At 33.2% G+C, this 72,089-nt stretch overlaps 2 protein-coding genes across 2 annotated transcripts; one reads left to right on the forward strand and one right to left on the reverse strand.

The window, feature by feature from the left end:
- Positions 1 to 1,847: 1,847 nt before the first annotated feature.
- Positions 1,848 to 16,668, forward strand: LOC128998806 (E3 ubiquitin-protein ligase HUWE1-like). Its single transcript, XM_054425163.1, has 9 exons — positions 1,848 to 1,860; positions 5,048 to 5,172; positions 6,842 to 6,941; positions 8,462 to 8,650; positions 9,068 to 9,255; positions 11,414 to 11,547; positions 13,988 to 14,153; positions 15,956 to 16,146; positions 16,566 to 16,668. The coding sequence occupies exons 1-9, from the start codon at positions 1,848 to 1,850 to the stop codon at positions 16,666 to 16,668; spliced, it is 1,209 nt and encodes a 402-aa protein (XP_054281138.1).
- A 13,493-nt stretch (positions 16,669 to 30,161) lies between these two features.
- LOC128998807 (DNA (cytosine-5)-methyltransferase 3A-like) lies at positions 30,162 to 56,570 on the reverse strand. The gene is made up of 14 exons (XM_054425164.1): positions 56,535 to 56,570; positions 54,459 to 54,645; positions 53,496 to 53,584; positions 52,037 to 52,135; positions 50,667 to 50,781; positions 48,017 to 48,139; positions 44,967 to 45,076; positions 40,876 to 40,925; positions 40,100 to 40,259; positions 39,161 to 39,278; positions 37,889 to 38,125; positions 36,734 to 36,875; positions 34,590 to 34,825; positions 30,162 to 30,355 (listed from the first exon to the last, which is right to left on the reverse strand). Exons 1-14 carry the CDS (start codon positions 56,568 to 56,570, stop codon positions 30,162 to 30,164), a joined length of 1,896 nt encoding a protein of 631 aa, XP_054281139.1.
- Positions 56,571 to 72,089: the final 15,519 nt, after the last annotated feature.

A 72,089-nucleotide genomic window follows, 5' to 3' on the forward strand; every position in this document is an offset into this window, starting at 1 on the left:
TTTATTATGTATTAAGCTTGGCGACCACCTAGCAACTCAGCGGGTGGCACGGCGCGGTACGGCACGGCACGGTGTGGAGAAAAAATCTCCTCCGCTTCTCCAGGGGCTGCGCTCACCTGACAACTCTATCAGAAGCGCAGGGCGGCATGGAGAATTATTCTTGTGGAGGGGATGCACTGTATTAAAAAAAAAATTGTATAATCATTGAGTTAAGTCAAGATGAAGATGTTATTTTATTTTTGAAGATTTTTTTTCATTTCCAAGCAGAGGAAGAAGATAAACATCAGAGGTCCATTTGGGTGCATGAAATTAATCAGAAAAGAAATGAATAAGGAGAATTTTACCAGCTTTTAATGACCTGTTAGGGGATAGAAGAAGATTCTTCTAATATTTCTGTATGTCAACGGAAAAGTTTTATGAACTTCAAGATATGGTAAAAGAATAAATAAGGATGGAATGTACCAAATATCGACAAACAATTTCAACATCTTTGACACCAAGACTGATTTTTCAAATATATAGGTAATAGGTTACGTACCTTAGTCGGTCTTCAGTCTTAAGTTAGTCTATGGATGACTAGTTTTGGTTCAAAGACCCATTATCAAATTCTTGTAAACATCAATTTGAGTTGGTCATAAATCCAACAGAAGTCTTCATCAACACGCAAATACAGTTAGACACATAAAGTTAACAATTAAAAAACACATTTTAAAAACTTTTAAAAGATGATAGGCTGGCCACATTGATACATAGGACAAACCGACACAGGTTACATGGTGGACACGACAGAACCATCCATTGTCCAGTTAATGACATCGACCTTGGTACATCAGCTGATAAAGACTTGTAGTAGCTCTAATGTCAATGTTTTCAATTCTGTCGAATGAAGTATTTGAACCAAAATTTAATTTTTCTTTCAAAGTGTCTTAAGGGGATTTTTTATTAGCTTTATAAATTTCAAAGTTCTCTAAGACAGGGGCCTTTACTGCATTTGTGCAAAATTTGTAAATGATTTTGGCAACTATTGACATTGTGATTGGCGTTTACTAGATGTTCTACAAATTTGGATCGTTGTAGTGATAGTTTTGGCTTAAGGAGCTGTTCCTTAAATCTGGTATTGAAGGAACGATTGGCCTATGCATAATTTGGGGCAGTCATTACAAGATAGTTTATAAACACCTGTATTATTTAAATCATTATCATTTTGTTGACAGCTTGATCGGCTCAAATGACGTTCTAGCTTGTTTGATGTTTTGGCTAGGGTAATATTATGTTCTTTCAATTCGTTTTTTAAGGTATTGTGTAGGTTGGCTCTGAATTCGACAGAAACTAAGTTGCTGGGTTTATCAATCTGTTTACCACTTTTTTTTATTATTGACCACATTATTGGATACTGCTGGGGTAGCCATCGCTAACAGCTATATGTTTCAGAATGAGGTACTCCGATTTGTACTCTACTGGGGACATTGTGATTCTTAATATTCTGTTAACAAAACTGTTATTAGCTGCCATTTTGTGAGCTTGGGGATGATTAGACAAGGCGTGAATGGTGTGATCAGTGGTTGTTGGCTTTCTGTAAATTTGGAATTTGATGCTGTCATTTTCTTTGTTGTGCATTAACGTTAAAGTTTAAAGTTTGGTTTTGTTCGATTTCCAATGTAAACTTTAAATTAGAAGATACGTTATTTAAATAATTGTTCAGAAGCTGCAGTTGTCTATAATTGTCTGTATAAACTAAAAATATGTGGTTCACATATCTTTTGTAGGAAATTATATTATTGCAGAGTTTATTTCTGTCAGAGGAAATGGATTCATTCTGGAAGTGGTTCAAGTAGATTTCAGATAATATGCTGGACAGAGGTGAGCCCTTAGCCAAGCCGTCGTTCTGTAATTATAATTTGTCGTTAAATGAGAAGTAGTTTTGCCCTAAGGTGATTCTTAGTACGGTTATTAATTTGTCAATGGCTTCGGGGCTGAGTTCAGAAATTTTCGACAGGTTGTCTCAAGTAATATACTTCTTCCTTGTTAATTTTTCATATCTTACAATGATTGTGATAGCAATTACCATTCTTTCTGTATTCTTCCCTTTCTTTGTTGCAGAGTTGAATAAGGTTGTCTTTCTGAGATTGCACTGTTTTTAGCCTAGCTTTTAAACCAACATGTCCATGTTTCAAACTTTCAAAACTATCAAAATTATAAATAATAAAGGTATAAAGTTATTAATACTAATTATGATAGTAAAACTAAGACACTACTATGCGCACCGGGGTACACAAGACCCCCAATGAACACAAGCATGCACGTGGGGGTATGCCAGACCCAGGGTGGTGATAACAGGTCAATGACTCGCTCAAGACTAACTACCCTGTTAGTTGCCAGATGATAGTGTATGCTATTATAGGTAGCTACTGTTATACTAACCAGGGTTGCCACCATACTTATAAAATTATGACAAAATTACCATAAAATATACCTAAAGTATAGTAAGTGGTGCTCAATTTTAATCGGACACTCTAATCATCATTGGACCAAATATAGTACAGTAAAAATATGTTTTGACCCCAAAAAAATTAGCACAACCGGGGAATTTGGTACAGATGTTGGGTGTACCTTCCTTTTGAATATACTAAAAGTCCCCTAAAATTGAAGCTGTGCTACGGCCGCCATGTTGGAAAATGGCGGCATATTTCTGTATTTTTCGCTATAGTGACTTTATTATTAGAGATACGGGAAAAAGCTAAATGTATAAAATGTAGGTCATCTAAAAATACACATTTTTTGTATTTACCATCTTTCTCTAAACCCAACGGTTTTTGAGTTATTTGTTATTAAGTATATTTAGTTTTTTCTTTTTATCAAAAATAGGTGAAACACATGGAAATTGACCGTTACTTTCAAGGATTATGATAATTTATCCTATTTAGTTAAATAGTGTGATACTATAAAATCTAAAAATTTAAGCTTATTTTATGAATAAAAAAACTATAAAATAACTAATTTTCCAAGTTTCATCAAAATATATCTATAAACAAGCAAACTGCAACAGTTAACTAATTCATAAGAATAGCATGGGAGTTTTAAATTTACAATAAACAAATATTTGAGTAAACAAATTTTGGTCGTGTTTACTAAAAAGATGGCGAATGGTCACGATTAGAATATTAACCAAATGGGTTTTCAAAAGGAGATGGAGCCTGTTATTTAAGTAATATTAATTCGTACCAAGCACCGAAAATATTGTATGCAGTAAGGTAATCTACCATATTTTGTAAAGTACGCAATAGTCATATTAATATTTTATCTTCATTTTTTACCCATTTAATAGTTAACATTTTAGTATTTTGATGGCACCACCACACTAACTAACTATACTTGACACCCCATTGTAAATTTGGAAGGGTGTTTTTCGTGTCTAGTTCATGTTGGTGACTAATTAAGTATGGTATAGTATAGTTAGTTTTATTTATCAACAATCGGTGAAACCCATCGCAATCGACGGTTACTTTCAAGGTTTACGACAATTATTCATCCCACTTAGTTGATATCAGAGTGATAGTGGTAGTGCCATCAAAATATTAAAATGTTAATTTATTAAATGGGTAAAAATGAGTATAAAATGTTATTGCGTAGTTTATAAAATATGGTTGATTTCCTCACCGCATACAATATTTACGATACTTGGTACGAGTTAATATTACAGTACTTAAATTACTTAAATTAAAGCTTCATCTCCTTTAGAAAACCCCTTCGGTTAGTATTCAAAACGTGATGAATAATCGCCATATTTTTAGTAAACACAACCAAAATTTGTATATTTAAATTTGTAAATTGTAAATCTTAAGCTACCATGCTACTATTTTGAATTAGTTAACTGTTTCAGTTTGTTTGTTTATATATTTATTATTTTATGCTAAGTTATTGATATTTTACTAAAAAAACACATACTATAATAACCTACCTGTAGCAGCAAACCTAGGTACTTGTTGAATCTAATTTTATTTAAATAAAATTAATAAAACATCCAATCTAATGGAAATTTGCTGAGTCTGCAGGTTTGCTGTGGCAGAGTTGTTTTACTCATAAAATAAGCTTAAATTTTTAGATTTTATAGTATCACACTATTTAACTAAATGGCATAAATTATCATAATCCTTGAAAGTAACGGTCAATTTTAATGTGTTTCACCTATTTTTGATAAAAAGAAAAAACTAAATATACTTAATAACAAATAACTCAAAAACCGTTGGGTTTAGAGAAAGATGGTAAATACAAAAAATGTGTATTTTTAGATGACCTACATTTTATACATTTAGCTTTTTCCTGTATCTCTAATAATAAAGTCACTATAGCGAAAAATACAGAAATATGCCGCCATTTTCCAATATGGCGGCCGTAGCACAGCTTTAATTTTAGGGGACTTTTAGTATGTTCAAAAGGAAGGTACACCCAACATCTGTACCAAATTCCCCGGTTGTGCTAATTTTTTTTAGGTTTATGGAATTTGTATCTTATTTTTACTGCACTAATAGGCAAATAACACTATTATCAGGGACATATTCCCGAAAAGGTTTTTACATTTTTTGATGCAGCATGCAATATTGCCTACTATTTTTCTACAAAATAAACTGACAGGACATATATTGGCCATTGGGGTGATATTAGTGAGGTCGGGGAGTGCGCTGAAAAGTGGGGGGGCGGGGACTTAAAGGCGGCAGATACTTAAATACGTCTCTTGACTATTATATAGGGTTATTCGTCTATTTCTATCACCACTTGCCATCTTTTATTTATATTTACCGTCTTGTGAGTAACACTGTCAGTATACACTTATACATACTTATACAGTTTAGTTTACTGGTTTTTTATATATGTTTTAAGTGTTATAAGACGTTTCTTTTATTTACTTTCCGTATGGATTCATTAAGATACCAATACTTAAGCCTGGATTTCAAGATTTAATTAGTTATATTTTCTATTTCAGTTGGCAATTTATTAAATAATGATGTAGTCTCGATAGTGATATCTGCTTGTGTTATGTGTCCTTTAGACGTTCCCAGGATTGCGTTTGGCCACTTCATAGAACAGACAACTAAGTACCAGATCAATAGTCCATTTATTATCAAGCAGTACTACTTCCAGGAGGAACTGGATCGTAAGGATGGCGTCCTCGAGGTAATAGGCATAATAGTAAATTTTTCAGCCATTAATTACATCATAGTACAATAAGCTACGTCAATATCAGACTCGCAAAGTTATAACCTTACAGAGAAAAGGAAAAAATACAAATTGACATTAAAGAAATAATTGATAGAAAAATAAAAAAATACTGTAACATTATTTATTATCTTAACACTAATACCGAAACCCTACCTAGGCTGATGTAAACCGAAACCCCCAGTCTGTGAGACCCCATTTGAAAAATAATGGACTCCTCTTAGACACACACAAACCGAATCCCTTGGCCTGTGAGACCCCGCTTTAAAATATACTAACAATGGGCTTCTGAGACGGGCATGTTATGAACAGACAACCTGTCAAGGTCACGGCACACATGCAAATGAACAAACAATATATCAATAGGTAGGGGAGGAAAAGGGGGGAAGGTATTGGGGGAATGGAATCTCCCAAGTAAACAGTGTTGCCAACGTGCATTTTTGAAAATTCCTGTGGGCCTGTCAAACCGGGGTTTTGGTATTAGTGTTAAACAGTAAAACTATCACAGGGAGACAGATGGGACATATTTTTACAAAATATCAAATTTCAAAATTTTACCAACTTAAAATGGCAGTCATTTAAATTTTCAAACCCTAAATATCTTGAAATAAGTAATTATACTAAAAAACTATTGTGTATATGAAATTTTATGACGAATCCAAGGATACCTTGATTGAAGAAATCGGATAGTAAACACTTACGATATTAAATTTTTTGTGAGACTGTGCAAGATCCAGTTTGTCCTGCCGTACCTCACAAATGCCAAATGGCGCAGTGCAACAATTGAAAGAAATGGAACCATCAAAACTTAGATATACATGGTTTTTACAAAAATGGTTGTATCTTGAATGTTTAACAGATTTTTACAATTGAAGAATCGTTGAATTAGTAATAAAATTTCCTAAAAACGCATACAGTTGGTAATTTTTAGCATAATCACTTAATTAAAAGTTATTTATTTGAGATTAAAAATTGTAAATGGCTGCCAATTTTGAATTTGGAAAAATGTATAAATTTGATATTTTGTGCAAAGCTTGTTATAAAGTAGTCAAGCCCTCAAGGAGATAAAAGGTGAATGCTTGCACTCAGTTGATTGAGCTTGGTAGAGCTTACTCGGTTGCACTTCTTTGCTCAAGGAGTTTGAAGTAAATATTGTCTTATAAATCATTAGATTTATCATTTATCTGGTAAATGATTTATAGTATGAGAACCAAAAAGTCTTTGGAAATCTTTTAGAAAGCTACTGTTTTCTTATCTGTTCTCTTTCTACTCTTTTTGTAAGCGGTCGCTGACACGTATGTATGTGTGTGTAAGTATTTTTAAAATTTACTGATTTTTGTTCAAAGTTTCCGTATTTATGATTTCTGTTTTGTTTTATCGTATAAACTGATTCTGTTAAAATAATTATATCATATTTTAAAGTACAGCTTAAGTATAAGTAAGGTTCCTGTGGCCATAGCTTTGCCTGTTAATAAATGATTTTTCATTTAATTTATTTTAAGGCTGAATACTATTTCATTTTGTTGTAATTATTCAAGTTGATTTAACAATGATGTTAGACCCCAGGTCTGCTACACGTTATAATTCTTCAAATTTTCCAAAAAAATACATTATTTCTTCTTTAAAGGTGCATGTGAGAAGAACCGAAGTCTTTGACGACTCTTTCACGCAATTGCAGTGTAGGACTCCTGAAGAGTGGATGAACAGCTTTCACATAGTTTTTGAAGGTCAGTTAAATTTCTTTCTTATTCAAAACAATGGACTACCATTCATGTTGTAAGATTCTTATGAAATAAACTTGCCACAACCAGCAATGAAAACTACATCCCTAGTATATTATATTTTATTAATTCAAATCAAATCAAATTAATCTTTATTCCAAGACAGCAATCTACAAAAATCATACAATGCTGTATAGGCTGCGTCAATATTGTATATAATAAATTGATAAAACATTTTATTTGTCAAAACAAATGTCAAAATATACTTCTAGGTCATAAAAACGGAACTTTAATATCAAATTCTTAAAAGCTATCTATCTAATGGTAATACTTGAACAAAATTTGGTAAATTATTGAATAAATTAATCGAGGAATATTTCAAACTATTTTGAGTAATTCTATAAGTATAGTAATAATTTCTAAGCTCAGCCTACTGGTCTTATAACAATGGATATCACTGTGGGAACACAAATATTCTTTTTACAATACTGTTACTTTTTACTGCTCAGGAACCAAAGACCGTGGTGTGTGCCATGTTTCTAGGAAGGGTGATTTTTACGTATCAGTCAAATTCTGTGGCCCCAAGAACACTAATGTGTCAAAGTTTTAAGTAAGGGAAGTCATGATACAACTCCTTGAAACCCTAGAACTCTGGCTAGTAGTTTCCAAACTTTATTAGTCCTGGATACACTGCGTGGTTAAGAGCCACATCCTGCTTGTGGTGGCCCTGATTTCAATGGCCCATCGGATCTAGTCCTGTAAGTCGATAAATAATCCTGGTGACGGGTAGCAGCACTCATCAGTAATGGCATGGCACCGAAGACGTCAAGAGTTGGCTGTGCCCATTGGTGGACAACACCAGGTGGAGTCAAAGAACTGTGTTTTCAGGCAGATGAACTGCCTTGTGTGGTTAGAGTAAAGAACTCAAAGGCTAAGGAAGTAAACCCCGACTGAAAGTTCGGCAACCTGAAGTCGTAGTTAGCAGCATCAACATCAGGAATGAGAGAGGTGGGCTGATAACCTGCTTCAACTCAAAACAACACTATTACAGAAACTGAAAAAAAATATCTCGATAATGGAAGAATTTTAAAGGTGATTGAATCCTGCATAAATGAAATTGGACACCTCTGGACTTACATTGTTTTCCATAAGTAAAATGTATGCAACTACAGTATGTAAATAGTGTATTTCTTAAATGGCTAGAGTTTACAAACATTTTCATGTAATTATAGTTATAATTATCTTTTTGAGAGTTCATATAGGTTTTTTCAATGCGGCACTAATACAGTCTCAGCATAGCCACTGAGGATGCCACTTTACTGTACGGGCAAACCGTCTAGCAACAGTGTATCAATGACTCCACGGTTGACACCAAAAAACACTACAATGAAAAAGTTATAACTGACACTTAAGCAAATGATGGTGTTTTTTTTTTTGTTACCCTTACATTATTTTTTATTTCCACAGAAAACTAATTTACTTGTTTCTTCTTTGATGCTGATGGTGAATCCGTTTTTGCATTTCAGGTGAAGTGGGACAAGATGCAGGGGGCTTACTTCGAGAGTGGTACACGATATTATCACATGCTATCTTCAACCCTATGTACACTCTATTTACCACATCACCCGAGGACCAAGTTACCTATATGATCAACCCCTCCTCACACTGCAATCCTAATCATCTCTGCTACTTCAAGTTTGTTGGTAGAGTTGTCGGTAAGTGTCAATTCATAACTGATAATGTTGATAACATTAGGCTTAGTGCAAGGCCCCACTAGAAAAACAGACCATGCTGCTGAATCCATGACGTCAGACTTATGGATAGAATCACTGCCATATCCCATATGTTTTAGGTAAATACTCTTGCTGTTTGTCAAAATTTTAAAGGCAAGATTTTAGTACAGCTATCCACCACTGTGACGTAGTGTTGCGCTGCCAGTGCTGCAGCATGGCCTGTTTTTCTAGTAGGGCCTGCCTCAGTGGTACAGTGAAAAGTGTATGACCAATTGACTAACTTAAATCTGACCAAATATTTTAAAAATATGATATCAACGTAATCTATTTGGCAATAATTATTTTTAAAGTGTTATTTATAGTTCCATACATGACAAATATCTTTTTGTTTTGTTACAGCCAAAGCAATCTTCGACAATAAATTGCTAGGATGCTACTTCACTCGTTCTTTTTACAAACATATCTTAGGAATTCCAGTCAGTTATACAGACATGGAGAGTGAAGATTATAGTTTGTACAAGGGTCTGATCTTTCTCAAGGAGAACCATGTGGACATGCTGGGCTATGAGCAAACATTCAGTACGGAGGTGAGTAATTTAAGCCTCATCATTTAACATAACCCACCTTAACTGTTTCAGAACAGAAATCTTCTTCGGGACTGGTAGATAGACTTAAGTAATCACTTTACTGTATTAGTTATTATGAATGCTATGTAGCCCATTTTAAATAAGTCATAGTTAATTCTTAAAGATTAGACATCTTTGCAATGAGCTAGCCATCCTTAATAAAAATAGCTCGGTGGTAGGTTAGTTGCGCAGATAATGACCCTAGGGTCATAAATGGGGAGGTTGGTTCCGCATTTTAATCTGGTGGGCCCCTTAACTAGGTAGGTTAGTTGTGCATTAATATTGACAAAGGTGGGTTACACTTCATTAGACAAGCATAATTAGCCTCACTAGAATGAATATTGAACATAATGAAGTTAAGTCAGAAGACAGAAGTGGAGGTGGCTGGGTCACACTCTTCGGAAGACGGGTGAATCAATTGAAAAGAAGTCCCTGGAATGGAATTCCCAAAGGACGAGAAAGAGAGGAAGACCCTGTGACATCTGTAGAAGAACAATAATGAAGGAAGCTTTGAGTATCGGAAAGACTTAGAGTCAGCTGAGGGATCTGGTACAGGACAGGGATGGATGGCGAGCTCTTCTCGATGTCCTATGCTCCTCCTAAGGATCGACAGGAAATAAGTCAGTAAACTGAAATCTGAACATAACCAAAGGAGGTGATTCGTTTGTCCGCCTTCAATGAGTACACATCTAATATACGCCTTAAATATACCTTTTTTTATTCCAAAGGTTAGCTATTATAGTAGTTATATTCTTCACAATTTACTTGTGATTTTTTCTTAGCTCACCTACATGCTACTACCTTTTGTTCACAATTTAAATTTACATATTTAAATTATATCAAGTAAATTTTGCCAACTATTCTAGACCCACAATTTCTGCCTGCCGGTAACTTAACTATTGGTGTCTGTAGTTTAGCTGCTAATTTATATATTTAAAACTGCATCTTGTTCCGTTAACTTAGTAAATACTAACATAAAATTATTCTCTTTAATTTGTCGTTTTAATACCCTTAGCTTTAATTCTTTGAGAAGACGTCTAAACCAAGGTGAAGACAGTAAGCAATAGTTTGAATAGAAGAATCGTAACTTTTTCAATTTGTTTCATCTGTATCATAAAAAAATGTTTGTTTATACCTCCTAATCACAAATCAGGTCCCTGAAGACTTTGTAATAAGAATCTGACCCTTTCAAATAATTTAATTAAAATTATCATTCATCTAAACCTGTTGAACAGTTTCCATCTCGACCCCTAGATTTAATCGGCTCCTTCTGAGTATCCCAGGGACGAAATTTGAGTGTCTTGTGGCTTGTCCTTGGGGTATTTCAGCATAGCTTATTTTCTGAATAAAATTTTGTCCCTCCCCCCTGGAATTAATGTGCCAACTGTTTGGAACATTATTGAGTAGATCAACAGTTCTGTAATATCTTTATATATTTCTGACTCACCTATTGCAGTTAAATTTGCAGACGTGGATTTTTTAGCTTATAATAAGATCAATCCTCTAGAAAAACAACAATGGATAAGAGTGTGCAAAATTGTGTTCATTCTACTGCATAAACTAAATATATCTAATAGAATTATTATTTTGGAAAGGATGTAATTAACCTAGCAACCTAAGGATGTAATTTTCAGGATTTGTGTTTAGGAACTTATAGATAAACAATAGGATTACAAAACATAACACTGATTTTTATTCCTAATAAAGGACTTCCTCATAAAGTAGATTGTAGAAGCCTAAACCTTTGACTAATAATACAACAACTAGACATTCCATCCCCATGTTAAAGTTGTAGCCAGGTTTTAATAAAATTTGTCTTAGTTGATGTGAGCCACCTACAGATTGCGCTGATCTAAATTACAGATTTCTGCCGATTACATGATGGAATGACTTATTATGAGCTATAGCAACTGTTGTGACCCAGCAACTATGTCAGTAACAAAAAATAAGGTAGAAAATAGAGTTTTAGACACTAGCGCAATCTCTGACTGGCTCACACAACTACCTTTTTCTTTAGTAAAAAATTGGCGACAGCTGATCCATATAGATGGGATGTCTTCTTCTGTATCCAATAGTCCATGCCTAAACCTATGCTCATCACAATGCATTGCTTTTATAGGTGCAAGAATGTGGTACTGTTGTCGTCAGAGACCTACTACCAAATGGTCGTAACATAAATGTTACGGAAGATAACAAAATGCAGTACATACAGCTAGTCTGCCAAATGAAGATGACTGGAGCCATCCAAAAACAGTATGTTCTTCAGTTCAATCTGTAATATGTAACTGTTAACATAAAATATGTTTAATATCAACATTTTAGTAAGTATTAGATAGTAGTGATGTGTTTGCTTTACTAGTATTCATGTATAAGTATCTCACAGTTTTTTAATGACGTATATGTCATACAAATATGTTGGTTACCTTTAAATTTTTGTTTATACAAGGGTATAGTTATTATGACTTTACCTTATGGGTAAATTTAAAACCTAGTTCATCAAAGAATTTAATTCTTGAATAATAGCTCCTATTCTTGGCAAATGTTTACAATCTTGCAAGTTTGTAATCCCCATTAATTTTGAATTAACTTACCCAGGGTGTCCAAAGGACCACCACTTATTACTAATCTATATTTGAAAAATCGAATGAACAATACAATACTACACAAACTACCATACAACAGGATACTACACAACAATACAGTACAAAAATCTTTATTTACATGTTCATTGAGTACATGTGTCAGAATAATAACAAAAATTTTTGGATTTAATGTGTTGTTGAAGCTGGTTGTTAAGGAATTCTTTTCTGAGTGGAATGGCCTTTCTTGCAGCCATGTTGTTAATTGATTCTTGAAACGGTGAGTTTGTTCATTTCTAAGTTGTTATGGTAGGTTGTTGAAATACAGGGGAATTTTTAGGATTGCTTCTTTTCAAAGAGACTTAGATGGTGAGGTGGTATTGCAAAGCTTGAGGCGTTCCGTGTATTGTGATGTAAATGTCTCTGTTTCTTGTTTGATTTGTGGAGATGGCATGGAGAATTGCCTCAGGGATGTAAAGTGATGTCAGTGTAAGGATTTTTAGTTCCTTAGATGCATCACGATTGCTTCCTTGATATTGAAGGTCTGCTAGACATCTTATAGCTCTTTTTTTGGATAAGTACTCTTTTTAGATAGTTGTTAGATGTACTTCCCCAGACCGCCAGACCATACCTGAGGTGTGACTCGACCAGGGCATGGTAGGCTATTTTTGCGGTCTCCAGACCACCAACCTGCTTCACTCGTCTGATGACATAAATGCTAGAGCGTAGCTTCTTGCAGAGTTGGTCAACGTGCTATTTCCATGTCAGTTTTGAATCCATGATAATGCCGAGATATTTGGTGCTATTTTGTTCTTCTATCTCAGGGATTAATACGTTTGTATCTTTATTTTTAGTGGAGTAGTTCAGCTGAACAGTTTTATTTTCATTTAGAGCCAATTCGTTCCTGTACAATATTGTTTAGTCCTGTTGAAGGTTATATTGATGTTTCGGTTTAAAGTTTCTGTTGATTTGTCAGTTAGTGTGATGACAGTGTCATCTGCATACAGTGTGGTTTGGCAGTATTCTTGTAGCTGGTCTGGTAGGTCATTTATAAAGGAGGAGGAACAGGACTGGTCCGAGAACTAATCCCTGTGGTACTACTCTCCATATAGGGAAAATTTGGAATGTATTTTATGGCGAGTGTTTTTTTTTTTCAAATATTTTATTGCCATTAAGTATACATGTCATACAATAGGCCAGGTCAATGGAGATAATATACAATTCAAAGTACAATGTACAGAGTCAAGTGTAAATTAAGTGTAAAGTGTAAAAAATGTTTTTTTCTACATGCTGAATCTCAACTAGTTGCTGTCTGCCTTTAAGATAACTGTGGAACCATTGTTTAGACTTTCCCTCAATACCCAGAGCTTCCAATTTTCTAAGAAGTGTCTTGTGGTTAAGGCAGTCAAAGGCCTTGCTAAAGTTCAGAAACAGACTTGTGACTGAGGAGCCATCTTCTAATTGTTGTATACGTAATATACCGCTAATGTTCATACTTTTTACAAATACCCACACTTTTGGATATATATCTTATCTAGTCCTGGATTAAAAACCCATTTATAAATAGGTACTACCCACTGGGAATTTACCAAGGCCACATTACTACGGGTGAGATACCAGTAGCCTACCTCTGATTCAAATACCTTGGTATGGGAATTGAGAATAGTAAAGTCTCAGCCACCAGAGCTCACTATTCTGATAAACCTATTTATTAATGTAATATTTATTTAAGTATACGATATAATAATTAATTAATGTTTAAAATGTGTATTTAAAAAACTGGACTCTAAATACAGTTAAACTAAACACTTTTTAATCTTACACCTACTGTTAAGTATGCTTTTAGTAACCAGCTTGTGGCATGTTACTATGCAGCCGTTGGTTCAGTACGATAAATACTTAACAAACCTTGTTAACCATCGAACATTATGCTACAGGAAGATAGGCATTCAAAAAGATTTACCTGTTAAAATATGTTAAGATTTAACTAAAAGACCGGTATTAACACCCTATATTCTAGACTTTACGGGTAATGTAATTGTTTTGTTGTCATTTTCTATTTCCATCACATATTGTCTAACACCATCATTTATCAATCAAAATATCATTTCCAGGCTTGACAGTTTCTTGGAGGGATTCTACGAAATAATCCCCAAGGAGTTGATTAGCATATTCAACGAGAAGGAGCTTGAGCTTTTAATATCAGGGATGCCTGATATTGACCTGTGTCAACTGAAAGCTAACACACTCTACCAAAATTACCAGCCCGACTCACCACAGGTATTTTTTACAAGTTTACTTATTTCTATTTAAGTATTGTAAGAAGTTCTTGATTATAAATATTTTCTTGTGAAAATCGTTCAGTCAACGGACTTACTTGATACTAAAAGATTTTCTGCTGGAAGCTTCACTGCGCCCTAGTCGTCACTCTTTAACGATCATACTAAAATAATGATAACAGTAGAATCTTAAATGCGGAGTAATTGGGGAAGGGATAGATAATTGGAAACTATTGTCAAAATACATACATACACCAACAATACATACATACAAATCAATAAATCAACGATAAATACTGTACCGGTACTACTGTAAAAGTAAATAGACATTAATGTCATCATTTGCATCAACAAAACACAATACGAATCAAATCAATCGACAAGGAATAACGCAGCATTACAATATGTAAATAAAAGAATTATTACATGGGCCTGTGAGTGATAGAGTTCTAATTGTTTCTGTGGATTATTACCATAATAATTGTATTTAAAGATATGTATTAATGTATGACTAAAAAGAGATATACTTCTTAGGTCTACTGGGAAGATAAATTTGTCAAGGCATGGTGAGGGAAGCTATGGATTGGGGAATTGTTGATTTGGTCACCAATTTAGTCGATTAAGTTTAATTTGTTAGCTAATCTTAAAATGTTTTACACTGGAGTGGGTTAAATTTTAAAATCAATTGTCAATCATTACTGTAGTAAATATATTAATATAGGTGAATAGATAACTGAGAATACTTACTTACCTACTCTTACTCCCAGGGCCATCTATATCGCAGGGTATATTTAGCCGCACGAACAAATCCTGTCCAATTCAACCTGTATCCTGTTCTGTGGCTCCAACTCTCTGCAAATCTGACGACCTGGTCCCATCATCTCTGTTTCGGTCTCCTACGAGGTTATTTCCCTTCCAAAGCCTTCCTTCCTTTGGGGTTATTTCTATTGAAAATTTTAAGTTGAGACATTTCTTCCCTTCTCATAACGTGTCCAGCCCATTTTAGTCTTTTACACTTTATCTCACTAACAGTGTCTGCACTAATCAAAATATCTAACTATAAACTAAGGTTTGAAGAGAAAGGGCTTATTGCCTGAAAATAGGGGGAGAAAGGATAGGATAAGCATCCCACTTCATTCACTACAGAGCACAGAAGAAAACACAAAATAAAATAAGCACTGGATATTTCGATAGATATCAGTCTGACTGCTTACTAGTGAATGACTCTAAATATCTAATGTGACTTTCCATGTTGAGAAAGGGGCCAGTGGCCTCGAAATATCCAGTGTTTATTTTATTTTGTCTTTTCTTCTGTGTTCTGTGTTCTGTGTTCCTACATTTCTTAAGGTAAGCCTGCTTTTCCTATCCTTTCTCTCCCTTCACTTAAGTTGACAGTTTTACCACTAATTTCCCTATTGTGTTTCTTCCTCCACTCTCCTTGGTCATAAGTGGGACTAATATATCTTCCTCTAGACTTTGTTTTCAAAGACAAAGACTGAGAATACGTATTTTTTAATTCAGATTGATTTTGTGTCACAACTAATTGTCTGTAGCGTATTTGCATAGTCTGTGGCAATGAAAAATAAAATAAAATTATAAAATACATTTAAATACTGATTTGTAAAGTAAAGTGTAATACAAAACATAAGAAGGAACTGAGTTGATTTAACGGCATTCATTACACATTTCAAATTATATTGTCTTTTATGCTCTTTCACGTATGTTATTTGCACTAAATTTTTATTCTCTTGTTATGCTCTGACCATACTGAGCTGTTCTTAAATAATTTGCTATAATTTTCAGATCCAATGGTTCTGGCAGGTGTTAGAGGAGTTAGATAATGCTGACAGAGCAAAGTTCCTGCAGTTCGTCACAGGATCTCCCAAACCTCCACTTAAAGGGTTTGCTTTTCTGGAAGGTATTGAAGGGATCCAGAAGTTTAAGATCTGTCGTGACGAACTGTCTACAGATCGTCTACCTTCAGCCCATACTTGGTACGTACATAAGTAGCTAAACCTTTCCCGTATGATTAAATTATCATTAGTACAGATAATGATGAAAGTCAAGTTTGATTCCCTACACTAACTTTCTCTCTAATTCGATTATAGTCTTGTCGTATTATCCTAGTTGTTTGTGGAGTTTAACCTTAACTGTGCAACTAACTATTTCGAAAAAGATTTAACAACTTTTGAGAGTTGTTTCCAGAACCTTTAAAAAAGTAATTTTGATTATTCAAAAAAGTCTTCAGTTTTGAGTACTGGACTATATGTGTTAACTGAGATGATCAAATAAAAAGGCATAGTGTAAATACCTCTTAATCTAAATCATTTTAGCAATTCCTTATTGAGTTGTTCCTTGTACATTCAGTTGAAAAGTATTTCCTTAATTTTGAGATTGTTTTTCTGTGTTTCAGCTTTAACCAGTTAGATTTACCAGCTTACGAGACAACATCGAAGCTTCGTTATTTGCTTCTAAAAGCAATCAATGAGTTTGCAGAGGGCTTTGGACTCTTCTGAAACTCAAGGTTCAAGATTCTTAAAGTCTTTATTTATAATACAGTACAAATTTTTATACACGAAAAGTCTACTGTTACTTACCACCTAAATTAGCAATATAAGAAACAGTTAAACATTACAAAATACTAGACATTTTTTTAAAATTGAAATTATTAAAATCTTCTATACTGAGGTGCAAGGTCAAGTAAGAATGCCTTCATTTTTTTTTTCATTAATTTAGATATGATTATTTTTAAACGCGGAAGTTTTCTAAATAAATAGTTTTCATTATAAGAAGGTTTATTTTAGAAAGTTCAAGTAGTCTAGGTTGTTCTTTAAGTAAATAATTTTCACCTCTTATATTATAATTATGCACAGGTAATTCTGGATTCTCAGCAATATGGAAAAAATATGTATTTGTTTAAAAAATATACAGGGTGTTAAGTAAATACTCCAGGGGCTGATAGTTCTCACCAAATCTAAACAAAAAGTTTATATAAACATAGGTTGAAATAAATTTATTTTAGCCGCTAGCCGCCATTTAGTATGTTTTTTTTACAAAACAACAACTCAAGAACCATTCAACCTACGGAAACCAAAATTTACATATACATTTACTGTCTCAAGAGGCAATTGCAAAAAAAAATACCCCCGCCGCAGCAAACCTGCAGTCTAAGCGCATTTCCATTTGACTGATTGGATTTACGGTACACTAAAATGTCTGCTTAAAAATATAACATTTATTCCCTATTCAAATAGAATTAGTTTAACAAGTACTTAGGTTTGCTGCATCAGGGAGGGTAAAACTGTTTTGTTTTTTGTAAAATGTTAATAGTTAGTAAGAGATAAAAACATTTTCCAAATTTGATCAAAATATGTTCATAAACAAGCAAACTACAACAGTTTACTTATTCTCCATAAGAATAACATTGGAATTTTAAATTTACAATTTTTTGGAATTTTCTCCGTAACCATTAGGCGCATAATAACGCTTCAATTTACTAAATTATTTGTTTTTTTTTTTAGCTTTACAAAATGGTTTGGAAAGAAATTTCTAAATTTTATGTTTTTTGGGTCAAAAATGGGAAAACCCTATTTTTACCCCATAAACCCCTTGTAAACCCCCGTTCCCATGATCCAATCATGCTGGATCGCGAACTCGTTCGAATAAACGTAGGTTTACACGTTTGTACCAAATTTCATCAAAATCGAATCATTTTTGCTCGAGTTATCGTGCTAACGGACATATATATATATATATATATATATAAATGAATTTGAACGGATGGTGTTTTTGGCCTCTAGGGACCTCAAAACGAAAAAAAATCGGTTCCACGACCAGGTCTTACCATGAGTTCTACGATAATAGCTTATTCCCTATATGGGAAATTCGCTAACAAAGTAATTTTCTTTTAAATTAATAAAATAGCGGCCATTTTAAATTTTTAAACTTAAAGCTACCATAGAATGGCTGGTTTTATGAAAAAATGTAAAAAACACTTTTATTTAGCATTTTTAATTCCCTACCAAACGATATGAAGTTCAAAAATATCGAATAAACAATGGCTAAAATATCATGATTATTATTTGTAAAATAGGGAAGAATAAGGTGAAGCTATTCAATCTGACGTTTGCCTATTTTAAAAATAAAAACCATGATATTCCAGCTATTTTCTACTTCTAATTCCAAAATCAAATAAATGAAATAAGTCAGCCACTCAACAAACAATACTGAACACTGCCGTGTAATTTGTGTGATTCGTAGAAACCCACAAATGAGTGCTGTTGCTAAATTCAAAGGTACATGAGCCGATGTGCCTTCACAGCAGCGCAGGAGACTTGGTTCCGCGTACATTCATAGGTTAGAATTTAGTGACAAATGTTACACATGAATAAATATATTATATAGTTTAATATAACATTTAAACTTAATAAAGAAGTGACTGCCCCACTCGCTCCACTGTCACTACACCATATAAAGAGCTGCATTAGTGTATTTTTTTGATTAGATTGTTTATTAATCTTCATTGAAGACAGTGTTAAGAGTCTTCCGTAGTGGAAGCCATGTTGGATTTCTTCCCCATAAGAACAATGTTAACTTTGGGTCCAAATATCTCATCAGCAAATTGTCATATAATTATGGATAAGGAGTTAAATTTAAGGAATTGCGGTCCTCTAGAGATTGACGTTTTTATTTCACAATTTTTAATTTTTATAATGAATAATTGATTATTAATTAGCTTAAAATTAAGCTAATTATTGAAAAGAAATGAAAATGGATTTTCGAAATTCAAAAACCTCAGTCACGAGTCTATTATGTTAAAAATACAAATTATAAATTTCAAAGCTATATCTTAACAAATAACGCCGTTACGTGTCCACAAATGATGTAATGTTTAACATTGTTCTTATGGGGAAGAAATCCAACATGGCTTCCACTACGGAAGACTCTTAATAAGTTGTCTTGACTAACATTATACATGTGGACAAGTTTTGGATGCAGTGCCTGCTATCTTTACTAACATTACTTTTCTTTTCCAGGTAGTCTACAAGTGTTAGAGGGGGGCATGGGAGCCCGCAGGAATTGGAACAGGGGGGTGCAATGTATAACAAACATCTTTGGGGCTCCGGGGAGGGGGGGGGGAAATATTGCTCAAAATATAGTGTTTCAAAACATATTTTTATGGTATTTGTTAACACATACAATCAACCAAAACAAAATTGTATATTGTGCATCAAGGATAGCAAGTCATCAATTTGTATTCCAATATTAAAAACTGATAAGCTATCTTATAGTTAAGTTATTATATATAATTTATATTGTTAAATATACAAGCCAAACAATAAAAAACAAAATTGAATTAACAGTTGAATAAAGCCTAGGCCTAGATAGTATAAGAATGGTACATCTGTGAGTAATGGCATCTTTCACTACTAGTCACGAAAGTGATCCATTTCGGGGTGAGATAGTGTTTTACATGCAAGTAGAAAGTCAAAGACAAGCATGTAAAACACAATCTGGCATCAAAATGGGACTTTAGTGACGAGCATTGAACGACGAGCAGTGACCAATTTCACTCCTACCAACTCTAGCTAAATTATTTGAAAAATTAATGAAAAAGAAACGTGTTAAATTCCTAGACCAATCAAAGTTTTATAGTGAAAGGCAGTTTGGCTTTAGAGAGGGGTTGAACACTGAAACAGCTCTGAAAATTTTTTTGGATAAAATATACACTGGATTAAACTGTGGGAAAAAAGTAAGTGGGATCTTCTTGGACATCAAAAAAGCATTCGACACAGTTGATCACCAAATTCTTTAAAGCAAACTCTTTAACTGTGGGATTAGGGGTAAAGTACATTCTTGGTTTAAATCTTACTTGGAAAATAGAAGGCAATGTGTTAAAGTTAAAAATACTTATAGTAATCTCGGTCTAATCACAAGTGGAGTACCACAGGGCTCTGTCTTGGGAGCAATATTATTTTTAGTGTATATAAATTGCCTATGCAATGCTAACTTAATTGGTGAGATAACATCATTCGCAGACATTACAGCTCTTTGTTATGTCAAAGATAGTTGGATAGATATAGAGCAAGCAATGTCGATGGATTTAAAAGCCCTTCAATGGTGGTTTTCAAATAATAACATGTTACTTAGTCCTGAAAAAACTAAGTTCATAAATTTTTGCCTAAGAAATGAAATAAAATTTAGTGACAATATCATTTATACATGTATTGACTGTTTATGTAATAGAACTCAGTGTCCTGTAAGTTGTGGTGTTGTTCGTCAGACAGACAGTATAAAATACTTAGGTATAACTCTAGATCAGGAGGTTAGTTGAAAAAAGCACATTCTTTTGTTAAAGAAAACATTGAATAATTCATTACGATAGTTTTATTTTTTACGTTATTTGTTTTCTCAAAAGATTTTACGAGTCTTGTATTTTTCACTGATTTGTAGTAGGCTAAATTATGGATTATTCTGCTGGGGAGGAGCTTTTGGCAGAACTTTAAAACCAGTTTATATTTTGTAAAAGAAATTTGTAAGGATTATTAAACGTAAAAATCAAATGGAACCCTCATGGCCTGTATTTTTAGATCTAGGTATTCTTCCATTGAAACACATGTTTGTTTTTAAAGCTTTAAAGATTTTCTATGTTATGAGTGGTAACATACCTAAATTACAGAATCTGTATAAAGTTAAATTGAGGAAGCAAGAATCGCTAGCCGTTCCAAAACCTAATTTATCATTTTTGTCAAAAGTTATTGTTTTCTAGGTCCAAAAATCTTCACTAAACTTCCAGAAGCCATAGCAAATTCTAAAAACTTGTGTATATTTAAAAAAAAAACAAAAGCTTGGTTACTTGGCCATGAAAATATTAACTCAATTTTAAATGTAGAGAAATAATTGTTCATTCTACATTGTTTTGGTTTAGAACACTATATGTTTTATTTTAATATTTTGATTTAGTTTGCATTTATTAGGTATAAGGGAGACCAACATTTTTTTAAGTCAAGACTTATTTTAGAATGATACTCTTTTGCGCATTGATTAGATTTATTGATATTGATGGAACCTCCACACAGGCTTTGCTTTTGAGGCCCTAGATATTTCTGAAATATTGCTTAACATGTGTGTACAGTAAAAAGTTTTAGTTTATTTGTGTTATTAGAGTAAAGTATCACTTTCAACTTTTGAACAGGATCCTTTTTTTACATTGAGGATTATAGTTTAAATTATGGTTTGTATTCTAAGTTTATTTAATAGTGATTTTCATAACCTGTATATTCAGCTATTATTACAAAAAAGTTATTAATGTAAAAACCTTTGTAAGATTACTTATAATAGCGTAATATATTATACTTTACGTTGATGATAGTGTATTGAAAACTGTGCTATGTATTGTTGTAATTGTAATTTTTCAGAAATAAAAAACATTCATTCATTCATTCAACTTTCCATTAAAAATTAAATTGTTTATAGTTTGTCAACAACTTTCCACTACTTAGATAACTCATAAAAACATAAATAAAATTAATTAAATAAACATTAAATACAAAAATCTATCTACATGTAAGAAACATAATGTATTATCTTTAAGACATTTCAACATTCAGATTTTACAAATAACTTATGTTGACAGTGGCGTAAAAGAAAGGCCCGTAATGCAGGGGGCCGGGAGACAATGGGGCCCGCGAAACGGTGGGCGGGAACTGGTGAGCAGAGAGGCCCATGAGATGAGTAGGGCCATAAAATCGTAGTTCATTCTTATTGAAATGTACTATCATCATTCAATAATAGTGTTGAACAAGTAACAACACGTTGTAATCGTTTAATTTTGGTTTGGCCTTTTATTCAGTGATAACGAACTAAGGTAAAAAATTGAATGAATGATAGTTAGAATGCATGTTAAAGATATTGATTGTTAAATAGTCATTAATGATTAGTAAAAGGATAGTTGGAAAACTTTAAATTTTAAACCTAACAAGTCATCTTCCTCATCATTCTTATAACTTAATTCTTTTAAAAACAAAAATGATAAAAGTATAAAGTTAGATATAGATAAAAATTCCATTGCTCAAGTTAAAACTCCGCCCTATCGCTTAACCCTCCATCGGTGATACCACAGAGTTTTCTCCGGGCACATTTATTTATTGAGAAATATGTGATATCGCCAGCAGCTTTAGGAGTAACATTACCACACGTTCATCTTTCTAGGAACCATTTGAACATTATTTTGATATCACACCTCCCCCACAAAACCCCTATCAATCAGATGAATCCTGAAAAGTCGTGTAGCACGGAGCTCGGCTCCATGAGTGTGTTGTTATTTTCTCTGCTATTTATTTTTATAAATATGTAAAGTAAGAGCTTTTGTTAATTTCAAGTACAATTTTTATTGATTATACATGGTTCTAATAAGTTTTCGCTTTATTATATGTACACAAAATTTGTTCTAATGTTTCAACGCCCAAAAAAATACTTTGTGACACCGATTGTGTTTTAATATCAAAGTCACCTACAAATGGCTTTCATCTTCATAATAACGGAGACTCACACGCTCCCGTTTTACAAAAACAAACATTTACTATTGTCTAACTCACTGCAAATTGGGCAAGAGTTGTCTTGTGTTATTAGTGTAAGTAACAACAAACACATTTCATTATAAAACACAAATGCTGAATAATAAGTGCATGCAGTCATCTATGGATAAGCCCCTATAGCGTTTATCACCTAAACTAAACCTTTTCTAAACTCAAAAGCCAGTAGATAGTGAATATGTAGAGGTGTAAACAGGTTGGCACTCATAATAACAACCACCCTCGTTAATGACCAAGCTCAGTAATGACCAACAGTTTATTACATATGTTAAGCATTATAAAAACATATTTAACAAAGTTGTAAAAAAAGCAAAATTACTAGCGATTAGCAATTTTATAAAAACATCAGAAAACAAAACTAAGGCAGCTTGGCAAATTGTAAATCAAGAGCTTGGCAATACAAACCAAAAACCAAAAGAAAGAATAGTTTTGAAAGATACAAATGGTCATGAGCTTGGTAATCCTGGAAGTATTGCTAAAGTTTTTAACATTTTTTTTTTCAAATACAGTAAGTGACCATAATGTACAAAAGGCTACTGTCAATGGAGTCCATGCTTCAGTGAAACATATCTGTAATGATAATGGGATATCCTTGTGCAGCCTCAGGCTAACTTATGTGGAGGAAATCAAAAAGATTGTTCTGTCACTAAAAAACAAATCATCCGTTGGCTAGGATGAGATCCCAATTAAATTGATAAAAGCCACTGTTAATGTCATTGCCGAACCTTTATCTCAAATTATTAACCAGTGTTTAATATATGGAATTTTTGCGGATAAACTAAAACTTTCCCAAATCTCACCAATATTTAAAAAGGGCCTAAAATCGGATATTAACAATTACCGTCCAATTTCTGTATTGAGTAATTTTTCTAAAATATTTGAGAAGGTTTTGGTTTGGTTTGGAATTTGAGATTGGTTAGTTATTTTGAAAGCAATCATCTATTTTATAACAAACAATTTGGATTCAGGAAAAATTTGAGCACAGGTTCTGCACTAACACAGTTTATAAATGAGGTTACCCAGGCTTTGGACGGGTCTCAGGCTACAGCTGGTGTTTTCTGTGACCTGTCCAAAGCTTTTGACTGTGTTGATCACTCAGTCCTTCAGCTCAAGCTGAGTGATTATGGTATTAGGGGAAGTTGTCACTCTCTACTGAGTTCTTACCTTTCTAATAGAAAACAAAGAACTGTAATAACACTGGATAAGATCAAGTACTATTCGCCATGGGAAAACCTATCGGCAGGTGTCCCCCAAGGTTCAATCTTAGGTCCTCTATTCTTTCTAATTTACATTAATGACCTCCCTTAAGCTATTGATCAGGAACTAATTCTTTTTGCAGATGATACAACAGCCTTGATAAAAAATAATAGTACTTCTGAAATGCTATCTTCTCTTGAAAATGTGGTTCATGATATGGAGGGTTGGTTCTTGAACAATGGATTAAAACTTAATCTTGAAAAAACGCAAACAATAAAATTTTCCGTCAGAAACAATGGTAATAAAATTGAATCCCTTAAATTGGTAACTTCTCATAAATTTCTAGGTGTTTACATAGATGAATCACTTAAATGGGATGTACATCTGAATCAATTAAAAAGTAAACTTAGATCCATATCAATTGTATTTCTGCACTTAAGGGACTGTGTTCCTAAAGAAACTCTGAAAATGGTTTATCATGCTTATGTAGAATCGGTATTGAGGTATGGTATAATCTTATGGGGTCAGGCTACCGGAGTCAAATCAATATTCAGGCTACAAAAACGCATTATCCGTATTATGACCAGCTCTCATCCACGTAGTTCATGCAAAAACCTTTTTCGAAATTTAAAAATCCACACCCTAACAGGACTGTACATTTTGGAATCACTAAACTACATTCATTCAGCTAAAAACGACCTCCCAGAATCAATTCAAATCAACCATAGATATGATACTCGAAATGAAAACATTTTTAGATTTCCAAGGCACCATTTTGACCCTTTATGAAACAAGTCCACTATATGCTGGGCTGAGGCTGTACAATGTGCTGCCTGCAAACTATAAATTGTTAAATGGAAATAATTTTAAAGATAAAATAGGTGAACTCTTAATTGACAGAGCCTTTTATTTAATTGCAGATTTTCACAATGCCCCTTTAGTTTAGAATAGTTTTATCATTCAATTTTGTTAATTTATATTATCATCTTGATTACTATTTAATTTGTTATATCCTGATAATTTTAACTCTGACAATGCACCTATTCTGTATGTAACACATGTAAAGAATGTTATGTGCAAATAAAATATGTCTATGTTTATGTCTATGGCTAAGCTTACGGTCACCCAATGTATTGTTTGTACCTGAGGGAGATATTTCCCTTACATAGCTAAGGTTGGTTAGTAACAGTCACTGTAGGTAGTCAGTCACCACTGCTTTGGCCACACAAGTATTTTAGTATTTCCTAGCCATGACTATTGACTGTATAAGCCCAATGATAATAAATGCACACTCAATGAAAAAATGTACTTAATTTAAGTTGAAAGGTTGATAAAATATATCTAATATACTTCAATGTTTATCTTTTTAAGTTTAAATATTTCTGAAAAATTCCTTTAGGTGTGAGGAGGTTGTTGGAAAATTTCTGTTATAATGGAGAGATAACTCACATTTTACAACAATATTCTCCCTTGCACTTTGACAAATTTGAGACAAAATGACAATTCCAAGAAATGCTTAAAAAGTCTCCTCTAATTGCCCATTTCCCCAGTTAAATCAAGTACCCATCCTGATTTTAATTACCAATTCTCAAACACTGGAATGGATAAATGAAAGATTTTACTTCCCATCCTCTCTCACTTTTTATCTTTAAAACTTGAACGTATTGAAATGAATTGATAACAGAGTAGAACAATAAATTTGATGAGGTACCAGTACAACACTTCACAGCTAAGCTGGAAGAATGTCAGCAAATCAGAGGAGCAGTAACTCAAATAGTCACCTGCAATGAACCAGCCGAAAACTGTGAGGAGGCCTGTCCCACCCAGATTTCATATATCACCTGCGAGACTTCTTCTCCAACACTGCCAAGAGTAACCTGCCGTGTAATGATGTGTGTAGTGATAAAATCATGGTCCAGTGTCATGTGCGCAGGAGGGGGAAGCTTTGAATGAAATATCTGTAAATAGCTCTAACTTAAAAAAACCATAATAATAGTTTAAATAAGGGTATAGATAAGGGTATTTTTGATAACACCAGTATTAGTAGTAGTCAGCCAGAACAATCTCACCAGACCCAACAATGTAATTAAAAGTCACAACTGACCAATGTCATCAATCTGACCTTAGCTCAAAAATTCACAATAGGTCTAAAAATTTAAATTGGTCTGAAAAAAAATCTAAATTGTCTACATAAAAAAAAATCTTTCACCAAATTATTCAAAATTTTGATTCCCAAAAGGAATCTTTAGAGATTGTTCTAGAATAAATTAAACCTGATATAATAGTATTAACCGAACATAATATGACAAAATGTGAACTGGAGGGATTTAATTTAAACAAATTTTCAGTAACTTCAGAATCAACCACATCTGGAGAAGGAGTGGTGATATTGTCAGAGGTGGGTTTGAAAGTGGAATCATTGAACTTACAAAAAATAGATGATTTAACGGAGAAACTTTTTGAATGTTGTGTAGGAAAATATAATGTGACAAATTTTAAATTTGTACTTGTATGAATTTACAGGCCCGCTTTTATGAATGGGCTGACTGGGCATATGCCCAGGGGCACCCCCCAAACCACCGCCCGCCAGCAATAGGAAAAAAAGGGGGCGCTGCTCTTAGGTTTGCCCAGGGCTCGACTTACCCTTAACACGGCCCTGAGAATTTATAGAAAACCTCAAATGCAAAATGTTGAATTTCTGTCTAGATTAGATAGGCTATTAGAAATTTTACTTCATTTGAAGGATAAAACCAACTTTATAGTAGCTGGAGATTTTAATGTTAATGTTTTGGGGTAGCAGATTTTTATCCCCCTGGAATTTTACCCCCTGGGCAAACGTGACGTCACAAACCAGGGGGTAAAATTCCGGCCGCGAACTTTTGAGTTTCGCCACATCAGCTCGATGGATTAAACCCGGAATCAAACATATATTTTCACGGTTGTGAATTTAATCAGAACACATCAAATTATAAAAACCTAGAGTGTACGGCCCGGATTTTTACCCCCGGAATTTTACCCCCTGGCCAGATATATAAATTAGTGAGAATGAATAATTATCTTCATTCTGTTTTAATTTAATAGTAAACATTTTATTATTAAGTAGCCTATATTAATTTATTTGTAACATTAACTAACCGAACAGGTTTTTAATTTTAATTTTGAGATTCTAGTATTAGGATTCGATCTTTGAAGCTAACAATTGGTTAATATGACGTATAAACAATCAACTGAATGATAATTTTTTCGAACATTTCTTTACAAAATAAATAAATAAAGATAGGCTACTAAATAATGAAATGTTTAAAATTAATTAAAAACAGAAATAAGAAAATCAAACATTTAATTTCTAAAATGGGCCAGGGGGTAAAATTCAGGGGGGTAAAAATCCGGCCCGTACATCTTCAGTCGTCCAAATGCTAGTTATATGGACAGGGGGTAAAATTCGGGTTTTTATTGATAATCTAATTAATCACGCTCTGTCTATTTTCATTAGACTTCCGAATCCGCGGGGGTAAAATTCCGGCCGCGAACAAACTTTTGGCCACTCAGGATACTACGTCATAGTGACGTCAGCTTTGCCCAGGGGGTAAAATTCCAGGGGGATAAAATTCCGGCAACCCAATGTTTTTAGTTAAAAAGAAGAGGTTAAAGATCTTAAAATATCTTTATGTGAATGGCATTTTTTGGTTTATTTTCCTACTAGAATTGCTCCTAATTCAGTGACTGCAATCGAAAATTTTACCATCAACTTAGATTAATTTCAAACAAATGTAAAAGGAATAATAACAGCTCTTTCCGATCATGATAGATAGGTTTTAGAAGTAAATTTTGTTTATCGCCAATGTAGAAGATAAGTTCACAGTGTTTGACAACATATTTAAATATAATTTTAATTTAGTTTTCTCTAAAAAGAGAGTTAAAAGGTTTTTAAACAACAAAAATGACTGGATGGATTCAAATCTGATACATAAAAAAAAATGAAATGGTGGAATTGAAAAAACAAGCCAGATGTACAGGTGATAATGAGCTTCTAAATATTTGTAAGCAGAGAAACAAAGATTATAAAAATAAGTTAACGAGAAAGAAAAACTTTTATGATGAAAAAATCAAAACTCTGACAATATTTTAAAGAAAACTTGGGAAATAATAAATGAGGAAACAGGAATAAATGCAAATAACTCTAATAGTTCAATCACTTTTCTGAAAAAGGAGAATGAATGAATGATCCCTTAACCATCTCAAAGACTTTTAATAATCATTTTATTGGAGCCATTGAAACATTGATAAAAACAGCATTAAATTCACACCTGCTACAGGAACAAACCTGCCCAAAAATGCAATAACAAAGCCATTTTGTTGTAGCCTAGTAAATGAAAATGAAATCAGTAAAATAATTTGATCTTTTAAAAATTAACTATCTAGTGATCATGACAAGGTTATACTAAAACTAATTAAATATGGCAGAAAATCTATAGTAAACCCTATTATACACATAATTAACTGCTCTTGAATAACTGGAATTTTTCCTGACAGTGTAAATTGCTAAAGTTAATGAAATTTTCCAGACAGAGAAAAAAACGAGGTGAAAAATTATCAACCTGTGTCTTTGTTGACTTCCATATCTAAAATATATGAATGATCATTTGGTAAATGATGATTTCTTTGATGATGAGCAACATGGGTTTCAAAAAGGCAAGTCCATAACTACATCTTTAATGGATTTTACAGACCCCTTTAGGATATTAATGAAATGAAATGAAATTAAATAAGTGCTTTATTTACAAATAACTGTCTGCTTGTTTGGCATATTACATATACTTACGCTAACTTAATCTATCTTTAACAATTTGTAAAATAAAAATAAAACAAAACATAATTTTTATATTAAATATTAATTTACATGGATATCCTAAGGAACACAATCTTAATGTCTTAAGGAACACAAAAGGGATGACACTTTCTTAATAAATTACCATCAAATCGATCTTAACAGCATTGATATCTTTTATTGAAGATATTTTAGTGAATTTGGATGAAGATAACTGTATACAGTATACAGTATTGGTATACAGTATTGGTGCTTTTTTAGACATATCTAAAGACTTTGATAGTGTTAACCATCCTACCTTAATAAATAAGCTTAAACATTATGGTAAAGAATTGAACTGGATATAAGGTATTATTTGGAAGAAAGGCAACATGACACAAAATACAAGAACAGTGTAGAATCCAAAATAGAAAATGCCATTTCAATTGTAAACACTTTCCTCTATGATAAAAATCTTTTACTAAATAAGAACAAAACTAGATTGGTTAAATTTTCTTGTAAAAAAAAAACAAAAAAACAATGAATTTTTTTATAACATTGAGAATAACATCAAGTTTTTAGGTCTTATAGTTGATAAAACGTTAAACTGGTGCAATCATGTCGATCATGTTTGTAAGAAAATAAGCTCTGGAATTTTTATAATTAATAGTCTTCAACCTTTTTCCAATGAACAAACCCTTAAAACAGTTTACTATGCCCTCATTCACTCCCATATATCTTATGGCATTGAAATTATGGGGTACGAGTAATCAAAATTTAAAAAGAATTTTATTATTATAGATGGAAGCTATATGACACATCCTAATTTTAGAAAGAACCTCTAGCAAGAATTCTTTAAGAAAATATTTCAAAGATTTGGAAACTTTAACAGTTCTGTGTTTATATATCCATAAAACAATTCTTTATGGAAAAAATAATTAATCAAAATTAGAGCGACAACAGGATATCCACAATTACAATACTAGATATTAACAACATTTCACATTTAAAAATCATAAAAAAGATAAATATAAGCAGCAAAGTCCTCAGTATTTTGGCATTAAATTTATCCATCAACTCTCAGATGGCATAAGGAAGGAGCAAAGCCCAATTAAATTAAAACAAAACTGAAGAAATGTTTAATAGGAAAGTTTTTTTTTACAGTCTGGATGGTTTTTTAACTTTGAGAAATGTATTTATTTTATCTACAAACTGCTGTTATATAAATCCTTTATTTTTTAAGTTTATACTATTTAAGATTATAATTATGATTTATTATTTCAGATTTTATTGATTAATTGATTGATTGTTAGTTTAGTTTTTTCACTCTATTCATCCATGTATGTACAGCTTGAGCTTGAATAAAGACTATTTGATTTGATTTGAAGACATAAGTAAAAACACTGATTTCTTACAGCTCAGTTAGAGGTCTTAAAAGATTCTCTATCACCGGCACACACCAGGATTTTCCCACCAACCTCCGCCTGGCTGTCTGCCCTATACCCACATCGGTATAGTGCTTAGGAAAGCCAAACACTTGCTCTATTTCAATGATGGTCAGAGTTGTCGGCTCTCCCTCCTCTGTCACCTGCGGACTACCGTTACCTGGTAAAGAAAAGTGATATTAGTAATGTTAGCAAGCACTGCACCCAAGTCTTGGTTTAATATAGTGGTCCAAGTTTTGGTTTCCATCATCAATTCATTTACACCATCTTTAGTAAATATTAAAAAACATTCCAACAAAAAGAAATTACACTAATGCAGCTCATTAAATGGCTTAGCGACAGTGGAGCGAGTGGAGCAGTCACTTCTTTATTCCACATATCTGACATATTCATAAAACTAAGTTTGGCTTTTAGTCAATCAGGGTATATTTTGAACTTAAAGTTTAAAAGTTATATTAAAATATACAATAAATTTGTTTATGTATCATATTTGTCACTGAATCCTAACCTAAAACTGAATGTACACAGAACCAATCCACCAGCACTGCTGTCCGGTGGAACATCGGTGCATGTAGTTTCGACTTTAGCTACAGCGCTCACTTATTTGTTAGGGGTTTCTACAAGTCGCACAAATTACAAGGTGTTGTTCAGTATTGTTAGTTGAGTGGCTGACTTATTTTATTGCTTTGATTTCACAACTATAAGCAACATGAACTACCTTATATTACAACAAAATGTTTTCACATTTTAAATTAAAAACAAACTTTTTTAGAGCTTTCAGACTTTTAAAACTTGTTGCACAAAAACTACTACTCCAGTTGTAAATGTTGACATAGCTTGTAAAATTTATATTTTTGTAGGCCTATATGTTTATGGGCTTTAAGTTACAGCACAGTTTCAAATTTCAGGAAGTTGTGTCTTTGGCAAAAGGTTTTTTACTCAGTCTAGGTAAAAATAGTATTGTCGATGTGAGCTTGATAAACAGCTAGTTTTATGTGATTCCATTATTGTGTTACAAACTGTTTATTAGAATAAAAATATTAGAGCAGTTCTGGGACACAGTGTAGCGCCTAAATAACGCCTCTAGTCGCCCTAACTGTTGAGATGTTCTCAGCCAACTACCGAATATGATTTTAAATTAACATTGATGCAACCGATTTATAAAATTCACTTTAAGCATTCTGGATTTAGGTTACGTTTTGCTTTTTGGTGCCTTTATGTGTGGTAAAACTGGTTAAGACTAATGGATTAAAATTAGGTGGTACTTTTACTCCACAATTTCAAAGGGTAAAGCTTATATTTGTCACAGGCCATAAATGAAATTTTTTGACCGGTTTTTTAAAATTTATGAAAAAAATCTTGCAATTTCTTAGTTTAAGTTTTTGTGAATTAGTAACAGCTTATTAAAATCAGTTTTAACAATACTAAGAATACTAATGGTTAATATTTTTTTTCAGACGAATACTCTTTTGAGGATGCTCCAAAGAAAACACAAAGGCAGTTACGGCATGAAATGAAAAATGAGTACACTAGTTTTATTATACTTAAATACCTATGTGTATTTTGTAACACAAATTTTATTTTAAATGATGATCATAATTTCCCATATAATTAAGACAGAACATATTATTAGGCATTTCCACTGGGCGAGAGTGGCGCCGGACTTACCACGTTAACAGTTATTTCAAGCCCTGACTTAAGATGTTTACCAAAACAATAATAATGGGTTATTATGGGTAACACGAGATTTAAGTGCAATTATTCAAACACTTGTGATTGTAAAAAAATGTGGTATGAACATGTCTCAAGCTTAGCCACCTGGTTTTACCCCCACTCTTTAAAGATTCAAATCTTGTTGTTAGAAGCAATACCTTTTTATTTATTGTTTAAGTTTCACCATATTTTGATGTTAAAACTCCTTGGAGGCTAGCAGTCATCTTGGATGATTTCAAACCGCTGCTTAAAGAGTTATTTATCATCCAAAAAGAGTTTTTTCAAACACCAAAATGATTATAATTTAAATACCTATAGCCCTGTGGAATTAGAAATGTTCTTTTTAAGTTTTGAATTATTTTCCAAGAGGGTTCATGGAAGCTAACGACCATCTTGGATTTGCCCGCCATAAGAGCAATGTTAATTTTTTAAATTTACAACAGCCGCTGTAGAGTTATTTACAATGTCAAAATATTTTTTCAACTACCAAAGTCATTTTAATTTAAATATCTAGGGCACTGTGAAATAATTTTTTTTCATTTGTAATTGTTTTGAGTTACAACGTCCAGGACCCAAAGGCTCTTAACTTGAGCTAGTATAACTGTAATGCTTAACTTGCTTTTTAAATTACTTATTATAAATTATTTTATAAACTGTTTGTTAGTTCAACTTTTGTGGGATAACAAATACTATTTGATTAGTTTCAATACCTCTAGGGTTAAAAACCAATTTATAATTATATTATAGTGCCATAATAGGTACTGTCAGGCAAAGCTATAGCTGGCAGACTACTTTGGTGTCTCCTCCGTGATAGTACAGTTCGACCAAAACTTCTGTGCGCCCGGACGGGTCACTACTAGCCAAAATAAAACATATGGGTTCCAGTAATTGGCAGTGCTGGGGATAGGGGTGAGTGAGTAGCAGGAGACAAATGTTTTCACAAAAGAAGTCCCACTAAACCCCTCGCCAAAACCCGACCAGATCTGGTCGTGCACACAGAAACTTTGGCCGAACTGTACAATGTGCCTCTTAAGCTATTTTTGTAAGTAAGTAGGGTTGATACCTAATGAAATGGCGACCATAGGAAGGTAAGGTAGGAAAGTCTGTGGCATGTCAACCCGGCTCAAAATCTGACCACCACTGTAAGGTTTATCAGGTGTTACTAATATCTTAACTTAACCCGGCTCTGTAGCAGTTTTGAGGTAGGGGAGCTGGGTTCCCCCTCCCGAACACTAAACATACACCCCAAATTCTCTTCTTTCCCTCCCTCGAACCCTAGCCATCTTCCCCCCCCCCCCTCCACAACACCAAACATACCACCCTCTTCCTTCTTTTGCTCCCTGCAACCCTAGGTATTTCTTCGCCTTAAGTCCTTTGAATATGCTTTGTGATAATATCTAGGAACAGTATCTAAGAGTCACATCTTAGATATGGCTTGACAGTGTGGGGAGGAACTTCAACAAAACATATGAATAAAATCCTTGTTCTTCAAAAGAAAGCCATAAGAGCCCTTATCAACCTTGTCCCATCACAGAATTGCAGACTAGCATTCGCAAACCTAGGAATCCTCACAGTGGTGTCTCTCTACATACTCGAAACCATCAAGTATATGGATGAAATAAATCCCCCAAGAAACCAAGACCTGCACCACTACAACACCCGTCATGGCTCCAAATTTGTCCTACTAGTTCACCGAACGACTCTTTGGGAGAAAAAACCTTCCTACATCGGCCATAAACTGAGGAACCATCTACCTGACTACCTGAGGGACCTGACTGGCAACCACCAGGAGTTAAAGAAGTGGCTAACCGCAATACCTTTATACTCAATAAAGGAATTTTATGAACATTCTGGAAATTAACACGTACAACTTACTATTTTATTGATACTATTGTAATTCTTTACAAATGAACAATAAAGAATACTGTATTGTATTATAATAATGAGCGGTGGATCCAGGGGATACTCTCCCGATTTCACCAGTGCTTTACGAAGCTCACTTCGCTGTAAAAACCGCTATTTATATTGCTAGACTTGATTTGTAAAATAAGGCCAAGTCATTCTAGCAATATACTAGTGTGACCTCTACTATTCAACGGAGCAGCTGCAAAACTGATCTACAAAAACTCAATCTCATAAATATTTGTTGTAATAACGGCCAAAAATGTTATTAATGTCTATTCCTTCAACAACTAGTGAAGCTCATCCCCTAATTTCTTAAAATCTGCAGCGGGATAAATTATCTTAATTTTACAAAGCTCCTGCAATTTTCGCATGTGTTCCTTTAGTAAAGCTCTGCCTCTAACTATTTGAACAAAGCTTTGCTTTCATTTTGCAAATCTCACCTTCTATAATAATTTTTAAAGCCATCTCACACCTTTGTTTAGTAAAGCTCGGTGGCCAATTATTTTAAGCGAGATATTGGGAGGACATGGAATGAGCGAATCTATAGTACCTTACAGAAAGGAGAGGTGATTAAGGAAATAGAAAGAAAGGGTAGGGAGGGAGTAGTGTAGGTGGAATGGATAAGAGGGGTGTCTGTAGCCTGTCATACTGTCATGGCGGTGGGTGAGGGGTCCAGAACTGGGTCAATGTGTTTTTTATAACATATAAAGGTTGCAGCGGAGTTGGTGAACTCCAGGAAAATCTAGCCTATTTAAGCTTATTTTAATGTGACTCACTTTTGTTTAAGGAGTTCTTGTTAGTTGTAATGGTCTTCAGTGTTTTCACCATTGCTTGTCTACCGAGATGGGGCGTGAGATTTTCTTGGACGCTCTGACTAGCTCCGTCTTGAGTTTGACTGAGAACTTGAGCGCTTAGATTCGTCATCTTGGGAATATTTCCCCAGAACAGTCTTGGCCTTCTCATGGCAGAGAAGTGCTTAGCATCGACTAGTACTGGGGAGGACTCAAAGAAACTGAAATAAAAAGCATATATAGATTATTTTAAGAAGTTATAATGTAAAATTGTTATTGTAAGAGACTCTTTCCTCCGATAGAAACTCAATACTAAGTGAAGTCTCTTTCTCCTTCTGTCTCTAAGTTACTGAGCTTACTTGACATTATCTCTAAACTATAGCAATTATATTATACAAGTATTATACAAGGCCAAGTCCTATCCTAGTATTTTCATTGAGATTGAGGATTTAAATAACTTTATGAAAATGGCCTAAACCTGGTGCCATCAAATGTTATACTACATGTCCGTTTGACTTCCATTTTAAGTTAATTGAGTTGTACTATGTTTGGGGAAAGCGGCCCTTAATGAGATTATATAATGAAAAAAACACGCACTATATCAATCGGATATTCCCTATCAGCGTATTCTCATTCATCCTTGGCTTATCAAGAATCCTTCAAGTGATAAAAAAATATGGAGTTTACACGAGCACTAAAACCATTAAAATCTACTTAACTAGGTTTTATATACAATTGTTAACTATGTACAACACAAATAATTAATCCTGCTCTTGGCATCTATATAAGGAAATTCTTGTGTACATTCATATTTAGAACTACTTAATTAATAACTACTAAATTAATTTGGAAACTATGGATAAATATTTTCAAGCTTAGAAAAAACCCTGCACATACCAGGACAGATAAACAAAACTTATGTCCCTACATGCCACTGATTTAATCTAGTCCATAAAGAGATCAAAATTTAAAAAAAAATAATTGTAATATTTAAACAAATAAAGAATCAAATTATTTATTTGTCAAGATGGTTATCCCTGTATACCATGTCTTTGTGTAAAACGTCTCTCTTTGCTTTGGTTATTGTTTTATATATTCAAATACCATCCGAGCGTGATGAAATTTTAGGGAAGTTAATAAATTCCATACAAAATGAGCAATTTTACTAACCACATTAATTAATATTTTATGGTTTTGGGGTTCCATTTCCCAGTTGTCCCAAAATTACTTTCCATCAGAATTAACAGTTGACACGAAAACTTTTGGTTTGATATTTGATTCTCAATAAGTCTGATATGGTAATCCCGTACTCGACTTCGTCTCACACGGGAACAACCATACTCGTCCAGTAAACACTTATATTCAGGACTAGTAACGTAATATACTACAGTAGACTCCCTTTTACCCGGACACCTTTTAACCGGACATCAGTTTAACCGCACAATTTTTATCAGCACATCGGTTTAACCGGACTAGATTGGAAGGAATTGGGTGGTACTGAAACAACTGACCTCGTGGGAAAGAGTTGAGACCAGTGATCACATCTGAATACGTAATAATCATTATTGGCTTATACAGTATGCATTTAAATGGTCAGTTTTAACTAGTTTTTGGGGACGTCGGATCAACCGAAATAACCGTTTTCCGGACTGGCCTCGTTCCGGAGGAGTCTGGATATGAGGGAGTCTACTGTAATGCAAATGTAATATTGCTTACTGGCTTACGATAAATTACAATCAGCTGTAAGTAAACAAAAGTCAGCAGTAAATGGTTTCTAATGCTATTCTTATGAAGGAAATTTTACGGTATATTTAGTTTTGTTTTTTAATCACACAGGTGCGAATTTTACAATTTTTTCCTCCACCACGGGATTGAGACCTTTAATTTGAGGCCTCTCCCGTCATACTACGACATCCCAGTCACCCACAATTTCGATGCAAAGAATTTGCTTACGTAATTAATATATTGATAGATTTTTTTAATTGGTCTAGTACTAAGACTCTTCTCCCATAATTTCATCATTAAACAGGTTTAGTTCCTATACACAGAACTGAATAACAAAGTAGAAATAAACATTGGTAAATTAGTCCAAAACGTAGTAGTGTTCGAGGCCAAAGAAGAATAATTACCGTGAAATCGTGTCAGCGTGTTCTTCCTTCATCGAAGATACGTTTTCATACAGGAAGAAGAAAGTTTCGCTTCCTTGCAGACTTTCAACAAGTTTCACTATTCTGTAGTATTCAAAAAACAGTGTTCCACTTCCGTTCATGTCTGAAATTAAGTTTAAACTTTACTTCAGTTTATATAAACACTGTTTCTATTATTACAATAGCATATTGAGCAAGTTTCAACTGTTAATCATTCCTAACCCCTATCTTATATATTAATAATATCCAGTTATTTGTTCTCTCCTTTAACTAAAGTAGGTACTTCTTATTCTTAATTCATCATGCTGTAAATTTAAAAAAAGTAGGGAAAAATCTATTTTATAAGTGGTAGAAAGACCTACTAGTAATTCTTTGTTTGAAGTAATACTGTTTAACATAACTGTAAGTGTGTACTGTGTTTGTTTGAAGTAGTTCTTTGTTTGTTCTACTAGTAATATTCCACACAGTTCCCAGATTGGCAGGTCCGTGATCACAGAGGGCCGTAATCCCTTTGCATAGAGGAATTGCAGGGGAATCTATTGGAAATTGCAATCTATGCAAAGGGATTACAGCCCTCTGTGATCACAAATCATTCTTGGTTAATTTTTGTTTCAAAAGTGAATCATGTCTAACAAATGTCTATAAAATCTTGCCGTATATACAAAAGCTTTATTATGAGCTACTGTAATACGTGTTTATTTACGTTTTTGCGGTGTAATTCATTGTCTGTACGGTGACGTGTGTTCAGTAGACACAGTTAGTAGTCGTGTTTTCAACTAAATATATATTTTGCAGGATACTACCAGATTGTAATTATTTTTCTATAATAGAAAACCGTGTATATTTTGTAAACAATTTTACGCAGCTAAATTTACACTTAAGTCATTTTATAGATAAAATCACAAAAAGGTTTGATAATAAGTAGTCTAATATTCCATCAATACTAATAATTCCATCAATTTGGGTTTTTTCCTATTTAAGGTTGTTTAAAGTAATACTTGGACTATTCAAAGGCTAACAATACCATGATAAAAACTACTCTGAAATAAAAACTTTAATATATCATAAAAGAAACAACATTAGTGCGATCGAAATGAGAACGAGTACGAAAAAATGGAATAGTTAAATTTAGTGTACCTGACAATCCTTTTCTTGCAGGATTTACCCTGCTGAGATCGTTGCAGGGGGATCCTCCGATGATCAAATGAATCGGCAGGTAATTAGCCAGGGTTTGTGAAGAAATATTCATGACATCGCCTATCTGCTCGATCTCCTCCCCATGAAATGCCTTGGACACTGTAATGGCATCACGGTCGATTTCGGAGGCAAAGTATTTTTCGACCTTCAGCCCCAGATTTGTAAGTGCTAATTTACCTGTAAACAAATTATGATTATTTAAAAGTCAAGAAATTCGTTGATTTAGCTATAACCTACTGACGATTAATATTATATCTCACAGGTAAATATATAGTTTACTTAAAGTTAACTGAATAAAAACCATGAAATGTAGTTATGCTGAAACTGTTAAGCAATATAGTAGTTAACTTCCATGAGCGTCCCAGCTCTGCTTTGCGCTATTTGAAACTGCCTTTACCTTGTTTACGGAAAAATTATATAGGTATGTGCTATGTATAAAAATTTGACCAAATAGTGTTTGGCTTCTGGGGACATCATGGTGAAAATGTAAATTTGTTCTGGCTCTAGGTTGTTCTGTGTCGCCTTTGGTAATAGCTTCTTTCTTATAGGGCAATTCACTAAAAGACCTCAACTTGTTCACTGAACATTGGTTTTATACATAATAGCACACTTAACATGTGTGTGCCCTGTTAAAGAGTCCTTGGAGGCTAGTGGCTATCTTGGATAATTTCAAACAGCTGCTGAAGAGTTAATGATCATCAAAAAAATAGTTTTTCAAACACCAAAGTGATTATAATGTAAATATCTAACAGGCCTATACTGTGAGATTAGAAATGATGTTTGTTGTTTTGAACATATTTCCTAGGGAGTCCATGGAAGCCAACGGCCATCTTGGATTTGCCCGCCATAAGAGCAATGTTAATTTTGTTATTTTCAAACAGCCACTTAAGAGTTATTTACCAAAATATTTTTTTCAAATACTAAAGTGATTGTAATTTAAATATCTAGTATACTGTGGGATTAGAAATTTTCTTTGTGGTTTTTAAATTGTTTTATGAGTTAGATCGTCTAGGCTCCAACGACTCTTAAAAGCATGTTTTGATTAGGGGGTTTCTAGTACAAAATTAAACTTTTGGATATTAAATGTGAAATTCTGTAAAAGAAAATTGTGAAATTTAAAAAAGTTTAAGGCATGAGGGGGGGGGTACATATGTAGGCTACTGTACTACAAGAAATACCACTGAGTAAAAAATAATAATATTTGCTCCTTACCAGCACTGATCCCATCAAAGAGGGAAAGGACCCTCAGAGCTGGTGGGCTTGTAGCAGTTTGAAGGCTCACAGGCTTCCTAGGGGGCCACTTTTCACTTTCCGACACCACTGGTACGTCCTACAAAATTGGTTAGGTTACTGGCCAGTCAACAATGCAGCTTATCTGTACATTCAAACCAACAACCAAAGAACTTAAGACAATAAGCTTATCTTTAGAATTATGTTAAACTAATACAGTTCAGCATTTAAAGCTATAGACATCTCAAGAACAAAACAACCTTGCTCAGAAACGAAAAGTTCACGTGGTTCGCGCCGGTAGGTGTGGCGTACCCTTCAAACCTGCGCAGCTCGTAATGGCCCAGCGTTCTTTTGTTTCCGGTATGTCTATAAACATTAAGGTTGATTTTTTAGCCTCAACACTTAAAAGTTAATTTTTTAAGGGTTTTCTCTGAGCTATTACTTGAGCTTAAAACAATCATATCTATAATGGCACATGTCAATGATGCACTGATATTGTTCTGCAGGAATCGCCCAACATTCCAACGGTTTGAGGACAAACCTAGAACTGGGTGATTTTTATTTTCCGGGCTATTGAGGATTATTCCTAAATTAAATTGAAGTATTCATTTTAACAAATCACAAATTACTTAATATTTTTAACTATTTTAAATATAAACATTCTACACTCGTTTTTTATTGCTGAATGTAAGAAATATATATCTAAGCTGACCTCGGATAACCAGATGGCTCGGATAATCAGGAGTGCACCGCACTTTTTTAACCGAAGAATTTTACAGGGATAAATTTGGTATACTTAACCAAAACTGATTAGGCCTATTTTGCATAGTATTATTTTCTGTAGGTTAGAAAAGATATGTGAGAATTACCATAGCTATCAAACAGAATTATTTTACCACAAGTTGGTAAACTTGCATTTACCTCAACATCAGGACACATGAGGTCAGCTTCATCACGAGGCAAAGCACAAACCAGTTGCTGTGAGTCTTCACAGAAAATACATGTCCAGCGAAACTTGTTGGAAATGCACCTCTTATAGGCTTTGGGCATCCAAAATTCCATGCAAAGTCTGCATATAACCCTGAAAAACAGTTCAAATAATTAATTTTTAACTTATATCATAAATTTCACCCACCCCTAGCATATTATTTACAAATAGCTTTTAATTCTACTTAGGTTGTTTCTATTCTATGTCTCAAGATAAGTTTGAAAAGGTATTGGTAATGAACAAAAGATATGTGGATTAAGTATGCTTAATCGAATAAATGTAAACAAAAGATTCCCAAATCATTTGAATTAGAAGTCAGGCTTTTTTTCTAATTCATCATTTTAATTTGAAATTTTATACATGTCTATAGTTAGATGGTGGTGAAATTATTTGAATTTGAAATAACAGATCAAATGGCATTACTTATTGTGAATTAAGATTGTAGTTGAGTAACTAGAAATAATACAGTTGTGGTCCCTGATATCTGACCCCTGTTCTATATTGGTCCTTGGTTTATACAGTTCGGCCAAAACTTCTGTGCGTATGGACGGGTCGCTACTAGCCGAACCAAAACATACGGGTACCAGCTATTGGCAGTGCTGGGGTTAGGGGTGAGTGAGTAGCAAGACACAAATGTTTTCACAAAAGTACCCCCGCCAACACCCTCGCTTAGACCCAACCAGATCTGGTCGCGTGCACAGAAACTTACAGTTTGTACTTCTTGCAGACAAATAATTGAACCTGTACTAGTCTCTGACTCTGTAACGGGTTATATGTTTGTTGTATCAGTTCAGTATTCAGTTCATTTTGTTAGCTTTACCTCTAAACAATTTGTTGATTATTTTCAGTGCAGTCAATACAGTGCAGTAACTGTTTTAATTTTTTTGAAAGAAACATTTAAATTTATGATTTAGTTCAGCAGATTATTAGACCATTTTAACATATAGTAATCTTCAAATTTAATTTATTAAGAGTATTGTTTACTTCCATCTTTAGTTAAAATTGTACTTAAATAGATACAACTTCTGTATCAACGTGTTGGGGCAATCTGAAGTTGGAGTAAAAGGGAGAACTACCTGGTTGGCTACCAGACCAATAAGAGTGAGGAGAGTCTGACACGGTCGCCATAGCAACAGGCGCTGTTGTCTCTCCACGCCCACACTCACATGTGCAGTTCCTCCAGTGCTACGACAGTGACTACTTCGACTAACAGTATACTATTCGCAAGAGTTAAGAAGTCCCCTGATCTCCGGCCTATTCACTGTGTTTGTAAAGTTTTAAGAGTGAAACCATTTAATATTTTAAATGATTTTTTTCAATTATTTACCCATTCCAAGCATACATAGAGTTTTTATTTTGCAAAAAATGTTTGAGTTCTACTTGCAAATGTTTCTTTCTTTTAAAAAGGAAAAATAAGTAGTTTGTCTTTTTGTCTTATAAACAAGGCTTCCGACAAATCTTTATTTGACTTGAACCTACGTCAAATTACGTACACATTCTACGACAATAACGTGGCTTTACGCAATCATATTGACAGCAACTTTTTCATTACACTCATTGTCACAGAACTCAATCTCGTCTAATCGAATCCCTCTGGCCCCTTATAGTAGAACCACTTTTCCTTATACGAAATTCAGCTAGTTTTTTCATAGGCAAGCATTGTACAAATCAAAAAAGAACTCACTGTAATTTACGAGACTGCACTAAATTAATGACGCGACCACCCACTCATCAAAACAAAGAAAGACAAGTATGCTGGCACGCATATTCTGTGATGAAGTGGCAGTTCGCACTCACTGCAGTGGCCATCCCCGACAACTCGGCAACACCGCAACAGCAGTCTCCCCACTGCTCCCCACCCCTCCTCACCTCTTTGATTCGGAAGTTGTATCTATTATAGTATAGTTTTTTGTTTTACTTGTTTCTACTTGTTTTACTAACGTGTAGAAATTTATTGTTTGGACATTAGGGTTACAGTCATAACTTACTTTTTTTAATAGGTTGGTTTATAAGGCCAAATCAATACCTGGCCAGTGGCTGACCCATTGTGGACAGATGAGAAACTACATTGAACACATTGAGAAACATTGAACTACAGAGAGGTTCTTCTGTAGTTTCGCAAAGTAACAACAGAATCGTTGAATGCTTGTTTAAGAGCTTAGCTGTTTTAGTAAACTTTTATGTATTGATAGCACTACTGTACCTTTTGCAGGAATTGCAGAAAACAAACTTCAGCCGCCATCCACATAGACCGCAATATTTCTGAAAATAAAATGCTTTATCAAACATAAAGCCACTAGCAGTGAACCCGTCCTACAGACAGAGATATTATGGTCAACACCTTATATGCAGTACAACGGTTTGCTTACATATTACTTTTGAATATTCAAGGTGGGACCATCATACACATGATCTTAAACATTTATTTGGTTTGTAGCTTTATTTTGTATTTAACATCATGTATTAAAAATGTTGTATTATCTGGTTTGTATTAATGGAAATAAAATCCATTACAAATCATTTCTAATCTACCCTCTACTTTTTAGTAAAGGTGAATTTGATTTGCCTTATGGGCCCTAATCAGAATTTGAATTGTCCCTTCCCCTTCCATGCTGGGGAAATTATTCTCCTTACCCTTGAAATCTCTTGCACCTTTCGGCCCATTTAGAGAGAGGCTCTGATATAGTCAACTAAAATTTGAAGACTGATGATTTTTAAATAATATGAAAAGGTTTTAAAAGAGATTTTTTAATGAAAATATAATTACCCAAATGGAACTATGCTTAGTCTGCAGATTGGCTGTGGTAAGTGTATTTATTACACACTTTAAACTAAAAAATATAAAAAATTAAAAATTATGTTTAAATTTATACCTTATTTTTTATATAGTATATTGAGAAAGTATAGTTTTTTTTTTTTTAGTTGAGTTTGAGTTTTTAGGTGGATATATCTGTTTTGGACCCCCCTGAACTCAAAAAAGTGGTTTACTGGGCGTACAGTACTTACAAAATGTTTCCTGTCAACACGAAGAGTAGACACATTCCTGTAGACTCGTGGCTAAAACAAAAAATGTCTTATTAGCCTAAATATTATTAAGCAAAACTTCTATTAAGCAAAATAGTAGTATTAAGATTTAATGGAACATAATATATTGTTGTAATTACAAGTAAATTGGCACTAAGTCTGGGAGAGCGAGCTGTTCTAGTGGTTAGAATGCGGGACTTCGGCCACTGTGGTCCTGGGTTCAAATCCCGCCAAACCACAAATAGATTTTATCGAAGTGATATTGCTGCAAATGCTAGGTTCAATCTGAAGTAATGTGAAAAACAATCCCGGGTTTGTGCCTAGCATCCTAGGACAAAAGAAAAAAATAATTGGCACTAGTCCAGGACATGGTTTCACTCAACAAGTGAAGTCATTATGGGTCAATTAAGTTGCAAAAGGGCTGTTATCAGATTTGAACTAGTCTTAATCACAGGTAGTTTTTATGTGTCTGTAAATAGATTTTTCATATATTTTATTCACAATGACAAGACAGTATAAGATTATTTACCTGACAAAATAATTAATAATAGTAAGCATTTAATTAAAACATTAAAGGATCACAAGAAATCATAGAATAATTTAATCTAGGCGATGTTAAAGAATAAATTTTCTAATTTTCTAATAAAGAGTAAGCTTGTAACTATTTGTTTGTGAATGTTTCTTTTAGCGAATTTCCCTATAGGGAAGTAGCTATTACCGTAGGTGGCACGGTAAGACCTAGACCCGGGACCGATTTACTTTTTCATTTTGATGTCCCCAGAGGCCAAAAACACCATTCGTTCAAATTTTTATATATGTATATATATATAGACTTATATATATATATATATATATATATATATATACGTCCGTGAACGCGATAACTTGAGTAATTTTTGTCCGATTTTGATGAAATTTGGTTTAAAGGTGTAAAGCGGGATAAACTTGAATGAGTTCGCGAACCAGCAAAATCGGACCATGGGAACGGGGCTTTACGGGGGGTTTTATGGGGTAAAAATTGGTTTTCCTCACTTTTGACCCTCAAAACACAAAATTTCCCGATTTCTCTTTAGACCTTTTTAAAGAGCTTAAAAAAACAAATAATTTAGTATATAAAAGTATTTTTGTTCGATTATTAGTAACGGAGAAAATAAAAAAAAATTGTAAATTTAAAATTCCCATGTTATTCTTATGGAGAATATTGTCAAATGTTGTAGTTCGCTTGTTTATAGATATATTTTGATCAAACTTGGCAAATTTATTTATTTTGTACTAAGCTATCAATATTTTACTCAAAAACACACTTTATTAGTTTCCTTGTAACAGCAAACCTAGGTACTCGTTAAACCTAATGTTATTAAAATATATTTAACTGAAAATCAATTCAGACAAATGGAAATTCGCTTAGTCGGCAGGTTTGCTGCGGCGGGGGTATTTAGTTACAAGTTAGTCTGAGTTTCTATATGACATTTACCATGTTAGTTTTTAATTTGATGAACTTGGATGAATACATTTTTATCTGTTTATCTTGTTCTGCTGACCTCGATGTCAATTTAATGTTAAATAAATAACCATCTATTTTACAAATTTTCAAGTCATGCAATGTTTTTGCTCAGTCTCAGATTATTTACCAAAACCGTACAATTAATTTTCCCACACCAACTCTTACATATTTTTTTGTTTGTTACTTTAGTAAAAGAAGATTCCGAGAACAATAATCATTCGGAGGCCTCAACCTTCGGAAAACTACAAATATCCAGAGTCAAGAAAAGTTACCTTGCAATTGTGGCACAGTAGTCCCTTTACAAGAGGATGAGCAGAAGCCTTGTCGGGTTGTGGCACCTCGTAGCATCCCATACATAGTTTTTTTACATCTCTAGCTTCCACTGGAACAAAATAAAAAGAGGGTCATTTTATATTCATTGCTGCGAGTAGTAAAATTACATGTTTATTGATATATTAATATTACATAATTATTTATTTAATACGTTCGCTACTGCAATTATACGAAATTGTTCATTCAAATAGACTAGCGACTCACATATGCCACGGCCGGTTTCCACCCATGGACTGGCGTCGCATACATGCGACGGCTAGTTACATTAAAATAGACTGCCGTCGCATATTTGTGACGGGGTTCTAATGTTATTAAAATGCTTATATCTTTAAAACGGTCTATTTGAAGGCACTGAATTCCCTGCAGTGGTCTACAGAGATGTCTGACGCACAACTGCGTCGCTTGGTCTGTGGATTTGATGATTGGTGACGTCATATGATAGTTGAAATAACTGGTGTTTACTTTTCTGCATCACTCTATAGTGTTAGCAAAACGGGAGTGCCGATGGAGACCTGTGGGGGTGCGTGCGTTTAAAGGGACTTGACCTGGTTTCCATCGGCACTCCCGTTTTGCTAACACTGTATGTATGTATGCTGTACGTATGCTGCATTATCCTATGTAGCTTTTATATTTGTTCAGTTATAAACTGTTCTTGAATAATCTGCATTGTTTTACTTACTTTAACCTCAAAACAAAAACAAAAATGAACTGTCGTATATATGCGACGTTTGGTCTATTTCAAGAAAACTATGATAATTTTCACTATTGTCTTCGCTGTAGACCGGGCGTCGAAAATATGCGACATTACAAAAGGTTATAAAAAATACAAAAAACAAGAATAAATTATTTACAAAAACGATTGTAGCGTATTACAATGTAAATGATCGCTGTTTTACAGGTTTTCGCCCGTGGTCTGTGTGTACTGTTATCCAAGTGACAGCCGGTCTATGTGTAAGATTCAAATGTATACCTCGGTATGTGACAATGACCGCAGCGTCGCATATATGCGACACTCAGTAGCGAACGTGTTAAATTTAATTCATTACCGCAAGTAGTAAAGTTACATGCTTATTGAGATAATAATATTATTAAAAAATATTTTACTATAAGGAAATGATTTTTGATCAAGTGTAAGAGAGGGCCATGTGGCCCTAACTTTGCCTGACTAAATAAATCATTTTCATTTGATATACAGTAGAACCTCTTTAATCCGAACCAATTGGGACCAGGGGTAGTTCGGACTATTGAATAGTTCGGATTACAGAACATATTGTTGTTTTTACATAACAATAGCTAAAACATGGCTAAAATTGATCAACATTATTTTGGGAATAGTGAAAAAATGTTTTATAAAGTAAAATACAGTGTTTATTTAATAATGTAGTTAACATGGTGAATAAACAGTACTGTAAATTAAATACAGTATACAATAAAGAACTGCTGTACTGTCTATAGAGTACAGCAATGAGGGGTTCGGATTAGTGGACGTTCGGATTACGGGGGTTCGGATTAAAGAGGTTCTACTGTAATAAACTTCAAGTGTTCTCAGAAATAGATCTATCCACAAAATGTACTGTGTTATATCTGTTTTTGTAATCTTGCCTAACTTCAGTCTTATAGCAATGAATATTTTGGGATTATAAGAAGCTAACAGTACTGGCCTTGATACTTTTGACTAAGAAATTTCTTTCTCTAATTCACATCGGCGCATACCAAGAACCAAAAACTGGCATAACAAGCAAATTACCTGTATACAAATTTTGAATATAATATAGATAAAATTTAAAATGTATTGTATTATAGCTTGGTGATATATAATTTTATTTATTATTTTTCTCTTGCAGTCTTGTAATTTGAATAGGCATGTTAATTCCTAAATGGAATGGGTGAATTATAGATAACAATTTGTTTTAAGGTAATAATTGTATGTTATGTGTAGGACTATATCAATAATATTATTTGGTATCTATAGTCAATGCAGCAAGTATTCCTTGTAGTAGGTATCACTGCAATCCTTTAAAGTATTATTGATTTGGAGGCAGATTTTAAAACTATTGGTTCTTGGAAGAAGACCATTGGTTCGGTTTATAGAGAATTGACATTAATATACCTGTAAGCACTGATACATCACCACCAGCAGGGCACAGTAAAATGTTGATGGCCTCAGCTTCGTCTAATCGTGGCTGCTCACATGTGGCAGCGTATTGTATGTAAGTATTTGATTACCAACAGAGTGAAATGTTTATACATTTTGTACGGGGCCAAGTTTATATTATTGAATATTTCCAAAAGCTGCAATTGTGTTAGATGAAATCGCCGTGATCCTATCCCTTAAGAGTTTTGTGATTTCTATCACTTTTTTGATTACACGTTTATCAATCATAACCTTAAAAACTTTTTAAACAAAGTAAATTACAATAAGAACTGATTTAAATAGTAGATTCTGTATTGGGATTTATAAAATAAATGTGGTTGGATTCAAGATTTGGTACAAATCATTTTATAATCAAGATTTTTAGATCCAACAATTCTGGATTACCATCACTCAATCCATGAAATGTTATTAAATATTTTTCAGTTAAAGTAAATTTGGAGTTTTCTCAATGAACTGATAGGTACTGTTGAGATTCTGAATCCAACACTCAAACTCAACACATCACTAGAGAAATAATTGGTGCACAAGTCTATTGCATATTCCGATCAATGTTTATAACAATAAATTGAAACAAGCCAAACAAACAGCTGCACTTAACCACTCAGATTCTGAGTGCAAACAGCACCACTTTTTAATGAGGAATCTCTAATATTTTGTTGCTACGAAGCTACCACCATTCACTTTGGAAACACATTTTATTCCTCACAGGTGTAAATAGTTACCCAACTTGTTAAGGTGCCCATGCATTGACCTAGAGCTTCAAAGAGTAATCCTGGACTGTAAAATACAGAGAGAAATTACAGAACGTATTGCCTGTAGTGTGAAATTACTTACTCGGTACAGGGAACTTAGTTTCCTGCTTCAGATTGTCATCAGAAGGTCCATCTTCAGGGTCAATTTCCACATAATAGTCATTTGTTGCTTCAACAATTTTTGAAATGGACTCAGGAATGTTATCTGTAAAAAGTAAAACAGGTCATTCAAGAAATATGTTTAGGTATTTTTAAATGTTAACTGTGAAAAAGTCAATGTGGTCTTTTAAGGAGATTTTTTAGCTCTTATTTATTTTTGACTCAACAATTTGTATTCCCCTCCTTTCATTATGTTAACTTAAGTTATACTATACGTACATATATTTTTAATTTTTACAACCTTCTATAACTTAGTGTTTACAATTCAGAAATAAACGAATAAATTGGGTTGGGGTAAAAAAATTATAAACCCGGTTTAATCAAAATTTAAAGAATAATATAGGAATAAGCTATTACAGTAGGCTTAATTGTAGACCTTAACTTAGAACCAATCTAATTTTTTGTTTTGATGCCATCAGAAGTCATAAACACCAGACTAGATTCAGAGTAGTTTCTTTAAAACTTAACATTTTTTCATTATAACCAAAATTTTAAATTGATGCTTCGTCACCTATTAATGTGACTATTTTAAATTAAAATAAAATAATAAATAAATCTAGTACAGTATTGAAAACACCTACTAATCAAAAAACGGAAATATTTATTGATGAAGTTCTATATGAATTACAAAAAATGGTCAGTGAAAACAACTGTTATAAATGCATTATTTGTTGTTGTTTAAAAAGGGACTGACAACTATTTTTAAAATTACCAACTAATACGATTATTATTTCTTATTTTAGATCTTGAAACTTTACTACTGTTGGTGGAGATTCTTAAAAGTATAATGCTATATATAATCTGAGAGTATGTAAGCATAATAAACACTTTTACCATAATTAATTGTAAGCATAATTGAAAATAAGTTAATTTTACAAGCTAGATGTCAGAAATCATAAATTATTGGTTTATTTTAATGCTAAGAAACTAGTACTTTTTAGTACCTAACATTAAAATATGTTATTACATTAAAATAATTGTTATAATTTTATATCTATATATTATTTCATTTTAAACTGCAATGTATTAAGATATCAGTATCAGTATCCGTAGTAGCAAATAGTATTCACTTTCTTGAAAAGTGGTCCGTTGTAATTCCATGTAATTCATGAATATGAGAAAAAGTGACCCAAAACAGATGATTGGGGAACACCAAATTGAACAGAGACCCATTGTAAACAAAAGCAAATAGCACAAATCACTGTTCTTTTTTCCTTTTGCTAGATGGATAAAAATCTATTAATTTATGCATTTACACCCAAAATGGATAACTATAAAAAAAAAAAAAACAAGGTCCGATTGTCAACGCAGTTTAAGGCCTTGAACATGTCACAAAATACACCAGCTTGTAACGGAATTTTATCCCGCTGGAATGTTACTCCCTTGGCAAAGCGATTATCACTATGACATAGTAACCTGAGTACTAGTAACCTAAGTTTGTTTGCGGGTGGAAATTTACCCTCTGTCCATGTATCTAGCCTTTAGGCAACTGTATGTACGGCCTGGATTTTTACCCCCGTTATTTTACCCCCGGATTTTTACCCCTCAGAATTTTACCCCCTGGCCAGAAATAAAAATTATTGAGAAATATAAATTTTCTTCTTTCGGTTTTAATTTAATATTAAACATTTTATTATTAAGTAGCCTATCTTAATTTATTTGTAATATCAACTAAGTAAACAGGTTTAATTTTGATATCCCGGATTGGGATTTGGGGCCAACTGTTGGTTAATATGTATGTATAATAAACTGAGTCTCATTTAATCTCATTTAAATGTTTATTGGGTGAACCTTTCTTAAACAATTTGTTATACCATCATGGAAAAAATGTATTTTGTTTCTGTTGTACAATGACACAATATGTCTTTTTGTTTCTTGAGGCACAAACCATGAGCTATTTTCTGTTTGTACAGAGAAAGGTCATCGAAATACTTGTTGTAAAATGTGGTTGTAGGCGTCTGGTAAAAATATATAAATGGGTTTAAATTATAAATTATAAAAATTTTGACCAATTTGTGTTGACTACAAGGAACCCTAAATATTTGTATATACATATTAAACAACAGTTGGCCCCAAAAACCAAATCCCGAAACTCTAATATTAAAATTAAAATTCAAAAGCTGTTTGTTTAATTAAGGTTACAAATAAATTAAGATAAGCTACTAAAAACATTTTACGATTTAACTAAAACTGAAAGAAGAAAATGTATCATACTCACTTATTCCTATATCTAACCTCATGCGGAATTTTACTCCAGAGGTAAAAGTCCTGGGGTAAAAATCCAGGGGGTAAAATTCCGTACACTCTAGGTTTTTAGGCCAGAATTTCACCCCCTGGTTTGTGACTTCAGTTTTGCCCAGGGAGTAAAATTCCAGGGGGGTAAAATTTCGCTACCTCCTTCCAAGGCCTTCCTCTTATCATCCGCAAAGTTGATCTAAGCTAATATAGTGCTTCTATTTTTTTAATCAAAATGGTGGTTGAAGACGCAAACAATTGCAGGCTTAGAAAGATGACTTATATGCAAAACATTCAACAATCCAATCACACCTATCTAACAGTAATTATGTACTCACAGTTGGACTTTTTGAATGGCGTCTCCATGACCCAGACAAAGAACTCTTCCACCGAATACCTTTTGTCCTTGGGAGACTCCATGGGAGGGTTGACCCCGTATTGTCCTACAATTGTCTGTAAAAGTTTTAAACCCATAAATTGGACTGAAAAACCTATATAACATGTCATCATATTGAGAATCCAAAACTAAATTACTAAACCAGAGTCCTGCTTATCCTAACTAATTTGAACCGGACCTTATATAGAATAAACAATTTCTATTAGCTATAATTACAACAATGCATTTTATGAATGTTAACCCTCCGAGTGTCCCTTGTTTTGGCCTTAATGTCTGCCTATTTTTAGCTCATTTGCAAGGTTTTATTAAAACGGATCTGAGAAGCTTAAAAACAATGTTAATTATACTGTTCTTTATACCATTTTGTTTGAAAAATCATGGGCTTCAATATTATATATAAAAAATAAGGAACATTTGTTCAAAAAAAAAATTTTAGGTAAAAAAACATATATTTTGGAAAATTAACAAAAAAAATAAGTTTGCGCTCAATGAAATTGTATAAATTATAGGCCTATAAATATTTGAAAATAGCCACTTTGTTCTAAATTTTATGAGGATTACATATATATATCAATATAAAGAAGTAGATTTGCAAATAAATAAGTTATCGGCAAAAAACAGATTTCAGTACATAGCGTTTAGCTAAGAATGCATAGCCTAACCATAGCTAGAAATCTGGCTGATAATTTACATCAATATCACTACCTACTTCTTCAGGATCATCTACCAGCCCTTCAAAATCACTTAAATCTTCTTATAATGCACCACGTATATGACTACTTTTGATTTTTAACACTAAAACAATGTTAAACGTAATAAAACACATCAGTCATCGGTCCGAGGTTATAACCAAGTTGTTTACAAATACGCACGTCAGCTGTCTGCTACAATTACGATCGGCTCGGAGAACATAAAGCACTGAGACAGACCTCTGGAGAAAGCTTAGAATCTAACGAAAAGAACGATACCTAACTCGATCCAGTTCAATCCGATTCAGTCAGTCATAGAGCCTTTGCCGTAAATAGTGTTTGTATGTCGCTGTAGCGACACTAAACACTACACAAAGTGTGTTATGTGTCGCTGCAGCGACAAATAACACTCGGAGGGTTAATGGTCATATTTTGCTATCATGATCACAGTATTGTGATGTCTCCTCCAAATGCAACATCATAATTGTAATCTTTGATCGATTTGCATTAAATTAATTCTTCTAAGATTTTTATCCATGTTAAGTTAGCAGGAAAAATTCTAGTGAATCCTTGAGTTTGTCTAATACAAATAGATATACTAGGGAATGTTTTGCTGTCAAACCTTAATTGCTTCTTCAAGTCCACCATGATGAATTTTGGTTGTTTTTCGCTCTCCAAACACTGACACGTCATTGAAAGGACGAATACATCGGATTGGCATCTGAAAAAAGTAAAAGAAAACATTATATGCATTTTAATTAATTTATTTACCACCAGTTTAATTTATTTACTAAATGAGCTTTTTTGGAGAAATAAATTGTCTCATGACATCAAGTTAATCACTGAACAGTGTTTGGCTCCCTAACAAAAGATTAACAAGGTCAAATTACCAAAATTTGTTTTGTAAAATGTCCATTTAATAGTGATGTTCCCGGTTATAAGTGTTAGAATTTATAAAAAAAACAACAAATAATGCTTTGAAAAACATGTAGCGTTACATTATATGTAAAAAAAATTAATAAAAGTTACCTCAATTTAGTTCACTAATATAAAACTGTATCCCATTTAGATTTGTTTTTCACTGATTGTTTCTACTCCTTTTTCCAATAGCGATCTATGTTAAATCCTGCTTATTTATGTTTCGGGCGATTAGTTCCCAATTGTGTTGTATAAAGTATGGAGCAGAAATTAAGACTACCCAATGACAAAGATTAACTCTTACTTGGCAAGATTTTAGTTCTTGGTAAAAAACCAATCAGAAAACTCACAAAAGTGGCCTTTTTTAAATGAAAACCCATATCCACAAAAAATACGAAATGGTGGATGCTTAAAAATGAAAACAATTCCTTATCATCAAAGTTCAATTATTTATAAGACCAATCCGGAATCATGTCACAATCTTATCATGCTGAGCCATGTTGTAAATGACCTTATCAAGTATTTTGCAATCCCTGGTTATTATTGATTGACAATGGAAAAGGAAAAAACAGGTTTCCTGTGATACAGTTTCATTAACCCTTATTAAAAGGGGGCAGAGTTTCAAGTAAGCTTAAGACCAAGACTTTTACATCCTGTCCGATTGGGCAAATTGGGAACCAGAGTTTTGCCAACGGGTGTCAGGTAGATGGGGGGTGGATGCCTTCAGCCACCTCTTGGTGCGGAGATTTGCCAACGGTGGTTGTGGGAGAAAGAGTGTGAGGGAGGGAGGGAGAGCGATTGTCAGGGTTGTCTACGCTTGGCAGTTATGCGCTTGTCGCAGTGGGTTAGGTTAGGTTAAAAATTCAATACATTTCCTTTCACAGTCAGAGGTGCATAACTGCATTACTTTGAACACAGTCAGCTTCCTGCCTGGTCCACCCCTAGCGGAAGCCACCCTCACGGTCACGTGTAATCTCTCTCTCTCCACCTCCCCCTCTCGCGCAACCCACAACCGATGGCAAAACTCCGCAGTATGAGGAATTAACGGATGGGGACCTTTTCTACCTGATACCCGTTGGCAAAACTCCTACACACGGGCAAATTACTTGTTTGGGAAAACCTAATTTATTCCCTGTTGATTTCAAGATATGATCTGAACTTACTGTAGAGACAGTCTTCTCTCCAAACCAGTACACATTTCTCTCGTTCTTGGTTTTTAGGTGAAGGGCAGGAAATGTCCCTACAATCATGCCTGAAACAGGTACACTTATGAATCAGAAAATAGATATTGCTAATAGTGGAACTGTTTTAAAAGCTTATATGCTGTTAACCAAACATTAAAAACCATTGGTGGTTTAGTGTGCTTGATAAGGTTCAGTCAGTTAGTATAATGTCAAACTGTCAAAATGGCTTTCTAAACAGAAAAGTGAAACTTTAGTATGACAGTACCACTACAGAATTGAGTATAGGCATATTACTTAAACAACAAGATGTTATATACTTTTATTGAAGATTATTCGTGTTTAAGGTTAGGTATTATCACTTGTTATGCAGTCCTAGAAAAATTCCTCATGGGGTCATGCTGATACATCAGCATGGTGCTTATAATGACTGGCAATATAGTTAATTATGATACTGCATTGTTAATGTAATGCCACCATTTTGAAACTAATAAAAAAGACCAATTCTAATACAACAAAAATGTATGTATTACCAAGAGCTTTAAAATTATGTATAATATGTCATATGTTTGTATTTGACAGTTGATTGTAAGATTTGAGCTAGTGAACTCCTAGTTTTAATACATCCCATATTCAAAAAAGAATATTAAGATATATTAAGTTATATCTCCAGCTTGGTTGATTGGGAGTAACTTCCATTCCATAGTCATGGAACCAATGGTTTGTCTTGGTCCCAGGTCCAGGTCTTACCACAAAACCTACGTTAATATCTCATTTCCTAAATTGGAAATTTGCTAAAATTGCATTATAGATAAAAACACATACATTTTAAGGACTGTAAATTTCTGTAAATAGGATGGTTACCTTCAGTAGCAAATGTGTAATATGGATACAATTTACTTATTACATACATACAAATGTTTAATATTATCTGATTATAATTACCAATATATCTGGTTTTTTTATCCTTGCCAAATGTGCACCAGACGACGGATCCCAGGGGGAATGATTGGTCCCCTAGGGGTGTATCAGTTGCATAGGAGGCCTTGGAGCCTTTTGAAGTAGAGGCTTCTACCCGGGATGTGGTGGAGCCTTTTGAAGTAGAGGCTTCTACCCGGGATGATGTATTGGCCTGGACAAACAGGTGTCGGTGACATTAGTCGTGTCATGAGTCTTGGAGAGAGGTTAGCATTTATACGTAAATAATGCAATATCCAATCACCTTCAGTGTAGGTCTTTTTTGTATTATAGGGACTTTTAAATTACTTATAGGTATGTAAGCAAATTTATTTCAGATTTTACAGAAAATTGAGTACAATTAAAACTATAAAACAAAAAATCTTAAGTTTTGCTCAAATTTAAATTACTTGCTTTTTTACTTTCTCCCCCTATACCATAGTATATGGAGAAAGTATTGTTTTCGTCAAAATTTTCGAGTTTGAGTGGATATATTCGTTTTGGGTCCCCCTGGACCCAAAAAGGTGGTTTTCGAAGTGATATCTGTGTGCGTTTGTGTGTGTCTGGATGTGTACAGAGCTAGAGACTACACCTGTAGTCCGATTTCGATGAAATTTGGTATGTAGGTTCTAGCCCATGGTATCTCCAGGCGTTTTTTTCATTTTTTTGAATTTTTTTATTTTTAATAAGGATTTTCCCATTAAAAAAACCGGAAAAATCGGGTTTTCTCAAAAATGGCCTGAAAGATTTTGATAAAAATTTAGTATGTTGTAGCCCTTTGAATTCTGAACAAAATGGTACAAATCCCATTTCTGTAAAAATTACGGTTCAAAAGTTATGGTAAGCTATGTTATTTTCCCATAAAAACCCCATAAAATGACGGTGTACAGAGCTAGAGACTACACCTGTAGTCCGATTTCGATGAAATTTGGTATGTAGGTTCTAGCCCATGGTATCTCCAGGCGTTTTTTCATTTTTTTGAATTTTTTTATTTTTAATGGGGATTTTCCCATTAAAAAAACCGGAAAAATCGGGTTTTCTCAAAAATGGCCTGAAAGATTTTGATAAAAATTTAGTATGTTGTAGCCCTTTGAATTCTGAACAAAATGGTATAAATCCCATTTCTGTAAAAATTACGGTTCAAAAGTTATGGTAAGCTATGTTATTTTCCCATAAAAACCCCATAAAATGACGAAAAATAGGATTTTAGACAAAAATCCGGTTTTGATTTAATATAGTATGTTATGGTCCTTACAATTTTGATAGTTTTTTTTTACTTTTTAGAAATTTTTATTCTTAATGGGGATTTTTCCATAAAACCCCATAAAATAACGAAAAATAGGATTTTCCCAAAAATGGCCTGAACAATTTTGATAAAAATTTAGTATGTTATAGTCCTTTAAATTCTGAAGAAAATTGTACCAATCCCATTTCCGTATATTTACTCTCACCGCTAACACATAATAAAGGTTGTTGACAAACTTTTGGGAGAAAGTATGTGTCAGAATGCTGATACTGTTTATTTCTGTTTATTCTTTTAAATATTAAACAAATTAAAAATAATATAAGTAGGCCTACTTAATTATTAATAAACTATGAAAGACATATTTAATTTAATATATTTAAGTATATTTATACTTAAATTTATATATATTTAAATATATTTATACTTAAATATATGTATATTTAAATATATGTATATTTAAATATATTTATACTTAAAAATATATATTTATTTTTAAATGTATTTAAATATTTAACTAAACATTAATGGTTTAATTTTTGGATTAAACATTCCCCAGAGTTGAAATTTGTCCAAACTGGTTACCATATGATGATGTAAACCACCTGTTTTGTTCAGATCCTTCTGGTTTTTTTTGCCTTATATAAAGTTGAAAGAAACTGTAAATTCCAGGATGAGTGATGGATAACAACAATTTTCTCTGTGACTACATTTAGCTAACAGTAGCACGAAATTCAAGTAGAAATCAAATCGTACTTTAAAAACCTAACTAAATGTGGATTTAAGAAATGGTGTGGTTATATCTAGAGTCAATACAGTACATACCTCTGGTGATTCTTCTTCTTCTTCTTTATCATATTTTAGTTGTTTTCTTACTCTAAAAAAGAAAAAAAACACACTCTCAAAACATTGACAACATATGGACAGTGTAGAAAAATCAACCTGGGTAAAAATTAACTAATTTTCTAATATAATTTAAACTAATTAGCATTTTGCTTGGTAATAATTGATAATTTAAAATACTGAGGGTCAAAAGATTCTCAATTATAACCTTATTTGCTTGTGTTACATTCTGTTTTGTTATACTGAATCATTTTAATATCCCCGTTAGTTTAGAAAATTGTATGTATATGTTATTATAAAAATATTGTATAGCGGATTGCATTTGTAACTTTGTATTGTAATACTGAAATATATTGGAAAAATAAAATATTGAAATCATAAATCTTAATGATTTTTTTCAGTTGTTTCATTAGTAAGCTCATATGTGTTAAGCCTAATTTGTCAATAGACAACAACAAATAACACATTACACAATAATGTATTTTGTTTAAGTATTTTGGCACTCTGTGATGCCATTTCAGACCATCTTTAAAGATACTGATATACGGCCTGAAGATTTAGTGCTAAAATATATACTATTACTATTACGTAATGTAAATGTGGTATGTATTGTGAAATAATAGAATACTTAGTCACTAGGGCTTAAAAGTCTCCTTTTTACACAGATAATTTACAAAACAGCTGTTACTGTCATTTAGATTTGATAAACGCAAAATAGAAAATTAATATTTTTAAATTTAATTATTTTACATTTTAATCCATCTTATTATTTATAAAGGAGCAAGTTTGCAATAAAATATACCTAATACGATGATATCCACAAACAAATCATAATAATAAAACGATAGTATATTTGTTTTATTTGTGTTTTGTTTGATTGCCTGATTGTTTTGTTTGATGCTACTGTCAAGCACAACATTTTATGTGTACTTTTAAAAGCACGAAATCACAAAATGCAATTATTGAGTGACATACCATAAGATTTTTTGCCATAATATGTTTAATTTACCTAACAATAAAAACTGTAAAATTCCATTATACAGGGTGAGTTTAAAATGAGTTCCCCTTCCTACTTGTTTCTACATTTCTTAAGATTCAACTCCAGATCAGGTCAGATCATTGAAGAGTAGTAAGTACCTTATTTTGGCTGCGTACAAATTTTTGGGCGCCATCTTGGATCCGCCATATTGCATACAAAGTTTTTTTTTCAAATGTAAAGGTAGGATTGTGGCCCATCATTTCCAACTAGAATTTTACGCTGAGTACAGTGCCGCAATCCCATTTTCAAAATATTGATCCGTTGAAATGTTATAACGAATAAATAAAATAAAAATCAAACCAGTTTGTTTATAACTTAATGTTAAAATATGCCATAAGTCTCAATAATTTGCTAGAAAAGGAAAGAAATCTACCACTCAACATTTTCGGGTCATATTTTCGTCCTTTTGACGAATTGGACATTTTCAGCCACCATCTTGGATCCGCCATATTGGATAAAAAAAAATATTTTCAAAAATAAAGGTGGAGTTGTGACCCATTGTTTCAAATCAGATTTTTATGCTGAATACAATGCTGCAATCTGTTTTTTCAAAATCTAAATCTGTTAAAAAATATTATGAATATTCAAAAATAATTTTTGTATACATTTTTATATTACGCAATCTTAGGATTTGCCCAAACCTCCTATTCAAATTCATTTTTACCATCTCCAAAATTTGCTAGAAAAAAACTAAGATTAAGAGTTAACATTTTGATTATTTTAAGGTTAAATTGACTTCATTTTAACGTATTATTAATTGTCGGCCAGTAAAATGTATACAAAAATATTTTCAAAAAATCCTAATAACCTTTTATTGGATCAATATTTTGAAAATTGGATTGCGGCATTGTACTCAGCGTAAAATTCTAGTTTGAAATGATGGGTCACAATCCTACCTTAACACTTGAAAAAAAACTTTGTATCCAATATGGCGGATCAAAGATGGCGTATCGAAGACGGCGGCCAAAAATGTATACCCAGTCAAAATAAAGTACTTTCTACTCTACAATGATCTGACGTAGTCCGGAGTTGATATCTCAAGAAATGTTTGAAAAAAGTAGGGGGGGAACTCATTGAAAACTCAACATGTATTCCCACCGACTAAAGGACAAGGATGTGCTCTACCTCAGCTCGTAAATCTCAGCTCGGGCTTCAGTTGCTATGTTGCGTCATTGAACAGCGCCGCGAGAAGCGCTTTCAGACTTCTCTGTACCTACTCCTAACTACTCAGTTAAATTAAAAAAAATCATCTGAAGAAGGTTCCTTGCTAGCCACACTATCCATTCAGGACATATTTTTAATTTGGGAAACCTTAAACATTTAAAACAAATAATAAAACCTCAACATCTTAATGCGTGGGAATCTTATTTTATAGAAAAAACAGACCAAAATTATTTGTTTAGTAATGAAGACGGTCCAATTATAAACTCGGAATTACTGAAAATAATTACATCAAGAACAACATTGTAATACATACAAAATTCAAAAGATTTCTTTTCTAATATTATTTTTTATATTTTTTCCAATATCCTTTACATCACCTGTAACTTTTACGTGTCATGTGTTATGAGTGTGTTTTCAGTTATGTCATATAGTAATGGGAAATTGTCTTAAATGGGGGGTATTCAATACTAAATTTATGGACATGATTACATTTTATGTTTCTATTTAGTAAGATAAAACAAAACGTTGCTGAATTCAGGTTATGTTAATTTTATAAGGTCTCTTTCTCATTCTCTCTCTTTATAAGGTCATCAGAATACAGCCGGCATAGTATACATGTATTTTATGGTTACTTCGGCAACAGATTTCCCCCAAAACCACAGCTATTTGATAAAAAACTAATTATTTTTTTAACGAGTTTTTATGGCGAGTTTTCATAAAGTGACTTGTGGATTAGAACATTTTGCTTTATTTAAACGTTTAATAAAGTGCGGTGTTTGAGACGGTGTTGAGGTGTTAAAATATATGTGCATGTGGACATTCTATTTTATTTTTATATTGTGTTTTATTTTTATTAGTCTCTAGCTAGAATGAGCTACTGTACTAGCAAATTAAATTTTAATTCAGTTTTGATTTAGGACAAACCGAGAATCAGAGGTTGGGTTCTATCCATAAAGATAATTTACAAAATCTTAAAAATAAATGTGTAACACGGTACAGCTTTCAACTAAACCTATATTTTTAAATGCGAAATCCAACTATTTTCCTTTATTCCCGTGAGTAGGGCCGTAACAGTTTTTATTTGACACGGTGTTAACTAATTGCAAACTGAGATCATTGGCGGATTGTATTGGTGATTATTCAGAATCTAAAATGTCCTAACACAAAATTGACACACTTAATCCAGGTTGTATCAGCAAATTCATTAATTACTTCACCTAAGTATTGTCGATGCTACATCTTATTAGATTGAGAACGCTACAAGAGAGCTTCCACGCTAACAAATTCAAATTAACGAACGCTTGTCCATAGAGCGAATCGTAAAAGATAAGATGTTGTGCCAGAGGCGTATAAGAAGCGTATAAATTAGTTCGATTTTAAAAAGTAGCACAAGACAGGATGAAGTCCAGAAAACATCGGCTAAGAAAAAAATAAATTGCAAGTGGAAGAGAACAGTTAAAGCAGTTGTAATTCTAAATTAAAAGACATTTTTATTGTAATAGTTCATAAATAAATAATTTTTATAGTGTACAACTAAAAGTTTTAATGAGTAAAAAATGTGCAGTTTGTTTAAGCCATACAAACTAACTTTATCGACTTAAATAAAGAGTAGGCTAAACACACTAATTAAAAATTATCACATAAGTATGTTCTAGAGGGGGGTCTAGCAGACATAATATTATTTACTCATATAACATACGCGATGATGTAGAATAATACATATTTTCTGAATGATTCCGTAGCTCATGCAGAGGACGAATTTAATCGTTGTTTTATCCCTATAGCATTAAAGGCCTATTTTATACTATGCGACACTCCTCAGCGGCGCTCACAAGTGCTGCTAACGTAATCAAAACCAAAGCCTCTTCAAAACTACCAGCATTATTTTTTAATTAAGTTTCCAAAGCATGATAATAATGTAAGACAACACTCATAATTATTATTTTACTAATCATAATAATATTTTTAATACAATACTATTATAATGGAGATAGTTAATTTGGTCTAATAAGCCACAGTATGAGTTTAATAAAGCTATTTCTCAATTACCTGTAAATAGATTTGGGTGGATAATGTCATTTTCGTGTTCTACATTAAATTTTGAATAAGAATAATAGAAAATGACGGGGAATCAGTTGTAAAAACTACATTGTAAATTTATTCAAAGATAAAAATTAAGATGTTTGATAAAAACTTAAAAACATTGGTCTATTGCATTTGTTCACACCCTGTATACAAGAAAGTGTCCGAATATGGTAAAAACTGCGCCATGTTATAAGCTTTCCAACCATATGCTACACTATTGAGCTTTACGTCTGCGTACGTATGCAGTAGTGGTTTGAAGACTACAAAACATGGTGTCTTTAACATTTAAAACATAGAAAGTCGGCAGAAGTTGTATTTTTGTTTCAGCTTGAACAGTAAGAACTGTAAAAAAATCCTTGTTTTCTGGTATTAAATCCACTAAAACAAACAAAAGAATATCTAAACCTCAATAGTGTAGCATATGGTTGGAAAGCTTATAAAATGGCGCAGTTTTTAACATATTCGGACCCTTACTTGTATACAGGGTGTGAACAAATGCAATAGACCAATGTTTTTTAAGCTTTCATCAAACATCTAAATTTTATCTTTGAATCTACTTATAATGGAGTTTTACAACTGATCCTCCGTAATTTTCTATTATTCTTATTCAAAGTCTAATGTAGAACACGAAAATGACATTATCTACTCAAATCCATATACAGGTAATTGAGAAATCGCTGTATTAAGTTTAAAAGCATGGTTAATTTTGAAAAAAAATTCAATAATTTTTTGGGAAGCTAATTTTTAGACTTTTATATGCATCATCACACTTCATTTACTCTGTACTTACATTTAAAAAAAATGTTGTCACACTGAGTTCCAATCATCCTGTATCAATGCATGAGACACAGTCAAATTATATAAATACGTGCCAGTAGAACTACAAGTCAAGTTCAGTCAACTAAAAGTAAACAATTAGTATACAAGATTGTAGAACACCAAAACTTACACATCATGCAAATAAATAATTGTACAAAAGCAGATAAGCATAGAGAAGCTGAAAAAAAAACATTCAACGCTGGAATTAGATAATGATACATGGTGGCTTAATAGGCGCGTCAGGGATGTATTAAGCAAAGTCATAGTATTCTATTGTACCATCACTTCACCCGCTACAAATAACTTGATTGCAGTTGCTTAGAAATCCCTTTAGTTGGTCATCACTGACATGGTCGCCGCATACACACATGCGGCGCCCGCCGGATCCGGCGTAGGGCTATGGGAGTATATGAGTCCTTTCACACTATGTCCGGCGCGCGAGTTACCACCGGACGCCGGACAACAGCGCCGCGCAGCGTCTACGCCGGACAACTCGGTGAAGGTGCATTGGTTAGGGAGCTCTCACACGGTGCGGCGCGCGCCGCACGGTCCAACCCCTACGCTGTCTCAATTTAGGCAAACTACCTGACCAAGAGGGTGCAACAGTTCTTAAGAAATTATATATCGTAACATTAGAAAATAATATTTTAAAAGTTATGACAAAACAAATATTTTTATGTTCATCCCATGCAAATCGGCCAACTTGAAGTATTAAAACAATTTTTTTTCTTTAATAACTAGAGGAGAATATTTAGTATTAAATTAATAATTTAGTAGTTTTTACGTAATGAAACATTTTTTTGAGACTTCTGGAATACAATATATTCAGATATGACGAATTTATTATATTTTAAATTAGCCTATTCATTTTATTTGAACTTTTAAGTGGAGTATTCACTGAGGCGTGGTTAATCAAATAACACCCTGAATGTCCCAAACTCGTGCCGATTCTCAAGTATTGGGTGAACCCAAAATCACCTATTACTTCTTCATTTTCTTCGCCTCCACACTAGGTACATTGCTAAAACATTCTTTTGCCGTGGTGTTAACATCTCAACTACTGAGCCACAACTGAACAGAAAATAATAAATATTTAGGAATGCCGAACGGCACGTGCCGCACGAAACCGTACTATAACCGTATACTATAGTGTGCTTGTTCGGCGCAGCGCCGCTTCGTGTGAAAGAGGCGTAACACATCGGCGTGCGGTGCACCGGGCGCCGCAGAGTATAAAAGGGGCCTAGGGGCAGAGGGAAGTCTAATTGACGCTCCCCACATCGCATTGGATGGGAATCGGGGCGGGTGACGAGGCCTTGGCCTAGCAGGTTAAACCACTTGTGCTCCGTGTTGGAGGGGAGGTCCACAATGTTGTTTACATCTCAAAGCAAGCAGAAAGCTGCTCGGCCATCACGCTCACGACAGTGCTGTGGTCTAGTGGACTACGGCAGCCGACGCACAAAACCCGTACATGGTGTCGGAATTTACTTCCAAAAGTATGCAGTTTGGGGTAAAAATTCCAGGGGGATAAAATTCCGGCGACCCTAGCTTTCCTTCATTTATCGTTTAGTAAAATACCATATCACAAGCATAGTGTATTGTTAGCTGAAGTATTTTAATTGTGCCTTCCATATATAAATACGGTTCAAGGTAATTTGCAGACAAGGATTACCGTACGCACTAAAACAAGAATCATTTGGAGGTAAAAACGTTTAAACACTGCATGCCTAAAACATGAGGGAGGGTCATTACCAAGTGCTAATTGATAATTACAATTTGGAATTTTTAATCTTGCTAACAAAAAATGCAAAAAATGATGTTTTTGTCATGATTTTCCGCGATCACGCTTCGCGATAGCAGGAATTGTGTCGCGATAGAAGACTACGATATCCAAAGCAGTTTTTCATGTCCCAGATGAACAGTAGGTGTACAAAGCCAGGGGACGATTGTATAGCGGATGACTCTATTACTAGGCTCTTATTAGGCCACTTAAAAATTTCAGGTGACATTTTTTCTTACCCTTATAATGACCTTAAAAATTATACTTTAAAAAATAATAGTATTTTATTTTCGATCGAACACCCTTAAGCTTAAAATAGTTTAACTCTTTCATTTTACTAACTTTAAATTGCCTACTGTATACGTAAATGAGAATATAGACCAGCACAGTATCAGATCCAAAATGCATTCACGTACACAATAAATAGCCATAATCTCAACTTACCCAACAATACTTACACAATAACTACATTATCATGGAAAACAACTTTTTAACTACCCCCTTCTGCAGTAATAATTACTATACAAATTTAAAAACTTTCTTAGATTCATAGCTAAAAGTGTTACACTGGATTGAACTAAAAGTCAAGAAGAAAGGCCAAGGACGTTTTGTAGTTTTCGACGATGCGCCACCGGAATTGATGCGTTGTTCCACGATCCCGTATTTAGTTGCGTTGTTCCGCGATCCCAGTAACAAACGCAATAACGGCCATCCGAGTTTATGTATCATGTTGTTTGTCTACATGTAAAAGTTTGTTATGTAAATTTGAATGTATACCGAAAACGAATTGACCTTACAGCTGGATAAATCGTAGCAAAACTAATAATATTTGTATGCTTACTAGTTTGATTTATTTAACCTCTTGAACAAATCACACATTTAACAATGCTTGGTCCCCCGGTACTTAAATTAAGTTTTTAATTTAAGTAACATCAGGTACTGTGCGCTTCCGTAAATTTATTCCGTCTCTTTGTTAATTTTTTTTGTGATAAGATGCAACAATATGACATTTTGTACATTATTAATTGCTCTTGTTGCTGAAAGACAAAGATATTTTGATTTTGTAATGAAGTAAAAATACGACAAATTGGTTTTGTTTGTTATAATTGTCATTTGAAATAAGTTTGAGGCCTACTCGAGATTGTTTAAAACAAACGCTTCTTTTGTGCACGGATAAGATAGTGCCCTGTTAAAGTTCCGAAATAAAGTACAATCAATCATAAACACCCAATTGAGATTAACTTAAAATACAAGATTAATGTATAATATAATGTTTATAAATTTAAAATAAGGGTAGGCGTTTGAAGTTACAGAGACTAGCTGAGAAGTGTACAAAGTCCACTTGTAACTTTAATTTTTAACTCATACAACATTTTGGAATTCTACTTTTATAATAAATATTAATTAAGATTACGAAAGTTATTTTCGAGAATTCAATTCGGATTTACTAGACTGTTTGGTATTTTAGCTACGACGTACTTTTACTTGACTTTTTTATAGCTAAATCATTCATTATTCTAATATTATAAATGGGAACGTAATGCAAGAATTTAATTAGGGGTAAAATTTACTTAATTTAAATTGTGTATGCTTATTATTAGTTTTGTGTCAAGGGGCCCTATTTGGTTTGCGAGGTCCTCCCGTGAAGTCAATGTCCCTACCAAAAATTGTGTTTTGTTAGTTGCTGAGTTGTATCTAGAGCGTTTGTGATGTTGGACAAAAATGCTTCCCCAAACAATAAGCAGTGGAGGATCCTTTTTGAATTCTTTCGATAATTCTGTCAAAAAATCTAAACTGCTATGATTTGAGCCCGCTTTAACGTACAAACGCCTCAAATTCCTTTGTTGTATGCATATAAAAAATAACACGGTCGCAGTTGATGAGTAACCAAGACTTTTAAATACATGAAACATACTAGTAACTTATAAACTTGCTCTTTTCATCAATGGCATCAACAGTTGTGTTAATCAAAGTGAACACAAAATGTAACAGTTTTTTACCATGAGTTTTGAAACTTCTTTCTACTATACTACTGTTGGGGAAATGTGCACTCGAGTTTGAGCTTAAATATCCCTGAAATGGCTTATCCGATTTTAGAGAAACTAAAAATAAATATAAAGTGTAAATAAATTTTACTTGTTGACAATACAAAAAATATCTGTTAAGCAGAAAAATGTATATAATTGAAAATAACTTAAAATCACAGGTTTTTATAAACTCTGCACTAACTATTGAGTTTAAAAACTAATTGCTAACAAACCACATAACCAATCTTTCTGAAATTGTTATGGCTTGTTGTAAGTTTTTTTATCATCTTCACACATTTTCTAAATTGCATTTATGATTTTTTTATATGGCTGTGTTAATTTTTAAACGTATGCTAAAATCTTTAATAAGACGCTACAAACTTCGTTCAAAATAACCTTCGTGTTTGTCGTGACCAAAACATATTTATATTTGTATAAAACATTTTCTCCCGTGACTGGCAGCGGGGCCGCCTCGTATTTGTACGATATTTCCCAGCCGAACGGGAGCGCGCGCGACACTGCGACGTTTCTGGCATATAGTACACAATATTCGATATATTTATTTAACCATCTATTAAACACTAAGAATAAGCAAAAAATAGCCTAGACACCCTAAAACATAACTTCGTATAACCGTGGCTTAGGACAAACTCTTATTTTGTGTTATGCAAGAATCTAATATCTAAATTCAAAACCCTCGACTAGTTTAAAACTCAGCCTGAACAGCTCAAGTTAGTATGAAAAATGTTAAACAGTAACTTATGCCTGACATAGGGATCGTATAACATTTATTTGGTTTCTAAATAATAAAAAAAAACTCGTTAAAACCAGAAAGTTCTTGTAACTTAAGTTAAATTAAATGAAGTCCTAACAGGCTAACTTTGAATTACATTTGCGCCAATTCAAGAAACCGTTTTAGGCATAATTACTACTATCACAGAAAAATGATAAGTTACTTCTACTCTTTAAATCTTAAATCTTTGCTACTCTAATGTGAATAAACCCCATAAAATCCTTAAGCTTACAACTGAAGACAACAGATATTACTGTGGTGTAAACATCGTCTAGCAATTAACTTTTAATAGGGTAAATTTGTTTATACTTGCTATTTTTATTAATAAACAACCAAGACAAATAGAACCGGGAGACTCGTTGTAAATACAGAAAAAGTGTATATGTTGGTATCCCTGTTTTCTTTACTTCATTGCCGATCAGCTGATATGTATTGTTTTACAGTCACCTATGAGGTTAGTGTTATTGGGAGTTTTTTGTAAATAAAAATCAAAATGTGTTTTCACAAGCTCGAATAGAGAATGCATTGGTAGGTACCGTACGTTTATCTTTGTCTTATACAGATCCGGTTTCCAAACATTTTCAAGTCAAAAAGTAGTTGATTTATCAGGTACTGGAATAACGCCTAAGAACTTAATTTCAAACTATTCTTGGTACATAATCGATTAACTATTAACTTCAATGTATTCAATGTAGAAGGTAGCGTGAATTGTAATTCATTAGTTTTTTACCATTGATTTCAACGTGCGAATTCACTGCCTTATTAATCAACTACTTATAAATATAAACATTCAATAGAAACCGATCGGTGGGAAAGCTCCCTACAACTACTCTATTTGAGCTTGCAAAAACACAATTTTGAGTCTTGCTTACAATACATTCCCAATAATACTATTCCTCATAAATAAGTATGCAACAATACATATCATTTCATTGGCAATGAAGTAAAGATGACAGGAATATCAGTAGGCTTATATCAGCTTGTTTTTTCGTTAAACAATGTCTCATAGCACTTGTAATTTGGGCTGCGTAAAAACACATTCACCTTGTATAATAAACTAAAAGCTGTAGGCCTACAAACAAGTAGCTTAGTAAGGCTAGTTTGTAAAATTCAACTCATTTTTAGTGAATGTAGCTTCTAACAAGACATTTCAAAGTTTACAATGGATTTACTTTGCACTACTTGAGAAGTTTTCAAAAACAAATTTAGAGGCGAAGATTTGAACACACATAACCTGTGTCGGATAAAAATATAGAAGGAATATAAAAATGAAATAATGTTTTATTTTCCGGGGAAAACGGCAGATATTTACTTTTAATTTACAACATTGTTTAGCATCACAATAATTGTGGGAAAATACTATTTTAAGGTCACGTGTGTGACCGGGAAACCATAATTAATTCTTTAATTTAAATTTAGGATATTATTTAGCATCATGATTGTGAAAAAATATTATTTTAAGGTAATGTCTGTGACTGATATAATTACCTATTAGAACTAACCATCGCAAAAATTAGTTTAATGTGAATATTTATTAAAACTACAAAAACTTTTACCCCCCGAAGCAAATAATTGGTAAAATTTATCAAGTGAGCAAAGTATAGACAAAGGCTTGGATGGACAAAGACCATATAAACGTTTTTAAAGTTATATTGCTAAGGGTAGAAACTTACCTTAAGTTAAGGGGTATGGTCCTTTTCATCTTGTGGCCTTGTCTTGAAGGGTTGAAGGTAGAGATCAGACTGAGCTCAACATCGCTTCAGGAGCTGCCCTGCAGGTGGGGGTTGGCGGGGGTAGGTCAGTAAGGGATGGCAAGCATTTCATTGGTCGGGCCAGGGATTACCCATAGTTCCTCAACCCTACACGAGCAAAAAGAGTGGCGTAGGGGTGAGCATCGAAAGTCAACCATCGATCTACTATCGATATATCGATGTTTTCAGGGTAAAAGGTTTGATAATAAATTTTATCCGTAGTTTTTAGCGAATTTTCCATACATGTATTTTAGCTGTACGGTTCAACTACAAGACCTAGACCCGGGACAGATGTTTTTGGTTGTTATGTCTCCAGGGCAAAAAAATCTGTTCATTATATTTTTCTAATTTTAATGCTCAGATCATTATAATTCGCAGTTGATTTCCAAGCCAGTTTGTAGATCTTTAAAAACAAATATTGTAAAGTTGTATATTGAAGCGTGTACCACGTACCATTTATCATTGGAGTCTTCACCACCGCAGTCCTTGAAGACCGGGGAATCGTCAATCTCCTCAAAAATTCTTCTTACTTCTTGATTTGTGTAGTGATGTAGTGTGAGTGAGTGTATGATTTGTGTGTGAGCATTACTTTATGGGAAATTTCATCAAACGTTGTTTTATGATTATTGATTACGGAGAAAAATCCTTTAAAAGCCCTGTGTAGTGATGTAGTGTGAGTGAGCGAATGATTTGTGTGTGAGCATTACTTTATGGGAAATTTCATCAAACGTTGTTTTATGATTATTGATTACGGAGAAAAATCCTTTAAAAGCCCTGTGTAGTGATGTAGTGTGAGTGAGCGAATGATTTGTGTGTGAGCATTACTTTATGGGAAATTTCATCAAACGTTGTTTTATGATTATTGATTACGGAGAAAAATCCTTTAAAAGCCCTGAATTCAAAATTGTGATGTTATTTTTATAGATAAAAGTTAAACTGTTGTAGTTAGTTTGTTTGTTTTTGGATACATTTAGATCAAACTTATAAGGGCTTGTAGTGAAGGGGAAAAACAGTATTATTTTACTGATTGACTTTTCCATCATGGAGGTTTTGTATACTGTATATGTAAATATGTTTATTATAATGACGCAGCTAATCCAGTATAAAACTAGTCTTAAGCATAGAAGGAGGTAATAAGGTAATAACATCAATTGAAATCAAACCCTAGTAACTTGGTGGTATTGGATTTAAAAAGTCGACCATCAGTTTGATATATTATTCGTGCTATTTATCCGTGTTAAACTGCATTGTATTGCACTGTATTTATTGTGGGGGATCGATCTAGTCTAGTAATAGAGCACGGGACTTCGGTCATTGTGGTCCCGGGTTTAAATACAGCCAAATCACCAATGGATTTTATCGAAGTGATAATGCCGCAATCCCTAGGTCTAGCATGGAGTAATGTGAAAAAAAATCCTGGCATGCCTAGCGTCCTAGTACAAAAACGTCGAAGAAATATAACAGTATTATTTTACTGATCAGTTTTTAATACTAGACTAAATTAAAAATGTAAATAGGAAGTATAAGGATTTTATAATAAACCGAGGGATCAATTTTTGACTTAGCTTTATGAAAGATTACACGATTAAAACCTTTAAAACACCATAAATTGTACTATCAGTAATTATTATGCATAAATCTATAGACAGATCCATTTCCTTACAGTTTCATGTACAATAGCATATACAATGAATTGTAAACGCTCCATACAGACAAATTGATAAACAATAGTAACATAGAAACTTAATCATATAAATATTTCATGTGAAATTGAACAAAATTATAGGATAACCACCAGTGTTGAAACATGACAATCATATTTATGATCGAACGATATTGTTAAAACTTAAAGTATATTTTACACCGAGAGGTAGTTTTATCTACAGCAGTACGGGATCCAAGATATGCACTAGCTGATAAAGGCCTTTTTGTATTTTAATATCTCTAAACTGCTAGACAGATACTAATGATACTTTCTGGCTAAGGATTTCCTTACAGTTTCATGTACAATAGCATATACAATGAATTGTAAACGCTCCATACAGACAAATTGATAAACAATAGTAACATAGAAACTTAATCATATAAATATTTCATGTGAAATTGAACAAAATTATAGGATAACCACCAGTGTTGAAACATGACAATCATATTTCTGATCGAACGATATTGTTAAAACTTAAAGTATATTTTACACCGAGAGGTAGTTTTATCTACAGCAGTACGGGATCCAAGATATGCACTAGCTGATAAAGGCCTTTTTGTATTTTAATATCTCTAAACTGCTAGACAGATACTAATGACACTTTCTGGCTAAGGCTAATCGTAAAGATTACACCTAGAGGTATCTACAGTTATCTACAGTTGTACCTCGGGATCCGAGATATGCACGCACAGGTCTCCTAGCTGATAAAGGTCTTTGTTGTATTGTTATCCCCAAACTGCTAGACAGATACTAATGACACTTTCTGGCTAAGGCTAATCGTCAAGATTACTCCGAAGGTAGTTAACATAGAAACAAAAACCTAAGATTATTTATTATTGTAGTGGACGTCTCAACATTATAAGAGTTATAAAGAGTGATTTCTTTGTAAGAGGGTAATGATTGCGTACAAAAATGTTTTAACGCGCAGCCCAAATTAAAAGTACTGTGAGACACATTTTTATGACAAAACTTTGATCAGCTGATAAGCGTTGTTGCAAAGTTATCCATTAGATTTAGTGTTATTGGGAATTGATTGTAAATTAGACACAATATGGTGTTTCCCCAATCTTATGAAGTTAGAAAAATACGCTGAAAGTAAATAATTTGTTTTATGCCAAAATGTTAAGAAATTCAGTTTTTCAGGTGTGATTCCAGCACCTAATAAATCACCTATTATCGACGTATACAAATTTAATGAAACGTAATATGAAATTAATGCTTAAATCTTTAAATTTAAGTGAAATCAAATCAGGCAAATGGAAATTTGCTTAGTCAGCAGGTTCGCTGCGACGGGGTACTTTTAGTTTGCTATGAGTTCGGATTTCTCATATTTGTACCACTATTATACATATTGAATGAATCCGAATAATGCGTTTGATTACAGAAATTGACCCCGGGAGAAAGTGATTTGACCATTTCCTCTTAAAATCAGTTAAGGCTTTGTTTATTTTGTTCCGATCCTTTAAAATAATGATGCATTAATCATCATATATCATTAATCCTGTTTATGTAGATGATAAATTTTTCAATTAAATTATTTCACTACAATAATCGACCTTTCCGAAATTAATTTAGTAATTTATCACCAATCGTTAAGAGAAACCCTCAGATTTGTTATTTTTTCAAACGAAAATAATTAGATTTTTGTTGGATAAAATCACGATTCTTTACAATAATTATCTTCAAATTTGTTAGTTTTTATAATAAAAAACTGAAATAATTACGCGCATTATTTCAAAGACAAATCAAAGCAACGACTTAAACACAAATGGGCGTACACTGGTCCGGTAGATTCTAAAGGAGAATACATTAGTTATGTAGGGATGCCAGTAATTGATTCAGTGGTAGTTTCAATCGGTGTTTAAAGTAAAGCTAATGAATTAAAAGTAATATCTCACTGTGCAAATGACGAAAGCAAGCGGTGAGGAAAGGTTAACAAACAACCTTAACTTACTTCAAAGATTAAAATGGAGTAAACGAAATAAAAATGTGTACAAACAGAATGTAGATAAAAAGGTAACACGATCATATTACTAATGATAATGCGGATAGTATAGATAAGATAACGAGGTGTATTAAAATGTCGGCCCTTGTAAATATAAGTAAAGCAGATGCAGTGTTAAAAGAACAACCATGGTTTGATAGGGATTGTTTATCAATCAGAAATATAGTTTTTAGTCTACTGAGATTGTTTAGAAAAACGAATACATCAACAAACAAGCAGGTATATTTAGAAGCAAGCAGGAGGTATAACTTAATGTGTAAAAGCAAAAAGCTAGCATTTACAAATAATATTATAGATTTTATTAACCACGCTAAGGATGGGTAAAACATTGTGGACTGCCATAAACAAATTTCAAATATCGGAAAAAT

The sequence above is a fragment of the Macrosteles quadrilineatus genome, unplaced genomic scaffold (genome assembly GCF_028750875.1).
Source record: "Macrosteles quadrilineatus isolate MER2022 unplaced genomic scaffold, UCM_ALF_1.0 Scaffold_7__1_contigs__length_78375512, whole genome shotgun sequence".
NCBI lineage: Eukaryota > Metazoa > Arthropoda > Insecta > Hemiptera > Cicadellidae > Macrosteles > Macrosteles quadrilineatus.

Coding starts and splice junctions, on each gene's coding strand:
- LOC128998807 (XM_054425164.1), bottom strand. CDS start 56,570: ATGATAAAGAAGAAGAAGAAGAATCACCAGAGGTAT. Junction 54,646..56,534: donor AGAAGAATCACCAGAGGTAT/GTACTGTATTGA, acceptor CTGTTTGTCCAG/GCCAATACATCATCCCGGGT. Junction 30,356..34,589: donor CAAGAACTCCTTAAACAAAA/GTGAGTCACATT, acceptor TTTCTTTACCAG/GTAACGGTAGTCCGCAGGTG.
- LOC128998806 (XM_054425163.1), top strand. Junction 6,942..8,461: donor CTTTCACATAGTTTTTGAAG/GTCAGTTAAATT, acceptor TTTGCATTTCAG/GTGAAGTGGGACAAGATGCA. Junction 16,147..16,565: donor CTACCTTCAGCCCATACTTG/GTACGTACATAA, acceptor TCTGTGTTTCAG/CTTTAACCAGTTAGATTTAC.